Genomic DNA, 72,089 nt, shown 5'->3' with positions numbered 1-72,089 from the left:
GTAAGTCCAAGATTAGAAATTTCCCGAATCTCCTTTTAACGAAAGAAATAAAAGGTCGAGAAGGAATACACTAAAAGACTTACCAAATATTTGTCTTAGAGTTGAGCGGGAATCAGATTTATTAACAACAACTTACTATTGCTAGCTAGAGAAGGAATGCAATCAACTGACCAAATATTCATCATAGAGTTGGAAGGGAATCAAATTTTACTAATAACAACTTATTATATATTTTAGAATTTGCAAAAAATAGAACTTTGATATTTGCAGTAAAATTGGGAATAAATCAGATTTTCTCTGGTTCAAATTAGATTTTATTTTAGTAAAGTTGGTAACAACTTTTGACCCTAGAGCCCCTTGTCCCTCCTATATATAGTGATATTTTTTATCAATCACCATCATTCTCAATACAACTCAGCCTATTTGCAGAGATGAGGAGGGCTACCAACACTGAAGAGAACGACGATGACGATGATGGAATCCAATTCTAGCATGAATCCTCTTCATGGATTTTTCGACATTGAATCAATGAGTCACCATGTTTGTAAGTTCATCTCTTCGTTTATGCTTTCATTCTAATCTTTGATGTGTCGATCTGCCTTTTTCCTTTATAAAATTCACGTAAAAAAATAAAAGACGTGGAGTCTAATAAATTATATCTAATGACTTAGCTATTTTGCAGTTTGCATGTTTTGTGGTTTTACTGCAACAAGAAAAGACGGAAGGTCTGATTCACATGGAAAGGGGACATTAACTCTTTTTTATTCCTTTCCTACGATGGTAGCCTTGAGCTTTCTCGTCTCTTGTTGCAAGTTCAACCCATTGCATGTCGATCGTATTTATCCTTTAAAGTACGATCAGAATTATCTAAGAGGTTCATCAGCAGGTAATTAAGCAACAATGAATTGTTTGTTGGTTATTTTCTTGAGTCCATATCTACTCTAAATTCTGACCCTCTTTTATTCATATATTCGTCTCAGGTCTTTCGCTAGTTTTTGGCTGACCAGTCACAAGTTTGGGCACCTGCAAAATCTCCCGGAGATGTACAAATTTACAGCTGAATCCTGAGCCTTCTTTGGGAAGAAGCATGAAAACTTCTAAGTAATCACAGTTTTCAGTAGCAACATTCATCTCTTGAATTGATCGTAAGGATAGAAGGATTGGGAAAAGACCCGTGAGAAGAACAACAGTGACAGACCAACTTTAATATGGGAGATATGGGAAGAATTTAACAAAATAATAAGTAGATGCCTTGCATAATGATTTAGACTTAGACTGTTAGACAATCAGAAGGAATTAATTTGTATGGGATGAGAGGGGGCTTTTTTTTGGCCATTAGCTTCATTGTGTAAAATGTAAACTGGCTTAGTAATATGAATTTCCATTTATCGTCTTGATTATTTAAAGTGAATTCCCACATTTGCAGCCTCATCTTTAATTTGATAGTTTACCATCTAAAGAGCCATTTACTTTAGACTTTCTTCGTCACGATTTAACGTTTAGGTCTATTATTTAAAGAAGCATGGAATGGAATAAGGGAACGTATCAAATGATAAAAAGATAGCTTTGCTACTGAAACGTAAGCTCACATGCACAGATCTGAATTTTCCTTTTAGTTACAACTTACTCCAATATATGCTTAACTAAATATTATTTTTGCTCTAACGTTGTCAACCCCTGTATATACACCATGAGATCACGAGGGGATTTTGATCTGATGGTTGTGAGTCGAAGGGGGAAATTTGGGACATCCTTGCTCACAAAGTTGCATTGTATAATAACAATCAGTTCTGCCCATGATTAAACAGCAATAGCAAGGTCTGCCAGTTTTGCAGTGAGCAACATGCTTGCAAAAATCTTGTTGTATTTTCTCCCCTTTGGTAGCTTTCAGTTTTCTGTCAAATTCTCCAACATAAAGTTTGTTGCCTTCTATTTTTTTCCAACCTGTTTGAAGAGAAAATGGAATAAAAGGAGTTTAAGTGCCAACAAAGTATGAGCAATTTAAATTCGCACAAGATAAAAAACAATTTATTAGGAAAAAGAAAAGAATATTTGATTTAGGTGTTTAAAACAACAGGAAAAAAGGTACATGTCACAATTAATTTAAGGTAAGTCTCGCAACTAGACTTTCATTGATGAGTACCAAAGAGGGTGGGAATTATAATGAGAAAGAACACAACAAGATGCTCAAGCTTAGTAGGAAAATCCATGAATTAATTGTAAGGCCAATCTTAGATCTTGACAAACAAGTAGACTAGTCTCTTTGCGTATCCAAGATGTGGATTGTTTACCCTCAAAATTGGATAATAATTGAATTTGTAAGTTGTTTTAAGGATGCGTGATTTAACTTGATACAAAATGACAAATTAGATTGCAATTAAAATAAGTAATGGAAAAGTAAACGCAAACCACATGAATTGAACAGTCTTAGCCCCGTAGAATTAATCACCCTTAAACCAGGTACTTCGATCGATATCAAGACAAGAGAAATGAGAGCTTTAAAGAGAGTAGTAAGAACTTAAGGAGAATAATAATATATTATTTTGGAATGCGTATTACAATCTGTTCAATGAATTATCAGACACTCCTTTATATAGTAGAGGAGTCCTACTTTAGGTACAATTCTATAAAAGGTAAAATATTTCTTGATTTGATGATTATTGGTGCCTTATTGATACGTGCCGAGATTCCCGCCATAATATCTGACCGGTCACGGATATTTCGATCTTCTGTTGGTTATGCTAACAAAGTTTCTTCGAGCTCGATCGGGGCTAAGGTCGACTCCGGGATTACGGAATCAATATTCTCGAAGGAAGGCATTATGACCCCGGGTTCTAGCTTGGTGGGACTCAGGATCGATCTTCAGTCTTTGGTTGTCATGTTTCTAACTTGTCATGTTGTAGGTGAGCTCGATTTCGACCGTACACAGATAGTCCCCTCGTTTTTTGGAGAGTAGACGACGAGAAACGACATGAGCTTCCAATTTTTTCTTCGATATCACACGACAGAAATGACAAAACTGTCGAAACGTCTCGTCAGTCAAGTCTTAATGGCATTAAACGCTTGTCAGTTGCTGGTCGTCCACTCCTACATGTGAATCGTCGCTAGAAAACTATATATACCCCCTCATTTGTTCATTCAAAATTTACATTCAAACCTCCTGCCCTCGTTTCTAAGATATTTCAATACTTCCAAGTACTTATATTCTGGTTACTTTGAGATCTTTTATAAGAATTCTTATTCGACTTTTTCTCAAACCATCGAGTGTACTCTTTTAACTTCCTTTTTTTCCTTATTTATTCTCTATAAATAAATGGCGAAAACTTCTAAAATCGTTCCCCAAAAATAAACTCCTTCTACCTCGCGGCCGGCTACCGAAGAGACCGCTTCACGTACTGCTATCGAGGAACCAGCACCGGAACCTCCTCTAAAAATATTCAACCCGAGGGGATGCCCGGTCAATGCTGACTTTAAAGTCAAAAAGCCCTCCTCCGTACTAGGCCGGTGTAAGGAGGTCTCGAGGTACATCTGCTCGATCACCGAGGATATTCTCTCCAAAGTCAAGAAGGATTGTAACTGGGCTGACAAACATATGGTGGTTCCCGAACCTAACGAATCCATCACCACCCACATCGAGGGATTTTTATGTTTTTACACTTATCCCTTTACGTTGGGCCCCTTGGACTCGGTCATTGTTGACTATTCCAAAATATACGATGTAACCCTCGGTCAAGTTCACCCTTCTTTCTGAAGGATCGTAATCCTCATCCGCTTCTTTGTAAGCAAAATCGAAGGGTGCCCTTTCACGATCGACCACCTTATGCGCTTATACAATCCCCGACTCTATCGGGAGGATTGATTAAGCTCGCCTATCGGGCTAGTAAAGCCGCGTTCTCGAGTATCGATGAAGATATGGATCGAGGTTGGCTAGGCCGTTTCATCCAAGTGAGGACCTCGGACTTGATTATGGCCGAGCATATGCCGTTCCCTGAGAAGTGGAACATGCCCTTTTTATTCCTTCTTATCGGCGTTCTGTGATGGTGCAGTTGTTGCTCGGATCCCGAACGCAATTCCTCGACTTAAGGAGTGGGTCGAGGGCATCGTATATTCCGAGCGCTCGTGGCACGACCTTTCAAAGGGCCGATGGGAGGCCCATTTGCATGGTGAGATCTCTTTCATAAGTGATACTCCCTCCACTTCAATTTATGTGAACATGTTTGAGTGGGCACGGAGTTCATGAAAAAATGAAGACTTTTGGAATTTATGGTCCTAAACAAGTCGAAAAGAGGTCCAGAGTATTTGTGTGATTATAAAAGCTTCTCATTAAGGATAGAATTAGAAGTTTAAGCTAAATTATTTCCAAATTTAGAAAGGGGTCATTCATTTTGGAACGGACCAAAAAGGAAATAGGTTCACATAAACTGGAACGGGGGGAATATTTAGCTTCCCCTTTGGATGATTAATTCCTTACTTGTTTTATTTCCTTTTGCAGGTTTACCCAAGGATGTCCAAATGAGGCCCCCATCATGTAGTGACGATTTTCCCACCGAGTCCCCTGCTTCGAAAGAGGGTGAAGAGAAAAAGTGCTCCGAGTTCTCCAATCTCGGAGAAAAAGAAACCAAAGAGGAGGCTTATCCGCAAACCAAAAGAAACTTCCAGCTCCATAATACTTGATTCGGACTCCCTCTACCGGCTCAGGGACGAGTCTGAAGAGGAGGAAATTTTAGTGGCCCGAGAGCCATCGGTCCCTAAAGAATGGGCATCAACCGAAGGGGGGCTGATAGAGGCTAATCCTTCCCAAACTTAAGAGGTCGACACATCAGTGAGGGTCGAGAACCCACAAGACACCGGTTCTGCTCCACTCGGTGTCATCGATATAACGGGATCTCCTTCATTCACGGACTCAATGTTTGGTGAAGCTCAAGCGGCGAAGGAGCGTTCAAATAAGGGGCTCTAAGGAGCGAACGATCCCCACCAAAGCTTTTTTTATGGAATGGACTCTATTGCCACGGAGTGGATCTAGCTCGAACCTGAGATTGGTCAACCAATTCCCTGCCTCGATTGTTGATCCCGGTCGGAAGCGGTCGATCATTGTCTCTGTTTTGGAGGATGCTCGGGTCCTTTTCGCGCCTGTTGGAGTAGCTAGTTGCCTCTGGTGCCTGGTGACTGAAGAAGATCAGTCAAAGATGAGCGAGGTGGAATCTCCATTCTTGTTCAATGAAGCACATCACGCATTGAATCGGGTAAGGTGTTACCAAACCTTTTCATTTTCTAGCTTTGGTTACTTAAAGATCTTAATATTTTTCCTTGTATTAGAAGGCCTCGGTGCTTCACCACGAGAGCTTCCTACGATATCGAGAAGAGTTGAATCTCCTTAAGGCCGAAGCCAAAGAGCTTACTGAGAAGAGAGATATGTACAAACTTCTCAGTGAGCAACATGATGGGGAGGTTAAGAGTCTCCGAGTTGAGCTGGAGGTGGCTCGAAAGGAGCATGCCATCTTGGTCGAGCAGGTAAAAATATTTGAGTTTAGTGACGAAGAGATAAGCTTGGTAACTAACGGTCGGAATCTGCAGGTCCAATAAAAAATTGATCAACTGCGAGTTGATATGGATGTTGTCAAGGCCGAGACCGACGAATAGAGGGGCAGGATGGATCATCTGGCCTCAGAAAAAAAGGTTGCTCGGGCGCAACTGACTTCGGCCGAGGTCTTGCTTCGAGCAGCAAAGGAAAAGGTCAAGGTGTAGGTCAAAAAGATTGAAGAGCTCCAGTCTCGGCTACGTTCGGGTACCTCTAATCGAAAAATTATGGCCAAGGAACTTGAATCAGCCAATTCAGCGACCGCGGTGGTTAAAGCCGACGAGATGGTGGCCCAATATAAGGCCGATGCCGAGGCGGCCCAGGACTGCTTGAAGGACATTGTTGATTATGAGAAGCGGTAGTCGTGAAGAGAGGCCCTCGAGGAGATTCATGCTTGGGGTTTAGATCGATCAGCCAAGATCGAACCCACCAAGGGGCTTGAGGCCGAGGACAAGAAGTTGGCCTACCCCGAAGAAGAATAAGAAGAAGAAGAAGAAGAAGAAGACTCTGAGGGTTCCGATGGACCCGAAGGTGGAGAAGACAGGCTATTTAGACGCTTTTGTAAAAAAAAATTGTTTTTTGTACTTTTGTATTTTTGTTAGGGCCATTTGGCCTTTGTAAAGACTATATATAATATACAAGGCTTTGTTTTTCTCTTTTAAGAATTTCGCTTTCCTTTTCTTTATTCATTATGTTTTACAATGATTGAAATACCTTAGCATTAAATAGTTAAGTCATGTTCGGAGGTTCGAACAGGCCTTGCCTTAGACATTATTTTGTTGATGGCATTGTGGGGGTTCGGTATAACCAGAAACTTTTTTCCCAAAGTACTTATGATTTTTTAAATTATAGTATGCCGAAGGTAGCCTTTAGAACCGGTTATGAAATTTTAAAGGCTTTATTTTTTGTTATGGGTCTCGGACGTCTCCGAACCATTTTAATATGGTCGTAGCCTTTAGTTCGGGTGTTGCCCAGTGGGCTTGTTACCTCTAGTTATCCGGGCTTGCCTAAGATAACAGTTTTTGAATGGGGATGGTCGTAGCCTTTAAGATTCGGTCGTTGTCTAATAGGTCTTGTGCCCTCGGGGTTTCTCAGCCTGAGCCGTCCGAGTTTGTTTTTGGAATGCCTTAGACATTATTTTGTTTAAGGCCTTGTGGGGGTTCGGCAAGACCAAAAACTTTTTTTCCCAAAGTACTTATAATTTTTTAAATTATATTTTGTCGAAGGTAGCCTTTAGAACCGTTATGAAATTTTAAAAGCCTTATTTTTTGTTACGGGTCTTGGTAGCCGTAGCCTTTAGTTCGGGTCTTTTCCAGTGGGCTTGTTACCCTGAGTTATCCGGGCTTGCCTAAGATAACAGTTTCTGAATGGGGATGGCCGTAGTCTTTAAGGTTCGGGCGTTGCCTAATAGGTCTTGTGCCCTCGGGCTTTCTCAGCCCGAGCCGTCCGAGTTTGTTTTTGGACGACAGTCCCCGATTGGGAGTGATCGTTTGAACCCGGGTAAAGGCGGCCCTTGGGCTCGATACCTTTAAGGGATCGGATGTAGGAAATTCCTTAAGAGAAAAAAGAAAAAAGAGAAATTCTTAAGGGACAAGATATTTATCTGCAAGGTAGAAATTTCTTTTTACTCTTGTGCGTAATAGTTACACATGTGTACAAGTTTTGTGCCATGACTCGAGCAGTCTATGCGGGCATGGTTCATTTGATCATTTGGCTCTTACAGTAAATCTTATCGATCGAGCCGAGACCATTCAATCATAAAGTTTCCTTCCTTGTTAAAGTCGTTATCCAAGGGTGATGCCCCCCAGTGTTCGGGGCCCTAGAGGGGCCTCGAATACTGATATCATGATTTTTGATACAGGTTTGTAACCGACCTTCAATTCTAAGTTAGCACGATTTACTGTTGTCTCGTTAAAAACCTTGTCGGAAAACCCATTTGGGACAAAACCGGTTCAAGGGAAAAAGAATGCAACGCGTGCTTTTAGGCCTAAAGATTGTATCGTTCTTTGATGATTGCCTGGAAATGTTAGTTCATAATGTAAATAAATAAAAGGAAGTGAATGGGATAGTACCTTAATAGTAGTATCATTTGAAGTGAGTTATGTTCTAGTTGTTCGGTAATTGCTCACCGTTCATTGTTCCAAGCTTGTATGATCCTTTACTGGTGATCTCAATAATTTGATAAGGTCCTTCCCAATTCGGCCCCAACTTTCCTTCATTTGGGTTTCGGGTGTTTAGTGTGACATTCCTTAATACTAAGTCCCCGACATTAAAGGGTTGAAGGTTGGCCATTCGATTGTAATATCTCTCGATCCGCTATTTTTGGGCAGCCAACTGGACAAGGGCTGTTTCGCACCTTTCATCTAATAGATCTAGGCTCGTGTTCATAGCCTCATCGTTCGATTCCTTGATTGCATATCGGAACCTGAGACTTGGTTCTCCGACTTTGACTGGTATTAGAGTTTTGGCGCCGTAAACCAGTGAGGACGGGGTGGCTCCGGTACTGGACTTCGAGGTCGTACGGTATGCCCATAAGATTTCGGGCAAGATTTCCTTCCATTTTCTTTTGACGTCGGTCAGTCTCTTCTTGAGGTTTTGGAGTATGGTTTTGTTGGTTGATTCTGCTTGTCCGTTTCCACTAGGGTGGTAGGGTGTTGATAGGATATTTTTGATCTTATGATCTTCGAGAAACTTGCCAACTTTGCTGCCAATGAATTATTTCTCGTTGTCGTACATGATCTTGGCCGGTATTCCGAACCGGCATATGATATGGTCACAAATGAAATCGATGACTACCTTTTCCCTGACCTATTCGCATGCCTGGGCTTCTACCCATTTAGAAAAATAATCAGTCATAAACAATATAAATTAAGCCTTACCGGGTGCCCACGGAAGGGGGCCAACAATATCCATTCCCCACTTCATGAACGGCCATGGCAAAAAAATCGAATGCAGCAGCTCCCCGGGCTGATGAATCATCGGAGCGTGTCTTTGACATCCATCACATTTTTGTACAAACTCCTTCGCGTCCTTTTTTATATCGATCCAGTAGTATCCAGCTCTGATCACTTTTCGAACCAATGATTTAGCGCCTGAATGATTTCCACAGGTGCCTTCGTGGATTTCCGTCAAAACGTACTCGGTGTCCCCTGGTCCTAGACATATCGCGAGTGTGCCATCGAATGTTCTTCTGAACAGGGTTCCGTCTTCGGATAAGCTAAACCGGGTTGCCTTTGTACGTAGGGCCCTCAATTCTTTTAGATCCGATGGCAGTTTTCCGGTCTTCAGGTATTCTATATATTTATTTCTCCAGTCCCAAGTTTGGCTCGTTAAGTTAATCTCGGCATGACCTTCTTCCACTACCGATCTCAAAAGTTGTACTACTGCCCCTAGTTGAACTCGTCATCCTCGACCGATGACCCTAGTTTAGCGAGGCATCGGCCTCACTATTTTGATCCCGAGGTACGTGTTTCAAAGTCTATTCTTTGAATCGATGTAATCTTACCTGCAATTTATCCAGGTACCTTTGCATTTATTCTTCTCTGACCTCGAACGTCCCATTAACTTGGTTTACCACAATGAGGGAGTCGCACTTAGCTTCAATTACCTCTACCCCCAAGTTTTTGGCTAGTTAGAGACCTGCAATCATGGCCTCATACTCGGCCTCATTGTTAGTCAATTTCACAGTCCTAATAGATTGTCTAACTACATTGCCTGTTGGTGGCTTTAATACGATGCCAAGTCCGGACCCTTTTGCATTTGAGGCGCCATTTGTAAAGAGGGTCTAGATCCCCGAGGAGGTTCATGAGTTGATTAATAACTCTCTTTCAACCTCGGGTATTAGGTCCGGCGTAAAGTCGGCCAGAAAGTCTGCCAAAATTTTAGACTTAATTGCGGTTCGGGGTCGATATTCAATATCGTACCCACTGATTTCCATGACCCATTTGGCCAACCGGCCCGAGAGTTCGGTCTTATGCATAACATTCCTCAATGGGTAAGTAGTCACGACACATATGGGGTGACACTGGAAGTATGGTTTTAGCTTTCTAGAGGCGCTTAGCAAAGGAGCGCCAGTTTTTCTAGGTAAGGATACCTTGTTTCGGCCTCACCTAGGGTCCTGCTAACATAGTAAATTGGAAATTGCGTACCTTGCTCTTCCCGGACCAGGACTCCACTTACCGTTATCTCCAATACTGCCAAGTACAAGTATAGTTATTTGTCTATCTTAGGCGTGTGGAGCAGCGGTGGGCTTGATAGATACCGCTTGAGTTCCTCCAAGGCCCGTTGGCACTCCGGGGTCCATGAGAATTTATTCTTCTTCTTCAATAGTGTAAAGAACCGGTGGCTCTTGTCGGAGGACTTCGAGATGAATCTCGCAATGGTGGCTATGCGCCCGGTTAATCTTTGCACGGCCTTCACGTTATCCACAACTGTGATATCTTCGATGGCTTTGATCTTGTCGGGGTTGATCTAGATTCCCTGGTTGGATACCATGAATCCGAGGAATTTACATGACCCAACTCCAAATGCACATTTCTCCAGGTTCAGCTTCATATTGTATTTCTTCAATATGCTGAAGGTTTCTTGCAAATGTTTTAAATGGTCCTCTGCCCGCAGAGACTTAATCAACATATCGTCAATATAATCCTCCATTGATTTTCCTATTTATTTTTCGAACATCCGATTTACTAGGCGTTGGTAAGTGGCACCGGCGTTTTTTAACCCGAATGGCATCACGTTATAGCAGTAGGTGCCGCATTTAGTGATGAAGGAGGTTTTTTCCTGGTCACCCGGGTCCATCCGTATTTGGTAGTACCCGTAGTAGGCATCGAGAAAACTGAGGATCTCGTGGCCGACCGTGGTGTCGATCATGCGATCGATGTTGGGCAAAGGGAAAGAGTCCTTAGGACATTCCTTATTCACATCCTTATAGTCTACATACATTCTTAATTTATTCCCTTTTTTAGGGACTAGCACTACGTTCGCTAACCAATCCGGGTATTTAACCTCCCAAATGGAACCTATTTTAAGGAGTTTAGATACCTCGTCCTTGATGAAAACATGTTTGATCTCGGACTGGGTCTCTTCTTCTGTTTCACCGGATGGGATTTCGGGTCCAGGCTTAGCTTATGAGTGGTTATTTCTGGCGGGATCCCTGTCATGTTAAGGTGGGGCCAAGCGAAACAATCTATGTTAGCTATAAGAAACTTAATGAGTTTTTCCTGAGCTCGGGATTTAACCTCGTGCCCAGGTATACCTTTCGATCGAGTAGGTGAGACCAATATGACATGTTCTAGCTCCTCGACCGTCGATTTAGTGGTGTCGGAATAATCAGGGGCTATAAAAGACCTGGGTACCCCATAATCATAATAATCGTCTTCATCAGTCCCCTGTTTCTCCGGTTGGGTCGGAGCTGGAGTCGGTAATTGTTATTTAGTTTTTGGCTTTGTGACCGAACTCGACCCCTTTGTCGTTGCAAGTACGGATATCGGAATCGCCTCTTCGACCGCAAATATCTCCTTTGTGGATGGTTGTTCTCCGTAGATTATTTTAATTCCGCCTGGTGTTGGGAATTTTAACACTTGGTGTAGAGTTGAGGGCCCTGCCCTCATGTTATGGATCTTTTGCCTTCCGAGCAAAGCGTTGTACCTCATGTCTCCTTTGATTACATAAAACTTAGCTTCCTGGATGGTCCCGGTGGTGTTCACCGATAATGTTATCTCACCCTTAGTGGTTTCATATGCCATGTTGAATCCGTTTAGAACTCGGACTGCAGGCATGATTTGATCTTCTAGACCGAGTTGCTCCACGACCCTCGATCGGATGATGTTGGCCGAGCTACCTGGATCAATTAACACACGTTTTGCTCGAATTTTATCTTCAAGTACAGATATTACCAATGCATCATTGTGGGGTTGTACGATCCCTTCCGCGTCCTCGTCGCTGAAAGACAAGGTTCCTTCCGGTATGTAATCTCGAGTTCATTTCTCCCTCGTGATGGTCACTTTGGTGCGTTTCAACATCGGCCCCTGAGGGACATCGACCCCACTAATGATCATGTTAATGACGTGTTGAGGTTCTTCTTGTTCGGTCTATTTGTTAGAATCCCTATTCCTAAAATGAGTCTTGGATCGGTCGCTCATGAACTCTCGAAGATGCCCACTGTTGAATAGTCGGGCTAATTCCTCTCTCAACTGTCGGCAATCCTCCGTTTGGTGGCCATGAGTGCCGTGATATTTACATATCTGGTTATGATCCCTTTGGGTTGGATCGGATTGTAGAGGTCGATGCCATTTGGTATCTTTGATGTATCCGATAGTTGATACAATAGTAGCAGCATTGACATTAAAGTTGTATTCCGATAACCACGGTGCTGTTTTAGGCCCGATGGGCCTATCAAAGCTGTTTTTGCTCATGAGTCCCCGGTTGCTCTGACCTCGGTCACTTCTCCTTTTGTTTCTCATAGAGTTCCGCCCCGAACCACTGCTTCTTCGGTCTCCATTATATGGCTGGTACCGATCCTTATTTGGTCCTGGTTCACGATCGATGTCTCTCTTGACTCTGTCGATGTTTCTGACGGGATAAACAGAACCCAAAGGGCCCCGAGTTGATCATCCTCCACTATGATCTTCGATTGATACCGGTTATGCACGTCAACCCAAGTAACGGTCGGATATTCTATCAGGTTTTGTTTCAACTGTTGTGAAGCCATCGAGCTTCAAACGTTGAGCCCTTGGGTGAAAGCCTGAATGTCTCAATCATCAGCGACAGATGGCAGGTCCATTCGTTCCATTTGAAACTGGGACACGAACTCTCTGAGCATCTTGTTATCCTTTTGTTTTACTTTGAAAAGGTCTGATTTCCTGGTTTCGACCTTGATGGCCCCGGCGTGTGCTTTCACGAAAGAATCCGCAAGCATAGAAAATGAATCAATATAATTAGGAGGTAAGTTGTGATACCATATCATAGCTCTTTTTGACAGGGTCTCTCCAAACTTCTTCAATAGGACAGACTCGATCTCATTATCCTCCAAGTTGTTCCCTTTGATGGTACATGTGTAAGAGGTTATATGCTCATTTGGGTCAGTCGTTCCGTTATACTTAGCAATCTCAGACATGCAAAATTTCTTAGGGATCGGCTTCGGAGCCGCGCTCGGAGGAAAAGGTTTTTTCACGAACTTCTTAGAATCCAAGCCTTTCAATATTGGCGGTGCTCCTGGGATCTGGTCTACCCTGGAATTGTAGGTTTCTACTTTTTGTCATTAGCTTCGATTTTTTTATCCCGTGCCCGCGGTCGAAATTTCGATAGGATCACCGGGCGGTACCTCGTCATCGGGTGCTATGTCGTTATTTTCACCGTGATGGCCGGACTTATTGTCAACATATAGGGGTGCTGATTGAGAGTTCGACATTTTGAGTTTTACCCTGAAATTAAAGACACTTCAAAGAACAAGTGTAAAGTAGTGTGTGTTATGGAAATTTGTATCAAATAACCACTATTATCCTTAGCCCCACGGTGGGCGCCAAACTGTTTACCCTCAAAATCGGATAACAATTGAATTTGTAAGTGGTTTTAAGGATGCGTGATTTAACTTGATACAAAATAACAAATTAGATTGCAATTAAAATAAGTAATAGAAAAGTGAACGCAAACCACACGAATTGAACAGTCTTAACCCCGGAGAATTAATCACCCTTGAATCAGGTACTTCGATCGATATCAAGACAGGAGAAATGAGAGCTTTAAAGAGAGTAGTAAGAACTTAAGGAGAATAATAATGTATTGCTTTGGAATGCGTGTTATAATCTGTTCAATGAATTATCAGACCCCTCTTTATATGGTAGAGGAGTCCTACTTGAGGTACAATTCTATAAAATGTAAAACATTTCTTGATTTGATGATTGTCGGTGCCTTATTGATACGTGCCGAGATTCCCACCATAATATCCGACCGGTTACGGATATTTCGGTCTTCTGTTATTTATGCTAACAACGTTTCTTCGAGCTCAATCAGGGTTAAGGTCGACTCCGGGATTACAGACTCAATGTTCTCGAAGGCAGGCGTTATAACCCCAGGTTCTAGCTTGGTGGGACTCGGAGTCAATCTTCAGTCTTTGGTTGTCATGTTCCTAACTTGTCATGTCGTAGGTGAGCTCGATTTCGACCATACACATGGATGATAAGATATGGGATGCAGAATCATGTATCGTAAATTTATTGATTGATGCAATTTGAGAGATCGAAACTACCTATATATATGCAGTACGTACTTCGACATGAATAGTACGTCGGCTATAAGTAAATAACCTCACGAAACCTCTTCATGCAACAAGAGTCTCTATATTACTTCCTTGAAAGCTAGATTTATTTATATAGAGTTTGAGTAGTTGCAAATTTTCAGTTAGAGTTTTTTTTTTAAGTTAGAGGAATTAGAGTTCTAGATTTCTCGTAAGTCCATCTTCAATTAATTAGTTAGAGGCTCAATATATATTATGGGAGACTGTCATCAAGCTCCAGGTGAGTGATCATGTTATAATTCACTTCATTATGGCTTAGCTTTCGAGTGAATTGTGGCAAGCTAACTGCTAACACTTATCACCCAATCCTAATATTCCCACCCAATTATGCTGCTATTCTCCCTCACCCAAAGAGAACAAATTCACTATCCCGGTTATTCACTTGGGTCAAGTTAGACGGATTCTGCATTATTGACCTATTATTTAGTGCATCTTGACCCGCCGCCCATCATGACCCAAGTTGTGCAGGGTTGGTTCGGCAATCACTCATCTATTGATTCAATTCGTAGAATTATAGTTTAGACATAATAGTTCATTTGTATCTAGTATTTTCGATGCGAAAAATAATTTATGTAAAAACTCACTAAAATTACAAAAAATAATTTTAGAAATACAATGAGTTCAATGTTAAGAAACTTAAAGGTAAAAACCATAAAGTTTATATTCGATATGCCTCTAATAACGGGTCATTACAGATTTGATCTGATGCCTAGCTTTAGGGGAAAATCACGATTGGGCGATTCAGAGACTTTATGGGCTTTTGGATCTCTATTAAGAAGGGAATCTTAAGGGAATGTACCAAAAAATGATACTAATTACCAACAATTAGCCATTTTAGTCATGCTACCAAAATAGCCCAAAATCATTACCAATGATATACAACATTCAAAATATATAGGCAAAAAATGATTTTTTTTTTCAATGGGTATTATTGTGATTCGTTGAAAACACATAGATGAGGCGATATACAAAATTTGACGAAGTTTGAAGGTTAGTTAGACTTGTTTGGGATCAAAATTTATTACCGATGATAAACAATATTAAAAAAACACAAAAAATAATTTCTTTTTTAATGGGTATGGTTGGAATTCATTGAAAACGTATATATGAGGCAATATACAAAATTTGAGCAAGATTGGAGGTGATTTGGACTGATTTGGTATCAAAATTCGTAGTTAAAATTGAGTTTAAAAAAATCTTCTGTTGTATCAAGCATGTATCACACACACATGTATATATGGATATACATGTGATGCATATTTGATATATGTGACACACAAATAATACATAGTGTGATATACATATGATCTTCTTCCATATTCATCTTGTGTACTTTGGATTTGGCTCAAATTTCAATTCAAGCCACCTAAAATCTCCACCAAATCGTCCCAAAATTGAGATTCACACTACTTAAGATGTACCAAATCTATTTCAATAACACCCACTCGAAATAAATTCCAATTTCAAAAATTTACTTTTTTGAATTCAAATTTAAGCAAATTTCAATAGATGTCCATGGCATTTTCAGTTTAACCCTTCGATCCAATTTAATAAATTAATGTTTAATAATAATTTTTAAATTGAGTTAAGGTGCTCGATTCTCCGAATTTCAACTTAAACGAATTAGAATATTGCTATATTGCTTAAGTCTCAAAAAGTTGAACTATTTTTGTGTTTTAGCAAAATAGATGTGTTACAAAATGACATTTGGGCTAGTTTTGGTTGAAATTGTTTATGGAGTGACAGTTTGGATAGTTTTTCCATTATAAAATAGAAGAATTAATTTAAATAGCCAACCACTTAACCACTTAAAATAAAAATAGCAGTGGATGCATATGTATATGTATAGTACATATATAATAATTAGTGTATAATATATGTATATAGGTTAAGAAAACTAGACATTAAATCCGGCCGGCTATTTGTATAAAAATCTAGTAAAAATACAGGTCAGGACAGGTAGAGTTCAAGTCTTTTTGTCATGACATAGTACAACTGTTTAATCTAAGGCTTGCACGTGAGTTTCTCGGATTTTGTTTTTCTGTCACTAACTAGCAGTAAACTGCCAAAGCTTGGGTTGCAGTCGCAGTTTCTGCTAGACAACAAAAGTTTATGTTGTTACGTTGTACTCAAAGACCTCTTTATTTACACCTAATTTGGTCCTAATTTGACTACAGATTTCTGAACAAGGTTTGAAATTCATGTTGGAATTTTAAGTTTGTGTAGCTTAAAGAGGGTACATGAGAAATGGAGGGAAAATAAAATATTTGAGTTTCTCTCATTGGCAAAGGGACATTGTCCCATATTGGACATTGTCCCTCCTCGGCTTCGGCTTCGGATTCGAATTCAGATTTGGATTTGGTCAAGGACAAAATTCCTTTCAATTATTTAATTAAATAATTAACAAAAAATTCAATCTGAAATAACCCATGACCCGCGACCCGGTCCGGTCAGGCTCGTTTTCTTTCCCGAATTATTTTAAATCCGTTTTCCCGCAATATTTCAAACAACCTATTCCAACAACCATGACTGTTTCTGAAAGGTTGCAAATTTTTTCAGAAACAATGCCACAAACTCTATAAATATACTTTGAATCCCAGAATCTTTCCTTACAAAATTTTCTGATCTTCTTCTTCTTCTTCTACACAAAAATTCCAGTGTGTTTTACAACCTTCGAGTGGCTCGTTGTTCACCGGCGTTTTTAGTACCAACACTCCGGTGAGTTAAATCGTTCTATCCTGAGAGAATATATTCCAGCACCTCGGGTACTTGAGGGGAATAATTTCCTTAAGGACACACTGTGTATTCAGTGGGCTCGATTTATTCCTATACTATTTTTCCAGAATTTATTTCGTTAAACAAGTATTACTAACTTTTTGTTTTGTTTATATATTTCAGAAAGTTTAATGGTTTAATTGTTTATTATAACAATATAGATTTATAACAATCTTAAGGAAATTATTTTATTATATTCTGTATTTTGTTTGTGGAGATTAAAACCTGTGTGGTTTTCTACTCCTTCTGAATTTTACTATTCTGATTTGAAGATATAAGAATTTCATCAGAGTATTGAAATTTAGAAAACGATTTGAAGAACATAAAAACTTCATCGTTTTCTGTGAAACATTATATAAAAACTTCGATTTTATTTATTATACATACTGTTTGTTGTTAATAATAGTATTGTTTACTGTTCTGGTTTTACCATTAATTGAACTCTTCTGTTGTTTACGTAAGAAATGACAATTGATAACAGAAATTCTTCTGCGACTGTTGCGGCAACGACGATAGCCTCGTCAAGCCGGACTGTTGTTCCACCGGCAGAGAAATCGGGGAAATTTTTCGGAGCCAACTTCAAAGGATGGCAGCAAAGGGTGTTCTTCTGGCTTACCACACTTGGTATGCAGAAATTCACTAGTGAAGAACCTCCAGTGCCTGCTGCGGACATGCCGGACAATAAAAAATTCATGATTGTTGAGGTGTGGAAGCAGGCAGATTTTCTTTGCAAAGGCTATATCTTAAGCGCTTTAGAGAATGACTTATACAATGTGTACAGTGCGATGAATACTTCGAAAGAATTATGGGACGCACTTGAGAAGAAGTACAAGACTGAAGATGCATGCTTGAAGAAGTTTGTGGTTGCCAAGTTTCTAGACTATAAAATGATAGACAACAAAACTGTTGGAACCCAAGTTCAGGAGCTTCAACTTATTTTTCATGACCTTATTGCTGGAGGTATGGTCATGAATGAAGCATTTCAAGTGGCTGCAATGATTGAAAAATTGCCTCCTTCATGTAGAGATTTCAAGAACTATCTTAAGCACAAGCGCAAAGAAATGAAGTTGGAAGATCTTGTGACGTCACATGATTGAGGAAGACAACAAAATAGCCGAGAAGAAGTCTCGTGAAAATTCAACGATCATGGGAGCTAATATCGTTGAGGAGACTGCTCCAAAAAGTAAGAAGAGAAAGAGGTCTTCTGGACAGACTAAGGAGCAGAACAAAAAGAAATTCAAGGGCAGCTGCTACAATTATGGAAAAACCGGTCACAAAGCCCCTGATTGTCGTCTCCCGAAAAAGGATAAGAAGAAGGGATAGGCCAACATAGTGGAGAAGAATGATGACATTAATGATCTGTGTGCAATGCTTTCGGAATGCAACCTAGTTGGAAATCCGAAGGAGTGGTGAATTGACTCTGGAGCCACTCGACATGTTTGTGTTGTCAAGGAAGCATTTGCGACTTACTCTACTGCTGGTCCCGAAGAAGAGATTTCCATGGGAAATACTGCAACAACCAAGATTGAAGGTTATGGGAAGATAATCCTGAAGATGACTTCCGGCAAGGTGTTAACGCTCAACAACGTTCTTCATGTTCCTACTATTAGGAAGAATTTAGTTTCTACTTCTTTACTTGTTAAGAATGGATTCAAATATGTATTTGTTTCTGATAAAGTTGTTGTAAGCAAGAATGAAATGTATGTTGGAAAGGGCTACCTCACTGAGGGCCTCTTCAAATTAAATGTACCGGTTGTTGACAGTATGAATAAAATTTTAGCTTCTTCTTATTTATTGTAGTCAAATAATTTATGGCATATTCGTTTAGGACATGTCAATTATAAAACCTTGCGGAAGTTAATTAATTTAGAAGTATTGCCTAAATTCGAGTGTAATAAATCAAAATATTAAATATGTGTTGAGTCTAAATTTGTAAAACATCCTTATAAGTCTATTGAAAGGAATTCAAATCCTTTAGACTTAATTTATACAGACATTTGTGATATGAAGTCGACACCAACTCGAGGTGGGAAAAAATATTTTATTACTTTTATTGACGATTGCACTCGATATTGTTATGTTTATTTGCTTAATAGTAAGGATGAAGCAATTGAAGCATTTGAGCAATACAAGAATGAAGTGAAGAATCAATTAAATAAAAAGATCAAAATGATTAGAAGTGATAGGAGTGGAGAATATGAATCTCCATTTGCAGAAATATGTTCGGAATATGGAATTATCCATCAAACTACTGTACCTTACACACCTCAATCCAATGGAATTGCGGAAAGGAAAAATCGGACATTAAAGGAAATGATGAATTCTTTATTAATAAGTTCCGGATTACCACAGAGTTTGTGGGGCGAAGCTATCCTTACAGCTAACCGAATACTCATCAGAGTACCCCACAACAAAACGCAATCTATTCCATATGAAAAATGGAAAGGAAGAAAACCCAACTTGAAATATTTCAAAGTGTGGGGGTGTCTAGCAAAGGTACAAGTTCCTTTACCTAAAATGATTAAAATTGGACCAAAAACTGTTGATTGCGTTTCTATTGGATATGCTACAAACAGTAAAGCATGTCGATTTTTGGTTCATAAATTTGATAATCCCAAAATTCATGTTAATACGGTAATGGAATCAGATAATGTTGAATTCTTTGAAAGCATCTATCCATATAAAACTGAATGTGAGTCGTTAAGTGAAAGACCTAAACGACCTCAGGAAGAACCAAAGAAAAATACTCCAAGTATAGAAGATCCAAGACGTAGCAAACGTCAAAGAACATCTACTTCCTTTGGACCAGATTTTGTGACATTCTTGCTTGAAAATGAGACTCAAACTTTTAAAGCAGCTATATCATCTTCTGATTCAGCATTTTGGAAAGAGGCAGTCAATAGTGAGATTCAATCAATTTTAGATAACCATACATGGGAATTGGTAGATCTTCCTCTGGGAAATAAGCCCTTAGGTTCGAAATGGATCTTTAAACGGAAAGTGAAAGCTGATGGCACTATTGACAAATATAAGGCAAGACTTGTTGTCAAAGGTTATAGATAAAAGGAAGGCCTTGATTACTTTGACACTTACTCGCCTATTAGGGTGTTAGTGGCACTAGCGGCCGTGTATGGTCTTGAAATCCATCAAATGGATGTTAAAACAGCTTTTTTAAATGGAAAATTAGAGGAAGAGATTTATATGGAACAACCTGAGGGTTTTGTGGTTCCTGGTAAAGAAACAAAAGTGTGCAAACTTGTTAAGTCACTTTATGGACTTAAACAAGCACCAAAACAATGGCGTGCCAAATTTGACCAAACAATGTTGGCAAGTGGGTTTAAAATCAATGAGTGCGACAAATGTGTTTACATTAAAAGCACTCCAGGTCATGAAGTCATTGTTTGTTTTTATGTTGATGACATGTTGATAATGAGCAAAAACATGGCAGATATAAATGCTACTAAGCGTATGTTGGCTAGCAAATTCGATATGAAAGACTTAGGAGTTGCTGATGTGATCTTAGGAATCAGAATTCACAAGACTCCACAAGGTCTAGAATTATCACTGTCTCACTACATTGAAAAGGTACTTGACAAGTTCAAGTATTTGGATTTCAAAATTGCCAAGACTCCAATAGACGTGAGTTATGCACTTCAAAAGAATGAAGGTGAAAGTGACTCACAACTGGACTATGCAAGAGTATTGGGAAGTTTGATGTATATCATGAATTGTACGCGACCAGATATAGCATGTGCTATTAGTAAACTGAGTTGGTTTACAAGTAATCCCAATCACATACATTGGATGGCAATGAAACGAATTTTGGGTACGCTTTGCATTATAACAAATATCCCTCCGTGATCGAGGGATATAGTGATGCAAATTGGATCACTGGATCATCTGAAGTTAAATCCACGAGTAGATATGTTTTCACAATTGGGGGTGGAGCAATGTCTAGGAAATCATCCAAACAAACGTGCATCGCCCGTTCTACAATGGAATCTGAATTCATAGCTTTAGATAAGGCCGATGAAGAAGTTGAATGGCTCCGAAATTTCTTGGAAGATATTTCATTTTGGCCCAAACCTTTGGCGCCTATTTGTATACATTGTGATAGTCAAGTGGCAATAGGCAGGGCAGGGAGCGTTATGTATAACGGAAAATCTCGTAATATACAACGGAGACACAATACCTTTAGACAACTACTCTCTAGTGGTGTTATCATAATTGACTACGTAAAGTCAAGAGATAACGTGTCGGATCTACTTATAAAAGGCCTATCTAGAGAAGCAGTTGAAAGATCATCAAAAGAAATGGGGTTAAGGTCTAGGACAAGTCATCATGGCGATAACTCTACCTAGCAGACTGGAGATCCCATGAGCTAGGTTCAAAGAGATCAAACAAAGTTATGAATGACGGTTCAACATTTTCAAATAACTCAACCTATTCTCGTGATGAAGACAATGTTTAGAAATCGAGGTAAAGCATTAAGGCTTTTTGATGAGTCAACAAAGCTTAAAGGTTTTTTAATGAATTGCTAAGTCTGGCAGGATATGACCAGATAGTGTGTCTATAGGATTACACATTTAGAAATCACCTATGTGAGTGTGAAGTGTAAGCCGCTTCAAGGGGAATGAAAGTAAAGGCCCATTCTCTAAGCACTCATGAAACCAGGCAGTGTTCATGGCTGAAACAAATACAACCGTGAGAATCATAAATGGTTAAGGATTGATTGTGTGACTTATGTTGTCTAGGTATACAACAAAGCTCGACGGTTCAAAGATATCATCTCTACCGATTGACCGAGTATATCCGATATAAGTTCACTACGGAAAGTTCAAAGGGAAACCTACTTATCCAGATGCAATTAATTCTTGCATGTAAAACAAACACGCGTCCGTGCATTCCTTTATTTTATAGCCATTCCCTATTCATGCGGGGGATTGTTGGGATTTTAAGCTTGTGTAGCTTAAAGAGGGTGAATAAGAAATGGAGAAAAAATAAAATATTTGAGTTTCCCTCCTTGGCAAAGGGACATTGACCCATATTGGTAGAAGAAAAGGCTTTTGATGGGTATATATATAATTGCTCTTTTTCTAGCTCTTAAAGAGTTAAGAAGAAGGCAAGCCTCGTGTCATCGCCGTCGCCGTCGTCGCTCGCTCAGCTCGGCTTCGGATTCGGATTCGGATTCGGATTCGGATTTGGTCAAAGATTGATTGATTGATTAATCTTTTTGGACAAAATTTCTTTCAATTATTTAATTAATTAATTAAATAATTAACGAAAGCCCTTTTTATTTCCCGAATTATTTTAAATCCGTTTTCACGCAATATTTCAAACAACATATTCCAACAGCCATGCTGTTTCTGAAAGGTTGCAAACCTTTTCAGAAACAATGCCAGCAACTCTATAAATATACTTTGAATCCCAGAATCTTTCCTTACGAAATTTTCTGATCTTCTTCTTCTTCTTCTACACAAAAATTCCAGTGTGCTTTACAACCTTCGAGTGGCTCGCTGTTCACCGGCATTTTTGGTACCAACACTTCGGTGAGTTAAATCGTTCTATCCTGGGAGGATATATTCCAGGACCTCAGGTACTTGAGGAGAATAATTTTCTTAAGGACACACTGTGTATTCAGTGGGCTCGATTTATTCCTATACTATTTTTCCAAAATTTATTTCGTTAAACAAGTATTACTAACTTTCTGTTTTGTTTATATATTTCAGAAAGTTTAATGATTTAATTGTTTATTACAGCAATACCGATTTATAACAATCCAATCATCTCTTTTATTTTACTTGGATATTGAAAGCTACACATTTAATACATGCAAAATTTAATTTTGACATTATGTTGCTGCCAATTTGAGATGAGTATGCAAATAGCAAGAAGTCGCATGCACTGACGAACCCAGAAATTCTAACAAAAGGATTCATAAAAATGCAAGAATACCATACGTGAGATTCAAATATACAATCTAAAGTAATTTTTGAATCACTTTTACCACTATGCTAAAAACTTTCCTTATTTCAAGAAAATTTAACAATTTATATATATAGAAAAAACTAGTTTTACTCTATTTTGCGTGCTGTCATTTTTCGACAAAAAAAAGTTGATCAATTGAACCTCTTTGTTATATGTAACTCCGCTCCTGGTCGCGTGAAACCATAGTTGACAAGAACAAAGCATAAGGGATACGCATACTATGTAACTCGACAAAAGTTGTTTATTTCATCTTTGAGAAAAAAAATTAAAAGGCTTTTATAATTAAGAAATCCATTACGGAAGATTTGTGTTAACTAGCACACAATCACACACAATGCAAATAAAAAAAATAACACAAGAATTGGACGAGGTTCGTCTAAGATTGTGGAAAAACTCTCTCTGCTTCTGCCCTGAGGACTAAGCTTCGTTAAACCTCGTTAAATCCTTATATTATTTTTCTTCTCTATTGGCAATTGTTGTAATTGTATTATAGTTAACCCACAATCTTCTGCAATAATTGATATCAGAGCTTAGGTTCGGCGGGACGAGTATGGCAATGGCAGAGATGATAGCGTGGGGCTTGGTTTGCTTACTCTTACGAGCTTCGGGACATGCACTCACGAAGAAGCTAGTTACTGGCTTCAGTTGCCACAAATGCTCTAACGGTGTGGGTGGCACATAGTGAATCTCAAAAATTAACCCGTTGATCGTGGTAATAGGCCATGTGGAACTTGGTTTAAGCGGAAGACCCGTGAAACTTGGTAGTGGGCCACGTGAAACTTAGTTCGAGGGAGACATTATTGGGTATATTGGTAGCTGAAAATATTGAAAGCATACATATAAGATGTAGGGATTGTTAGGTATTTGTCCAGATTTTGTTACCATAATTAGTTTTCCTATCTCATGAAGGAAAGAATAACATATTTACCATAATTAGGTTTTTCTTTTCCTAGAAGAAAAATATAATTCTTCCATATTTGGCTAGTCCCTTTTCTTGTAGGAAAAGGTTTGGAGTTCTATAAATTAAAGATCTATCATTCTCATTCAGTAGCATCCACAATGTAGTCATATGGGGTTTGAGAGTTATGTTTAGGGGGAGAACTTTACGGGACAAGTGTTAGTGTGTCACTTGTGTTTGCCTCTTCGTAAGGTTGTTCTCTCGATATTTTGTACTTTCTTTAATATAGTGGATTGCTCATCTCCGACGTGGACGTAGGTCAATTGACCGAACCACATTAAATATTTGTGTCTCTTTTGGTATATTTCTCATTTGCTGTCTGATTTATCGTCGTTCAAGGTTTGCATTACTAGCACTACTAGAAATTCGTCAAAAACCGACCAAGGTCGACCGACCAACTTTGGTCGGTCAAAACACCGACCAAAAAACCGACCAAAGTTGGTCGGTTTTTCAAAAATGGCGCAAAAATGCGAAAAACTATTTTTGAGTCCCGCATAATTTATGTTTCAAGAAACCGACCAACTTTGGTCGGTTTTTCAATTAAAATAAATAAAAATTAATATTAAAAAACCGACCAAAATTGATCGGTTAATTCGGCCGGTCATTTAAAAAAGCCGACCAACTTTGGTCGGTAATTTTATTTTTTAATAAAACCGACCAACTTTGGTCGGTTATTTTCGTGCGAAAATACAATTAAAGAGTATAAATCAAATAAAAGACAGTCTTAAAACAAAATGTACCAATGGTCTAGTGGTAGAATAGTATCCTGTCACAATACAGACCCCGGTTCAATTCCTAGATGGTGAATCATTTTATTACATAATTAAAATACCGACCAACTTTGGTCGGTTTTTTTTTTTGCAATATTTATTTTTTTTAATTTAATTGACCGACCAAAGTTGGTCGGTAATTTCCGACCAACTTTGGTCGGTATGCCTTTCCGACCACAAAAATACCGTCCACACGTAAATGGTCACGTTTTGATCGATTTTTGGCCATTACCGACCAACGTTAGTCGGTTTTTTTGATCGATTTTTACTGAATTTCTAGTAGTGTAGCTTCCGTATGACACCTGACCTTTTCGGTCCTAACAAGTGGTATTAGAGCTATCTCAACAAGTGGTATCGCCTTGTATCTAGGCGCAGAGGTATGGTTATCTTGCTTTATTCTGAATATCCATTTGTTAAATAAAGATATCTCAAAAACCACTCTTATGTGCTTTAGTCTTTCAAAGACTTGTACCAATGAGCATAGAACAATTCTTCAAGGTTGTCCTATTTATAGATAATGAGTGGTGCTTTCTCTTAAAGCCAAAACCAACTCTAAATAGGAATAAAAACCAAATCCAATTCCGAATAGGAATGGAAACCAAAAGAGAATAGGATTAGGCCATTGGGCCTTTGGCTGGACAACATGGACATGGACCCAACAAACTTTCCCTCCAACCAAGGGGCCAAATATGTCTTCAAGTAGAGGAACTATTGACAGGCTTCATGCCTGCCAATTTTCTGCAAAATTCATGTTTATCTGCAACCACCGCCTTTGTCAGCATATCCGAAGGATTTTTATCAGTGTGTATCTTCTCAACCTCAAATAATTTATCTTCCATGACTATTCTTATCCAATGATACTTTCTATTTATATGTTTAGTGTGTTGCTCTAGTGGTGAGCACCCTCCACTTCCAACTAAGAGGTTGTGAGTTCGAGTCACCCCAAGAGCAAGGTGAGGAGTTCTTGGAGGGAGGGAGCCGAGGGTCTATCGGAAACAGCCTCTCTACCCTAGGGTAGGGGGAAGGTCTGCGTACATACTACCCTCCCCAGACTCCACTAGTGGGATTATACTGGATTGTTGTTGTTGTTGTTGTTGTAGTCTTAGAATGAAAAGTGGAGTGCTTGGTGAGACAGATACCACTCTGATTATCACAAAATAAGATGTACCTTGGCTGCTCAAAGCCAAGATCATTAATAAACTCCTTCATCCATAATAGTTCTTTGGCACCTTCTATTATAACAATATATTCGGCTTCTGTGGTGGATAAATCTATGCACTTCTGTAGTCTAGATTGCCAAAAAATAGCTCCCCCTGCAAAAGTGATCAAATAACCGGAAGTGGATCTTGAATTATCAAGATTGGCTCCTAAATCAGAGTCTGTGTAACAAACAAGTTCAGGCTTGCCATTGCCAATGCACAACTTTAAATATGCAGTACCTTTCAAATACCTTAATATCCATTTTACTGCATCGCAATGTTCTTTTTCTGGATTAGAAAGGAATCTACTAACAGTACCAACGGCATCTGCAATATCTGGTCTAGTGCAAACCATAGCATACATCAAGCTACCAATGGCAGAAGAGTAAGGAATACGAGACATCTTCTTTTTCTCTTCATCAGTAGATTGACTCTGACTAATACTCAATTTGAAGTGTTTAGCAAGAGGAGTACTAATCACTTTTGTATCTGTCATATTGAACCTCTTGAGTACCTTCTCAATGTATTGCTTTTGGGACAAAAATAACTCCTATTATCTCTATGTCGGTGGATTTGAATGCCCAAGATTGAGTTTGGTTTGCCAAAGATATTTCTTATGATCACCTGAGAATTTTTGGTGTAAAGCTTGTGTTCATGTTCCTAAAGATGAGAGATCGAAATTGGATGTCAAAACTAAGCAGTGCGTCTTTATCGGTTATTGTCAAGATGAGTTTGGGTATAGTTTTTATGATCCAGTTGACAATAAACTTATTAGAAGTCGTGATGTAATATTCTTTGAAGACCAGACTATTGAAGATATTGACATAGATGAGAAGATAGATTCTCATAGTAATGAGAGCTTAGTTGATATTGATCCAGTTTCAATTGCTAAGGCACCTATTGCACATGAAGGAACCCAAGACAATAATGAAGATATTGATCAAGATCAAAATAATCATCATGGTGGAGATGTTATGGATGCTCCAGTTAATGAAGTTGTGGTTGATCAGCAACCAATTCCTGCTCGGGTAACTATTTCGAATGCTCCTGCAACCTCTCTTAGAAGATCTACAAGGGAGAAGCAAAAATCTATGCGCTATCCTCCTTATGAGTTTGTACTTTTGACTGACATGTGAGAACCTGAGAATTATGATGAAGCCATGTAATATACTCATAAAGATCAGTGGATCGAAGCCATGGAAGATGAGATGAAGTCACTCCATAAGAATGGCATATATGAGTTAGTGAAATTGCCGAAAGGTAAGAGAGCTTTATCTAACAAATAGATATTCAGAATAAAGCAAGATAACCATACCTCTGCGCCTAGATACAAGGCGAGGTTAGTTGTTAAAGGTTTTGGCCAAAAGAAGGGAGTTGACTTTGATGACGTGTTGTGAAGATGTCTTCTATTCGTGTGATTCTAGGCTTAACCGCGGGTCTAGATTTAGAGGTTGAGCAGATAGATGTCAAGACTGATTTTCTTCATGGTGATTTAGATGAGTAGATTTATATGGAGCAACCTGAGGGTTTTGTAACTAAGGGAAAAGAAAATTATGTCTGCAAATTGAAAATGAGCTTGTATGGGTTAAAACAAGCTCTAAAGCAATGGTATTTGAAGTTTGAATCTGTCATAGAAGAACAAGGGTACAAGAAAACTTCTTCTGACCACTGTGTACTCTTCCAGAAGTTATCTGATGATGATTTTATTATCTTATTGCTTTACGTGGATGATATGCTTATTGTTGGAAAGAATAAATCCAGAATTACAGTCCTTAAGAAGCAGTTGAGCAAATTGTTTGCGATGAAGGACTTGGGGCCAGCAAAGAAAAACTGGACAAACACCTAATAATTCTCCCCCTTGGCCTGAATTTTCTGACAAAATAAACTTGATCCAACTTCTTCACATAGCCTTCAACATGTCGCATCTCCAAATCTTCACCACAAAGTTTGTCTCAACGCGTGTAGCACACCGGTAAAATTTCTCAGACAAAAATCATGATTTATCGTCGTTCAAGGTTTGGTTACTAGCTTCCGCATGACACCTGCTTTTTTCGGTCCTAACGGTTTTTGAGAGAGCTTTCATCAAGAGAGAAGAAAAGTATTCATTTTGCTACAGATTTTATTCCGACCAGCCAACTTCAAATCCCGTTTATCGATTCGTTAACCATTGGATCAGGCTGACATTTTGACTGAGTGTTCATAACGTCTTGATCAAAGAACGGTGGAGATCGGATTTTGTGGCCTGTAGCATCTGATTTCGTGCCCCGAACAACAGCTCCAGTTTTGTGACTTCTCCTCTTTCTTCAATTGATTTGTCGTTGCTATTGTTGCTCCGTGTTTGGCACTTGTTGTGTAGTCAATTTGGAGAATTTTTGTAAGCCTTTTATTGTTATAGTGGAGTTTTTTGCATCTTTGTGTTCTCGTAATTTTTACCTTCGATTTGAAAGATTTTTCACGTTAAAATTTGGTGTTCTATATCTTCTTTATTTTCGGGTTTGCCTCTTCCTCAACATAATAGGGATCTCTTAATGATGTGAGGCCTTTTGAAAAAATCAGGTGGACTTTTGATCCAAAGCGTACAATAGCACACTATGTTAAAAAGTATTTTTGGGCTGATTTAGCCCAACAAAAACTATTATTAGCATAGAGGAACTAATTTCTTCTGACACCTATAGCAAATAAACAAATTTTTTTTGTTTGTTTGTTATCATTGTCGATGATTTTAGTGTTTCGCCTAGTGACTTCTCCTTTTCCACATTTTGTGAGTTTGTGATGGTCATGGAGGACGCATTAAAAAATAATGTAATAATAATACTCTTTCAATTCTTCCTTATTAGTCCTGTCCGGAAAGAGTAATATATTTTTGTATTTATAAACAATTTAACTTTAAATGTTTTATTTATTCATTTTACCAAAAGCGTTTATCGTCATACAAATGATTATGGAATGTTTAAGACAACAAGTGTCAAATGTCTTATAGCTATTTAAATATTATAGTATATTTAAGATCGCAAATTTTAAAAGTTTCATTTTTTTTTTAGTGTTAAGTCAAACTATTGAAATGAAGAGGGAGTATATGACAAAATGGCTAGCCTTGCAAGTGGTACTAAACAACAAAGAGTCATGCATGCATATTAAATTATTCATGTTCTTTTCTTGAGAAGATATAGCAATATGCTAACTGGCAAACTGTACAATTTCTCTTTCCCCCAGCTAGCCTGCGTCCTTATGATCTAGCTTGCCCTTTTGTTAAGGGGACCATTTATTTTCTATCCAGCAAAGGAATCCACAGCTGTGTAGCTCACACTAAAGCTAAAAGCTATACCTAAAGTGAGAGAAAACTTCCAAAGAAGAGTTGAAAATCAGATCATCAAAAAAGTTTTCCAAGAAAAAGCACTCAACTCAAAGCCTGTGATTTTGTTATAACCATATCTTCATGTGATCAACTTTCAAAAGGCTCAATAAATATCTTGCCAAATTGCACTTGAATGCCTATAAAAAGGCCAGCCCTTCCTCATTTCAATCATATAATTCTAAACCCCCAAGAAAACATGAAGTTTTTCACATTAGTTTTCATTGCCATTCTCCTTATACAGGTAATTTTCAGATTGATATAACACATATACACTTTTGTTTAGTTGTGATGCAATTTCTAGGTTTCAAACTAGCCTAACCTAAACTTCTAATTTAATTTTAGGTTTTCACTGAGGCTGTTTCCATTAACAATGCCGAAGATACTGCTGCACAGGTATAAATGTAGTAAATTTATGACAATTTTCTTCCGAACCCTACTATATAAGTTGTCCTTCAGAACAAAAAAAAAAACATGCCTTGCTAACCTGCAAATTAAAATATGTACCTGACCTGTTATATAACCGATAAAAAATACATTGATAATGTAATAAGTTTTTGATAGTATATATAATTTAAGTAACATTTTTCTGCACCTCATCTCTTCAAAAAATTTAGCTAGCACAGTTCAATTGCACTAATGTGGGCTGTAGTGTCTCTACCATGGAAGTTCACTATGGTGGGTTTTCTTTTATTACGAATTGACTTTTTCATGCACGTAAATCGGCAGCAAAACTTCTTCTTGAGATTATGATTTTGCATACAGTTGTATAGATTCATCTATCATTATTAGAAAATAAAAGAATGCAAACGTTGATAAGTAACAATTTGTATTATGCAGATAGAGAAAGCAGGAAATGATGGGGCTCTTTTCAAGAAAAGTCATCATCACCCAATCAGGAAGATCAGTAAGAACTACAAAATCTCTCTACTAAATTTTCTTACTTGAACTTTTATAAGGTTCTCCTTATCGCCTCATCGATTATATAGATATGATACAACGAATGAGTGAGAGTGAGCCATGTACGTTAGGCCCTATATATAGTCGCATATGTTCGAAAATTTCGTGTCCAAGTTGTTGCAATAATACAATTACCAATGTTCACTACACCACCGAGAAGTGTGATGAGATGATTATGATTTCTTCATCTTAATCAAGATGTTCCGAGTTCAAGTCACGAAAATTAAAAACTTCATTCTTGATAGAGAGCACTAGTTTACCTCCTTAGTGGGCCAATAATAATCCGAATTAGCAGGATAAGTAGGTTCTAGATACCGGATAGTTAAACCAAAAAACATAATATATATACTTCCCAATATTGATTTGTTAAGTTTAGATATTGAATTCGCCAATAATTATTAAACTAAATAGTATTACTTTGAAATTGATGAAATGAAACAGACTGTGGGTATGCATGTGCAAGGAGATGCAGGAAGTCATCAAGGAAGAATGTGTGTAAAAGGGCATGCAAGTCGTGTTGTGCAAGATGTCATTGTGTTCCACGTGGCACTTATGGTAACAAGGAAGCTTGCCCCTGCTATGCTAGGCTTAAGACTCATGGCAACAGGCCTAAATGCCCTTAATCAATTAGATACTAATAATTTGTTTGAGAATTAAAAACTGCATTTTAATTTCTTAAATATATGCTTATGCTTTTATCCTTTAATATTTGGGTCAGAGGGAATAAAATGATGAGAGAAATTGCTGCATGAGTATGCGGGCTTTGGTATTTGTTTATTGACTCTTTATTTAATTTGCTGTGAGATCGATAAAATACATACATATATATGTATTTTTGGGAATAAAGTTTATTGATTCCTTTTGCTTTTGTTTTTTTTCCTTTCCCTTTATATCCAGATTTCTATCTTTTGTACCTTTCTTGATATGCTTATCCAAATCTGTTCAACGTTATAAGTGTATAAACCACTATGAACTTATTACTTCATCCGTAAAAATTTGTGCTCTTAAAGGATAAAAGTTTTGTCGGGCGAATGACATTTGTGTGACGGCAAAAACTTCTCAATAAGGATAAAATAAGTTAAATAAAGAATTTAAGATTTAAATTATTTTCATATATAAAAATATATTATGTTTTTTGGAACATATTAATAAGAAAAATGTGTCATATAAATTAGGAATACTAAAACATATCCTTCCATCCCATAACTTTTTCTCTTTTCGTTTTTCGATGTTTTGTATCTTGTACTAGTAGTTTCATCTCTTTTTTCACATTTTGAAGTTTGATGTTTAATTTAAATATCGAAGTTTGATTTTTAATTTAAGGATTGACTATATTGGGTTTTTTTCTTCTTTTTTTTTTTTTTTTGGGAACAATAGCTAAATCGACCCATTGAAAACCGTAAAGTGACAACTTCTGGGTGGTATTGAGATATGGGTTTAAAGGATTTCTTGGTTTTTCCTTAATAAACCGAGTGACTACTTAATTTTTTTTGTAAATTATTTATTATTAGCATACCGTCACCAGTATGTTGTAATTCATAATAGTTTTTTCACCGGGGTAAAAATGAGAATGCAAAACTTTGCTTTGCACCTATGTTGCAACTTCTGGAGAACCAATCATATCCACCCTAACTAGGAGGCCCCAAAAGGATGAAGGATACATCGCGAGCCACTAAACGAGCATTAGCACCCGTAAATCGAGCATCTAGCGGAGGTAATTTGAGCCGAAGGCCATTTGACCAGCCCTAACCGTCCAAGATTGGGTCGGTCATTAATGACGCGTCCATTTGTTTGTTATGTACTAGAATTGTAAAGAAGAAATTGAAGAAGAACAAGTAAAAACAGGAATTCTTATTAATCAATAGAATAATTGATTGAACTACAACATTGATTATTATTTAGCTCTTGCATTTACATGAAAATGAAGAAGAAAGAAGAGGTTAGAGAGGTAGACGAAGAGAGAGAAAGAAGAGAGAGATCAGTGGTTAGAAAGGGTAACCGAATTACTGAAAATTTAGCATAGCCTTCTTCTCCCTCGTTTCTGTTATTTATTGAGCTAAGGCTAAGTAATAACTAGGTTGCTGACTACTTCTAATTACTTGGCCAATTTGTGAATCAGGATCAATACACGCACCGACCCATATCTCCTTTAAATAGACCACTCGTCTACCTAACTCCTCATTTTCCTACTTTCCTAATTCAGCCGCCTCAGACATAACAATCCCTACCCCTTCAAAGACAGGCTTTGCCCTCAAGGTCGTTGTTGTGGGACAAACTCCAGAAATCTGCTCTTAATGTACGCCCCCCCCCCCCCCAATCATCCCATGATGCTTCGTCTCTACCCAAATTAGCCCACAGAATCAGCACCTTCACTTGTGCACCATTATCAACCTTGACCATACTATGCTGTAAATTGGTTATTGGTTGAATCAAGACTCGACCTTCATCATCACAAATAGGAGGTTGTAGCTGGGATGTCACAGCCGGGCCGATCCGCCTCTTCAACTGGGACACGTGGAAGACAAGGTGTAGCTGACACCCTGCTGGAAGCTCAAGCCAGTAAGCCACTGTACCAATCTTCTGTATAATCTTGTATGGACCGTAATAACGAGCACTTAGCTTCATGTTTCTGCGAACATCAACTGAGGATTGTCTATAAGGTTGTATCTTTAGATAGACTAGGTCCCCTACTGCAAGTGTTCTTTTTGTCCTTAGTCTGTCTGCATAGAATTTCATTCTGGACTGGGCTTGAGTTAGGTTGTCTCTTAGAACCTAAAGCATGTGTTGTCTCTGTGCTAAGTTGACCCCTGCTGGGTTGTGACCACTATTAGGTAATGAGCCCAATGGTAACTAGGTCGGAGGATACCCATATAGTGCTTCAAATGGTGTAGTCTTGAGTGAAGTGTGGTAATTAGTATTATACCACCACTCTGCAAGGTGCGGCCACTTTGCCATTGTTTTGGATTACCAAACACCATAGCTCTAAAATAAGTCTCTAAACAGTTGTTAAGCCTCTCAGTCTGGCCATTTGATTGTGGATGATAGGCAGAGCTCATGTTGAGCTTAGTGCCTAAGGCCTTGAAGAGGTACTGCCAGAAATGGCTGGTGAAAATGGCATCCCTGTCAGATACAATGGTCCTGGGAAGAGCATGCAACTTGTAGATCTTTCTCATGAACAATTCTGTCACATCTTGTACTGAGTATGGGTGTTTAATAGCTAAGAAATGCCCATACTTGGTTAGTCTATCTATGACTACCAATACAGCATTTTTCTGACTAGAAATAGGCAATCCTTCTACAAAGTCTAAGGATATATTATGCCAAGCTTGTTCGGGAATAGGTAAAGGTTGTAACAACCCAGGGGAATGTGCATGCTCAGCCTTCACCCTTTGGCAGACATCACATTCACTTACCCACTTAAAGACTTCTGATTTCATGTTTGGCCAGTAGAACATTGATTGTACCCTTCTGTAAGTTCCTTATTGGCCTGAGTGTCCCCCTAAGGGTGACTGATGCAAGGATTCCAATAGATGTTGTTTCAATCCACTACTCTGCCCCACATAGATTTTTTGTTTGAATCTGATGATTCCTTGATGTAAGGAATAGTCAACCTTGCTGTTAGGTTAGACCACTAGCTCACTCAGAAGCTGTAGAGCTATTGGATCATTCTCATAACTCTGAGAAACCTCCTGCAACCAAGTGGCCTGAGATGTAGACATAGCCAATAGAGTAGATTCTTCTTCCTGTCTCCTTGAAAGAGCATCTGCAACCTTATTCTCTACACCCCTTTTGTATTGTACTTCATAATCCAACCCTAGAAGTTTAGTGAGTCCTTTCTGCTGCAATGTTGTGCTGACTTTTTGTTCCAGAAGATACTTTAGACTCTTATGGTCTGTTTTAACAATAAAGTGTCCCCCTTGTAAGTAATGTCTCCATTTGTCCACTGCAGAAAGTACAACTAGATACTCTTTTTCATAAGTAGAGAGTCCTTTGTGTTTCAAATCTAGGGCCTTGCTGAAATAGGATATAGGCCTGCCTCCCTGCATGAGTACAACTCCCATAAATGTTGCACATGCATCAGTTTCAATAATGAAAGGTTTGGTAAAATCAGCTAGAGCCAATACTGGCACTGTTGACATAGCTTCCTTCAACTGTTGGAAGTCCACTTCTGCTTTTGTACTCCACTGAAAGGAGTTCGTTTTTAGAAGATTTGTCAGTGGCCTGCTGATAACTCCATAGGACTTAACAAACCTTCTATAGTAGCCAGTAAGCCTTAGAAACCCCCTTAATGCCTTCACAGAATTAGGAACATGCCAGTTGATCATTGCTTCAATTTTTGAAGGGTCAGTGGAGACTCCATTTCCTGAAATGATGTGGCCTAGATACTCAACCTTATCCTGTCCAAATGAACACTTGGACAGTTTGGCATATAGTTGCTCCCTATATAGTACCTCCAACACCTTTCTGAGATGCAATGCATGCACTTGCATTGAAGAGCTATAGACTAGAATATCATCAAAGAATACTAATATAAACTTCCTCAAAAAAGGTTTTAAAATGTGATTCATAAGACTATGAAAGGTTGCAGGTGCATTGGTCAAGCCAAAGGGCATATGACCCTTAACTCATAATGGCCTAGATGAAATCTAAAAGAATTCTTATAGATGTCAGTTTCTCCCATTCTTATTTGATAATAACCAGCCCTCAAATCGATCTTTGAATAGATACAGGAACCATGTAATTCATCTATTAAATCATCTACTAATGGAATAGAAAATTGATCCTTGATAGTCATCTTATTCAACTCTCTATAATCAATGCAAAACCTCCAACTTCCGTCCTTCATTTTAACTAAAAGGACTGGGGAAGAAAATGGTGAGTGACTGGGTTGTATAGTGTCAGTAGAGAGCATCTCATTGACCTATTATTCTATTTCATTTTTCTGGAAATAGTTATACCTGTAAGGCCTGATACTGACTGGTGTTACATCAGGTTTGAGAGGAATGAAGTGATCCTGATCCCTTCTTGGAGGTAGTATTTTTGGCTCTGCAAAGACCCCTGTGAAGTCCTTCAACACTGTCTTGATCTCCTTAGGTATGGATTCTGTTATCCCTTACTCCTAAGCTGATAAGGTAAATAGATGTGCCTACAGCACTTGAACTTTCTTCAGTAGTTATTTCACTCCAGAAGTTGTCATAGCTTGAAGATTACCTTCCTCAGTAAGTCCTTTCAGATCTGCCCTTTTCCCATTGACACTGACTTGAAACATGTACCCAATGAAGTCAAATAGTATAGGATTATGTTTCCTCATCCAATCTCCAACAAGTACTATATCACAACCTCCAATATCCAACAGTCTGAGTTTGTATTCAAATTCCACTCCCTGGACCTTCCATTTGAATTGAGGGCAGTAGTGGTAGCTCATCAAATGAATACCATTGGCAGCAGTCACCCTCATAGGAGCAGCTTCCCTGATCACACAACCCAACTGTTTGGCAGTGTCACTAGCCACAAAACTATGTGTACTCCCACTATCAGCTAGTATTATCAACCCTTGTTTTCCATACATTCCTTTCAACTTGATTGTATTGGAAATAGCAGTGCCTGATAAGGCATTCAAACTGATGGCCTCATCAATCACCTCTTCTAAGCCGGCCCCTTCCACCATTTCTTCTTGTTCAGCAGTACCTAATAGGGCATTTATTTGTCTATTCTTGCACACATGACCTGGAAAATATCTCTCCCCACACTTGTAACACTCCCCTCTAGCCTTCCTAGCCTCAAACAGTTTGTTAACAGACATTGTTATGTTAGTGTTACCCTCTCTTTTCCCATAATCAGAATTTTTAACACTCAATGCACTATGATTAGTGTTATACTGAACTCTTTGTCTGTTAATTCCTAGCTTTCCCTATATGTTCATTGACTCTAACAGATCTTCCTTATGTCTAGCTTTCTCTACTGCTTGACTCAATAAATAGGGGTCCAACATTTTAACTGTGTCTAATTTCTTCCTTAAGGCCTTCAATAAGAACCCTAAAAAGAATTCTTCAGGGATGGTTGGGTGTTTAATCAACACCCAAGCTTTAAGATCTTCAAATTTCTCAAGATACTCATTCACAGTACCTATCTATTCAATCCTTTTGAACTTTCCAAGTAGATTCAGATTGCTATTATCAGAATTATTAAACCTCTTGCAAATTTCCTCCACAAAATCCGACCACCTCACAATTCCCCTACCTAGTTGATATGAAAAATACCAAGATTCAGCTCTACCATTCAAGTGAAGTACAGCAGTTTCTAGTTTTTCTTAAGGATCTATTATATGATTATAATGAAAATAGGCCAAATATCTATACGGCCCCTTAAACTTGGCTTCAGTTCCCATTTAGACAAAATAATTTTTTTATTCTTCTTCTCCTTCATCTTCTCCTTTATCTTCTCCTTCATCTTCTCCATCGCTACCTCCATTTACCACAAGATTTTTACACTAATTAACAACTTGTTCGTGGTAGCCAAGAAAGATCCATCTGCACTTAATTAGAAGCTCTTCCTTTTCCCTTTTTCAGGGGAACGGGGATGGTGCTGCTCATTATATTTAATATCTTAAGTTTGCGACAACATAAAGATTTGGTGAAAATCGAATCTTAGAACCCTATGATGCGGGATGACAGCTTTACCGCTGAATCACCACTCGATTGTCCTCATCATGTATAATTAGATACTACAAGGTTTGAAGAATGATTAAATGTAAAACATTATTATACATAAAGAAAAAAAGGATGAGAATGAAACAACAAGAATACAGTTAGAACCGAGCCCAACAGCGAGTGCATTTAGCCACACAATCACCTTTGCAATCGACGTTGTAGCCTAAAACTTTTGGATTTCGAAGCAGCACTTTTGTCAGAGTTTTACCTTCAATTCCCCATTGTTTCGCCAAGATTTCCACATTGTTTTTCATTTCATCTTCAAGGCTACATCCAAGAACTTCTGGGAATTTCTTGAGAAGTTTAGTGAGATCATCATCGGTAAGGCTTAAGCTCCTTAGATAATCCAATATCTCATTCACAACTTCAAGTCTTGGAACCTCTTTCTTCCGTTCTTCATACCAGTAAGGTGAATGTATCTGGCCAAATGCTTTTCCTAAGATTTTGTCTTCCTCCTCTGGGCTAAATTTGAATGCCGACAGAGCTTGTCTGCTATCATTCCATGTTTTCTTCTCTTCTTCAGTTAATACTATATTGTCAGTAGCTGTTGAATGCAACTTCCATTTCTTGGACAGATAATAACCAGATGTCCAAGATCCTTTGGTGACATTTGATGTAATGTTATTCGAGCAATTTACATACCCTACTAGATTGTTTGCTGCTGTTGAGCCGGAATCACACTGTTAAGTAAGAAAAAGGTATTAGTATAAGATACTTTCGCCAGAGAGTATATTGGGCTGATATTGAAGACTGAACATCACGGAAAAAATGAATGATTTTGTCATTATCAAAAGCAACAATAAAACAACTACTTTTCAATCCCAAACTAGTTGCGTCAGCTATATCAATATCCTCAAATAACCATTCTTCGGAAAATCATCATCTCACAGGAGTTAAATTAACCTTCGTCTTTCTACCGATCTTGCTTAGGCAGAATCTGATACACACTTGTTTCAAAATGCAAGGTTATGAAAAAAAAATTCAACTTAAAAGTATGCAGCCTTTCCAAGATTTCAAATCTAAAAGCATCAATTGATCCATCAATCAATTATATCTCAGTTTCAAACTAGCTGGGGTTAACTATATAAAAGTCCTATATCTATTCTTCTTTGTTTGACCCTTTTCCAAACCTAAAAGCATGTCAGAGAATTGCTCATCCTTCCCCTAGATTTTGTAACATCATAGATGATATAGGCATTCCACCATCACAGACTAGCTGAAGATTTTGTAACATTGCAATTTTATGAAGTCTGTAAGTACACAAGTACCAAGAGAATAACAAAGAAAAAATTAGTTATCAACCAATAAATTTAAAAATGAAATAAAAATATTCTCTTTTCCAACTTATATGACGCCTTCTCCATTTTGATTGTTACAAATAATTTCACACCATTCCATTCATACTTTTTCTTTTGTAACGGTGGTGTCCAGGCCATTGGGAGCACCTCAATTATTCCAGTGGATATGTGCTACCTCCAACCAGCACAAACATTTTGTCTTTGCTAGAATTTGAAACTGGTTACCCGCTGATGTTCATCCACTTTATTACCATTAGACCACACCATTGGTTGTTCAATTAATACTATTACTCTATACAACTTTGAGAAATTTAAATTTATTAACTATTGACTTCGTTCTCTAGCCGAGGGTCTATCGAAAACAGCTTCTCTGCCCTTCCAGGGATAGTGGTAAGGTTGCGTACATCTTACCCTCCCCAGACCCCGGGAAACTACTGGGTTTGTTGTTGTTGTATTGACTTCGTGTGATGTTTGCTCCATCTACTTGTCAATTGATATTGTAACATCTCATACTCTGTATCTATTAAGCATCGTCACATAAAATAAAACGGAAATAAAAGAAAGAAATAGAACACGAAGGAGATAATATAGTAATTTGGAGTCTAGTAGCCCCAGCCATAACTCATCAATGGTTTCTACCAAAATGCAAAAGAAAAGAAAAATGTAAGACAGAAGTTATACTCACACAAAGAGAGGAGAAGCATGATGCGGAGTTAAAGGTCAGCAAAGGAGAAGCAAATGATTTGCCTAGCATCCCTGCACCATAAAGCACAGCGTGAGAAACAGTTAATTGATCTTAGCATTAATGAGGCAAATCTAAATAACAACAATGACAACAAAAACAACAACGGTAGTAATGATAATAACAAAAAGAATAAATGGACAAATACGAAAATAAAACTCTAAGACACCGATATTAGAATCTGTCGCACAAACTAATTTCCTGGCGAACATATGGTCGCAAAGCTAAAATCCTCAGTGGGTGGATCCCATAAACATAAATATCTCTCTGTAACTTTTACTAGTAGGAGCGGCTCCATATTATACCATGAGGACGTAAACTTACCGAACTAATCCTCTAAAACTAGCTTACTAAGAGGTTCAATATCCTCCTTTTTCAGTTAATGCATAGATCAAGGATCAAATACGAGAATTTGGTTAGCCAAAGCTAGAGAAGATTTAGTACTTGACACAACAATTAATAAAACTATAATGTTAAGACACACTCTAATTAAGTCCAAAAAGAAACTGCTCTAGAACTTGACAATTGCCTCACATTTGATTCCTGATGGAGCAAATTATCCCAGAGTTTCCTCTGAAGTGGGTTGTCACTCAGCGACTAAGAAGTGTGTTGAAGTAAAAGAAAAAGATCAAATTGTCAATGTGATTACGTAGAAATGATAAACAAGGTGATTCATAGTGCCCTTCCCCGGACCCCGCGCATAGCGAGAGCTTAGTGCACCGGGCTGCCCTTTTATAGTGTACTGCAACACACTGTCCTCTTACTTGTAGTCAAGATATGTCAATTCCTCCATTTTCTCTCTTGTTTTCAAAACCACTTGTTACACAAACATGAGTTTTAACTTGATGCTATGTATCACACTCATCTTCTCTCAGCATAAGCAGTGTTGTCAAGTGCGCGCTTAAAACGCTTAAGCGAGGCAAAACATGTTGAGCGCTCTGCTTCACTTTGCTTAGCGTGCGCTTCAGTATTGTCATCAAGGCTCTAAGACATACTTTTCCTTGCCAATGAGTGAATCCTGAAGAGGCGATACTAGACAATTGATATTTCACATTATCATAATTTTTTTTCAATTTATTTGTCCATATATTTGTTATTCATGTGTATTATTATTAGTGTTGGACTACCCACACATTATTTTAATTTTCTCCATTTGAGTCTTTCTTCATTAAAGCTCACGCTTTATATGCGCCACTTAAAGCCCCAAAGGACCAACGAGCTTTTTTACGCTTTTCGCCTTTGATAACACTGACCATAAGGTTCTAACAACTCTTCTTTTTTTTCATGGAAACCCACATGTCAAAGAACTCAAACTTAATTAGCATATCCTTGGTATTGCTTCTTGTTTGTAATCAGTACACTACATTCCACCTAACTCCAACTCGGTAGCTCCTATACCGATACTTAATTATATATTAGTAAATGTTTTAGCCATTTTCATTGTAATGTTCATGAATGGTTCAGACTAATACAAAGAGAAGCGTGTCAGGCTAATAGAAGAAAAATAATTATAAGAGAAAATCAATAAATTCCATAAGACAGGACAAGATTTACGTGGTTCGGCAATTTTTGCCTACTCTATGACCATACAGAGAATAGGTTTTATTGCTGAAGAGAAAAGAACAAATTTTGATGAGATGATCTGCAAATGAGGGGCAGAGACATATTTATAGGTTTTAGAATACCCGTTGATGTAATCGTGTATGTCATAGGAATGAAATTTAGAGATAAAGTCTCTCACCTGACAAGCTACTTCACATTATTTATTCTTCTTTGCAGACATTGCGAAGTCATCATTTGCCTATTGTGTCAGGTAATATATGCGTTATACTCAATATTTGAATAGCCATAATAATTACTGTATAACGCATGTAATATATGCGCTATGTGTGCAGCGCATATATTACATGCGCTATACTGAACAATAGCCGTCCCTAAGCACTGGATAGTTGCTTACTTAAGGCCAAACGTTCATTCTTGAGTGAATTTGAACCAATTTACCTTTGTTCTTCAGCATCCTTTATATATCACTTCATTTTCATCAATATATACATACATTTTCTCTTTGAATCTTGCTACAATGTCAGATGAGCTAAAAAATAGGGTTGCATTATATTGGGGCGTTGAGACTGTGGTGGAGAATAACTAAGTACAATATAGTTATTCTCCACAGAGTATTGTTAAGGTACCACTAACATTGAAGTACGACGAATTGGTACCTCTGATTTGTAACAGAATGAGTGTGAATAAACATTCAATTAATCTTAAGGTAACCGGAAGATATCCGTATTCGCTTACTCCGCTAGGTGTTTCTTGTTATGCCGAGTTTAACATCGATGACAATGAAACTCTGCAAGATTTTTTAAGGACTCCGGATGAACACAAAGATGTTCTTGTGTTAAGAATGCTGGAAATGTACGTAAAGTCTGAAGACGTCAACAGTATTGATGTTCCGCAAAATATGGCTAAAACTCAACCATCTGGTGGTGTTTTCGGAGTTGTTTTATCCGAACAGGTTCCGTATGAAAGAGTCTGGCCAGATCTAAACTTATCTCCATGGGTTAATGATGAGCGAGGACATAATTTCTCCCAATGCAGCAGCATGGAGGGTCGCCAAGTTTACAGAATTCACAGGTCGAGCGGTAAATTGCAATTTTTCTTGTTGTAGTATAACTATTTCTTTTATGTATCATAATCGTACTAACTCGTATATCTTTCATAGGGGATACTAGCCAGATATGAATTTTACAAGTTATGAACCAACTCATAGTTAGAATATATCTAATTTTGGAAGGGTGGATCATGCTGGTCCATCCTCGAGTCATCAGCAACTCGATAATGTGCATCATGGGCTATCTACAAATTATGAATGGTACATTTAAGAGTTAAAGTTAATATATTATGTTGAGATGGCTCCGAAATATTAATTACTTTATTGGTTTTGCAGTGAAAATAAGCAACATGACGGACTTGTCCTAACTCAGTTGCCAGTTGGGCGATAACGATATATTGAATTAGGATATGGCATATGCACAGAGTGAGGAAGATGACAGTGATTATCACAACAACGCTAATGAGTCCGGAGATGACACACCCTTCCCTAATGAGAGTGACGATGAGGAACCACACTTCACATATGAGAGTGAGAATGAGTAACCAGATTTGACGATGGAGCATGATGTCACAACTCAGCATGCTCCATATATGCAGACTCCACCACCGTTAGACAAACGGTGTATGAGTCGCACGCCTTTTCATTCGAGGGAGATTCCCTACCTTGATCACTTGTCAAATATGCCAAATGTGGATGCTCTCACAAGCGATCTTGATGACATTCGTACAATAATGTGGGATGAAAGTAGACCAACAGAGCACTATAAGAATATGTTTTCGGTGACAAGGTTGGTCTCAGCAAGGCGGTGTGAATTTACAGCATAAAAAACTATCATGAGATCGAGCTTGCTGAGTCATCTAAGAAAATATATATGGCGGTTTGTCGTAGATGGGACCAAGGTTACAAGTGGATGCTGCATGGGAAAAAGTTGAAAACTAATATGCGGATGGTGGGGAAATACATTAGCAAGCATACTTGTAATATGGACATATTCAATGAGAATCATTTTAACTTGAACGTTGATTTGATTTCCCTTGTCATGATTCCACACGTTGAATCGTCCATAAGGTACAAGGTGAATGAGTGTTAACATTAGTTGCGCAAGTATATGGGTGTACCATTACCAAAAGAAAGGCATTTCTCGGGCGTAAACGTGCGTTTGAGATTGTTTATGGCAACTAGGATAAGTCATTTGTGGCTCGGCCAAGGTACATGACTGCTTTGCAACACTTTAACCCCGAGACATTCATATTGAATTTTAAATGCTAAGTGTCAATCAGAGTTAACACTATTGGACAACTTTATTTTATTGATATTGCAAACATACCATTACAGACACTTATTCCTACTAAATATACTACTTAAAAAATAAATAATATGCCCGATAATTGTCAATGTTGGATGAACTGCCACAAGAAGCTGAATTGCCACCGCGTCCCAAACCGATTGTAGGACATTTACAGTGTCGTGTCCTATTTGGGAACAGAGACCACATTTAAGCGCATATACGGTATCCCCAACATCCATTTGGTTCCGTAACCGCCGGGTTCTGTTTTGCACTACCCTGCAACGCAAAAACGCCTTGTTACAAAACATTACAAATGGATCCCGCGACCAATAAGACTCAGAACCCAATGGGTGGAAGTGTCCGCTATAGGTGTTTGCGTATGCAGCCACACTATATTCTCTATCAACATACCTCATCGCTACAAACCCAGTATGTAGAAAGCACTTCAAGGCATGAGAGCATGGCAAGTGATAAATCGACTATTTACCACATGAACATAATCGCGTGCTCTCATTGATGGTGTGGGTATTATTACCGCGGCCTCGATGCAAACCAATGCGAACTTCAAAAATATTTCGGTCACTGCAATATTGCAAATATGTATGCCACTGTCACCGCTTCCTATAACGCTCAAACTGTTGCATCGGTTTTGGCATAATTTGAACACCCATTTCCAACAAGGAGGATGCACTGCGGAATCTATCAACGAACCTCTCCGCCAGCTGCTTGAATGGCATCCGCACAATGGCAGTGGCTGGCAATCCACGGCCTGACTTCAACAACCAATTGAAAGAGTCTGAGACATTAGTATCAAAATTCTCTATCTTCTGCCATCATCCTTATGCAGAGTCCGCTTCTCAATCTCAAGATTCCTCAACCAAAGATAAGCTTCTTCGTCTTCCTGACTAATGAATTCCATTTGCATCAAGAATTTCCTCTCTTGATGATCTGTTGTAGCGATCCACATTAGATCATGCAAGCTCTTGTTCGGATAAGCCCGCTGGAAGTTGGCCTTCAAGTGCCTAACACAGTAACGGTAGTAGCCGTATAGCTCCTTCCATTCATCCAAAGCACGTACAGAACTTAAAATCCCACCGTACCGATCAGATATTAGACAAACACCTGAACGTTGTTTCACAACATGCTCCTCCAAGTGGTTTATAAACCATGTCCAAGTCTCTTGACTTTCATTGGCACAAATAGCAAAGGCAATGAGAAATATTTGGCCATTAGCATCTACTCCAACGGCAATCAACATCTTCATATCATACTTTCCGCACATATGTATGCCGTCTATGGAGATGAACGGGCGGCAATGAACAAAACCATCAATGGATGGTTTAAATGCCCAGAACACATATCTGAATAAGTTTTGTAGAAAGTCAGGACTCCGGTCGTGCTTCCACTCAACAAATGTCCCGGGGTTCATGTGTTGCAAAGCAGCCATGCACCAAGGTAGAGCCGTAAATGACTTATCACAGTTTCCATAAACAATCTCAAACGCACACTTACACCCGAGAAATGCCATTCTTTTGGTAATGGTACACCCATATACATGTGCAACTGATGTTATACACTATTTCACCTCGTACCTTATGGACGATTAAATGTGTGGAATCAAGATAAAGGAAATCAAATCAACGTTCAAATTAAAATGATTCCCATTGAATGTGTTCATATTACAAGTATGCTTGCCAATGTATTTCCCCACCATCCACATATTAGTTTTCAACTTTCTCCCACGCAGCATCCACTTACAACTTTGATCCCATCTACGACAAACCACCTTATATTTTTTCTTAGATGACTCAGCAACCTCAATCCCACGGCAGTTTTTTATGCTGTAAATTCGCACCGCCCTGCTGAGGCGAGCCTTATCACCGAAAATTATATTCTTACAAAGCTCTATTTGTCTACTTTTATTCCACATTGTTGTACGAATGTCATCAAGATCCCTTGTGAAAGCATCAACATCGGCATACTTGGCAAGTGATCAAGGTAGGGAATTTTCCTTGAATGAAAGGGCACACACAACTCGTACATCGTTGATCTAACAGTAGGTGGAGTCTACGTATACGGAGCATGTTGAGTTATGGCATCATGCTCCATCGTCAAATCTGATTGCTCATTCTCACTCTCATCTGTAAAGTGTGGTTCCTCACCGTCGCTCTCATCAGGGAAGGGTGTGACATCTTTGGACTCATCAGTGTCGTCGTCATAATTATTGTTATCTTCCTCACTCTGTGCATCTGCCATATCCTGATTCAATATATAGTCATCGCCCAACTAAGTTAGGACAAGACCGTCATATTGCTCATTTTCACTGCACAACCAATAAAATAATTAATATTTCGAAGCCACCTCAACATACTATATTAACTTTAACTCTTAAAACATACCATCATAATTTGTAGATAGCCCATGATACACATTATCGAGTTGTTGATGACTCGAGGATGGACCAGCATGATCCACCCCTCCAAAATTAGGTATATTCCAACTATTGGTTGGTTCATAACTTGTAAAATTCATATCTGGCTGGTAACCCACTATGAAAGATATAAGAGTTAGTACGATTATGATACATAAAAGAAATAGTTATACTAAAACATGGAAAATTGCAATTTATCACTCGGCCTGTGAATTCTGTAAACTTGCCGACCCTTCACGCTGCTGCATTGGGGAGTAATTATGTCCTCGCTCCTCATTAACCCATGGAGATAAGTTTAGATCTTGCCAGATTCTTTCATATGGAACCTGCTAGGATAAAACATCTCTGAAAACACCACCAGATAATTGAATGCTAGCCATATTTTGCGAAACATCAATATTGTTGACGTCTTCAGACTTTACGTACATTTCCAGCATTCTTAACACAAAAACATTCCAGTGTTTATCTGGAGTCCTCAAAAAATCTTGTAGATTTTCATCATCATCGATGTTAAACTCGGCATAACAAGCAGCATCTTGCGGAGTAAGCGAATACGGATATCTTTCAGTTACCTTAAGATTAACCAAACGTTTACTCACGCTCATTCTTTTACAAATCAAATATATGCATTTGTCGTACTCCGACATGAGTGGCACCTTAACAATACTCTTTGGAGAACAACTATAGTGTACCGAGTTATTCCCCACCACAGCCTCACCGCCCCAATATGATGCAACTCTAAATTTTCGCTCATTAGATATTGTAGCAAGATTCAAAGAGAAAAGGTATATATTGAAGAAGATGAAGTGATGTATAAAGGATGCCGAAGAACAAAGGTAAATTGGTTCAAATTCACTCAAGAATGATTTTTTCAAGAATGAATGTTCGGCCTTAAGTAAGCAACTATCCAATGCTTAGGGATGGCAATTGTTCAGTATAGCGCATGTAATATATGCGTTGTACACATAGAGCATATATTACATGCGCTATACAGTAAATTATTATGGATGTTCAAATATTGAGTATAACACATGTATTACATGCGCTATACCTTAACGGGGTAACTGGCCATTAAGGTATAGCGCATGTAAAAACATGCGCTATATATAAAATTATGCTTATCCCTTTTTTCCACCTATTTGGTCCTCTTGAATCAAAAATAGCAACATTTAGGTTCCGGACTCGCATTTCTCTCAGCATAAGGTTCTGACAACTCTTATTTTTTTAAGGGAAACCCACATGTCAAAGAACTCAAACTTAATCAGCATTTCCTTGGTATTGATATACATTCCACCTAACTCCTGCTCCATAGCTCCTTCCAGGCTCCAATTACTTAATTGCAAAGGAGTAAACGTTTTTATCATTTTCACTGCAATGTTAATAAATGGTTCAAAGTATTACAGAGACATCCAATATTGGACTGTTTGAAATGGAATTACTTCAACCATTTGTCTAACTCTTATTATTTCACTAACTATTACCACTCTAGGTACTTTATTTTTTAGTATTCGAAATGCATAACCAGATTAAATCTTGTTTTCATTTCACCCCACCAATTTCATATTCATCGACCCACTATCAAAAGCCACTTTTACTTAAACAACTAACCCTAAAATAGAGAGTAACATCCACAATAAATTGCGTTCCCAGGCATAAAGGGTTCACATGAATCATAAAAATTTACAGATATCAATTGGACAATCCCACTAAGAAAAAAACTAAAGCTCCGAAACAAATAAGTAAGAAAATCATATATCAATCAATAGTTAAAATTCATGAATTCTACCTTAGATTGCAGTCCAGCTTCAAGAATGAATGGGAAAGTCAAGAAGCAGAAGAACAACAGAGAATGATCTTGGAAACAGCTACCACAGTTGAGCTCAAGTAAAGGGAAGAGAATGTACGGTACAATCCCAATTGAGTTGCAACGATAAACAGATTGGACCCAAGGTTTTTGAGTGTGCGAGAAGGGGACAGGAAAATGAACTGTGTCCTTTCGCTCCATTTGGGTGCCCGTGTTTGAGAACGAAAGGCCAATAAGCTGCTGAGATCATCCAATTTTTAGTTTGACAATATTTTTTTTATTTAAAAAGAGTCACATTTGGTAACTCAACCATTAGGTTATTCACTTGGGTCGTTTAGTTACTGGGATTAATAATATAATAATTCCGATATGGATTTGAAATAAATACAATTCCATATTTGGTTATGAATATTAAATGATATCCGTACAAATTGTTATCAAAATAATGATACTAATTAACTCACTCATAGTAAATGTGGGATAACAATCTTGGGATTATTAATTCCAAATTGTTATGAATAGAATTGTACTTAGAGTGAATGTCTATCTTTTAGAGAGTTTGTTACTTTGTGGGTAAGTCATTTTTCACCTATAAATAAAGGAGTTTTGCCCCTGTAGGCATATAAATTTTATTGGAATTAAATCTGTAAAATAATTTGGACGATATTTTAAAATTCAAGATATATTAGTTCAAATAAATTTATTGGGCTAATATAATTGGATTAGTTATATAAGTCCAACATATATAGATTAAATAAATAAGTCTTAATCCATTGGGCTAGCCCAGTTAATTGGTTAAAGTGATGAGCTCACTTCATTAAGCTCAAGATATCATCTTCCTAGAGGCTCAGTTTGGTGCCACGTGTCAAATGACGTGGCACGCCAAGTCAAATGGAAGAGCCAACAGGATCATGCCATGTGTCAAAATGACAAGGTATGCCAAGTCAAATTAAAAGGCCAATAAAATCGCGCCACATGTGCAAGTGACATGTTTTGGCCAATCAAATGCGGCTTTGTCACTCTTCAATCTGATTGGTCGGAAAGAGTTTGTTCTTATCATAACTCTTCCCTCCCACAATTATAAATAGGGGTTTTCATAATCCAAAAAAGGGGCCAGAAGTTATAAAAATAAGCAAGAGGGAGCTCGTGGATCAAACGCTGCAGATTTCTCTAAAAGCTACAAGCATTCAAGTGTTCTAAGGATTAAAAGATCAAGACGAAGATTCAAGAACAAGCTGCAAGCCCTTGGATTAAAAATACGTCAAGATCAAGATTAGGCCTCAAGCACTTGAATTAAAATAAATTAAAATTCAAGATTAAGCTCAAAGGCTCTTTTATTTACTGTTGAAAAGAAGAATCAGAGGATTCATAGAGATTGTACACTCAAATTACTTGAAATCAAATATTACGATTATTGCAATATTTTTCAGTCTCGATTATTTTTCCTGACGCAATTTATTGTCTACAAATTCTGGCATGCCCAGTGGGACAATCTCTACCTCTCATCTCAACTTTTCAAATCATCAAAGTTCAAGAACATTGAAATGGCTTCAAAGAAAATCAACTCCAGTTCAACTTCCACCAAGGCTGCTAATTCTAGGTTCTACGCTGATGTGGAAAGCATCTTCGATGTTACCTTTGGAATATTTGAATCAGTTACGAGGAGCAAAGCAAGCTCGTTAGGACAACAAGCACCCCAAGTGTCGTCCGCATCAACCCCTGTTTTCGGATCTTCATCCTCAAAAGGAACAAGATCTTCCACAAACGTACCCGAAGGAGGAAGCGATGTTGCTGAAAATATCAAGAAAACTCTTGCTCTGCTTGACCTCTCCGGATCCAAGAACTCGGCTGTAAAGGAAGATGATGATGCTTCAAGTGATGGATCCTCCCTACTTACACTGCGTAGCGTGAGCCATTCGAGAATCAATCTGTGTGACAATCCATGCTACTCCACATCATCTACAACAATCATGCAAGCTATAATGACAAACACTTCATCTGTGGAAGAGCAGTTGGCGAACTTGACGGAAGCAATCGCTGGCTTGACCAAGTGCATGCAAAATCAAGATGCTAGAATCGACAAGCTAACAGATAGGGTAGGAATCTTGATGGAAGAAGAATCCACCCATGCACCTGGCAAACTCCCAGAAGTTCAAGAGATTGATCCTCCCCCACGACAAGTTGCATCCACTAAGGAAATTCTAGTCTCTTCGGAAGGGATGATTCCAATCAATCAACTAAAAGAGTTCATTGAAGGGACTATAAAAAATAAATATGAAGTCGCTTCTAGGTCCTCCTTTACCTACGCAAAGCCGTACACTTCAAGGATTGATATGTTGAAGATGCCTGCTGGCTATCAACCTCCAAAATTTCAACAGTTTGATGGCAAAAGAAATCCAAAGCAACATGTGGTGCACTTCGTTGAGACATGCAACAATGTTGGGACTTGTGGAGATTACCTCGTCAAGTAGTTTGTCCGCTCATTAAAAGGAAATGTTTTTGATTGGTATACGGACCTCGAGGCTGGATCTGTTGATGGCTGGGATCAACTAGAGCAAGAATTCCTCAATCGCTTTTATAGCACGAGACGTACTATGAGTATGATAGAACTTACAAATACTTGTCAATGAAAGGGTGAACTAGTTATTGACTTTATCAATCGTTGGAGGAATGCAAGCCTCAACTGTAAAGACAGGCTTAGTGAAGCTTCTGGCATAAAGATGTGTATCCAACGCATGCATTGGGGATTGCACTATATCTTGCAAGGTATCAAGCCTAGCACGTTTGAAGAACTTGCAACTCAAGCCCATGACATGGAATTGAGCATGGCCTCTGCTGGAAATGAAAGGCTGCCCATCTATGAACCTCGCAAAGGGAACGACAAAAAAAAAGATAGGAAGTGGGGAAAGTTCATACCCAAGTCTGAAAGCAAAGAAGCTATGAATATCAACACATCACCTGTAAAGTTCACGACGAAAGTGAGCAAGAAGCAGAGTATGAAATCCACTTCTTTTCAAGATAAGCTAAGTGGAAAGTTGACTCTAAAAGAAATGCAAGAGAAAGAGTACCCATTTCTGGATTCTGATGTGCCAGCTATTATTGAAGAACTCCTTGAGTTAAATCTCATTGAGCTTCTGGAGATGAAGCGACCAAATGAAGCTGGGAAAATAAATGACCTGAATTATTGCAAATATCATCGACTTGTGAGTTAATCTCTGGAGAAGTGCTTTGTCTTCAAGGACAAAGTTATGGGCTTGGCTCGCTAGAAGAAGATCGTGCTTGAAGATGAGAAAGCAAGCGCAAACCAAGTCTCTATCACCTTTGGCTCATTCATTCCGGATGAATTATGTGGTTTTAAAGAAAGTAAAGATGAAAAATTACCGGAGAACGATAAAGCTGAAGTCAATCAATCTGATGATGATGAAGGTTGGAAGTTGGTGACTCATCGTAGGCACCATAGAAGGAGTCCACGAAAAGAATCAGTAGAACAACCAACAAGGAAAGTGATGGTAAAATGATCAAGGAGATAGAATCCAGTTAAGCACTTAAAGAAAGCAAAAGTGGAGGTGCACCACCCTCAAAAGCCACGACATCCAGTGACCTTGGAGGAGTTTTTACCAAGTTGGTTCCGCACGAAGATTTCCCGTGGGGGTATTGATGCCTCCTGTTTCCATGCTAACAAAGGGGGAGAAAAGAGTGATGACCTACCGTTGGCACCATCTTCGGAAAAGCTCATTTAGTCCACTCCTCAAGAAGTTAATGCTTGTGAGGAAAAAGTCACGTTCACAAATGACGAGCTTCTACTATGTGACACTCTTCATAACCGCCCGTTGTACCTGGTTGGCTATATGTGTGATGAAAGGGAAAATTGAATTTTGATTGATGGAGGATCCTCAGTGAACATCTTGCCAATTTGCACTGTGAAAGAACTTGGTATTCCCATAAACGAACTCTCGGAAAGTCATGTGATGATCCAAGGATTCAACCAAGGGGGGCAAAGAGCCATAGGTGCGATCAGGTTGGGAATCACCATTGAAGATATGCAATTAAGTGCATGGCTGCATGTGATCGATGCAAAGAATTCATACAACGTCTTGCTCGGAAGGCCTTGGATACATGAGAATAAAGTGGTTCCATCTACCTACCATCAATTTTTGAAGTATTACGAGGGTGAAGTTGAAAAGAAGATAGTTGTTGATGATGAGCCATTCAACGAGGGTGAGTCACACTTCGCCGATACAAAGTTCTACTTGAAGAACCGTATTGTGAAGGAGCTAAAAGCTAATGATGGCATGAAAAGCAAGAATGACGAGCCCACAACTAAAAGAGCTGAGGTGATTGCTGGTAGAGCCAAAGCTGTTACTGAGGAGGTACAACCCAATGCGAATAAATCTCATAGAGGGGATATTGTGTCTTATGGCAAGAAAGTAAGTCATGCACTCCAATATGTCCCTAAAAGAAAGAAAGATGAAGGCGAATCATCTAATCTCCAAACTAACATGCTAAAGGAGTTAACTCTTCCTATAAAATGAATTGAGGCAGTAAAGTTGTCCTCAAAGCCACTTGCAGGGTTTGTATCCCAAAATCATTTGCAGAATGTAGCACTCCCTACAAAGCGAACAGATGAAGGTTTTGATCATAATGCTTACAGGCTATTTGCAAAAGCTGGATACAATCCCAATGAGCCGTCAAAGTTAGGGAAGCTCCCATCAGAAGATGCAACGAGGCAACCACGTGAAGGTTTGGGATACAAGCAACCGTCACCAGTGCGCATCTCCATAAGAAGGGCGAGCAGCAATTATATCACTGTAGAAGATGAATCTGCCGCTTCTAACAAGCCTTCTGTCTTTGATTGACTTGGAAAATCAACTGTGAGGACTTCCGTGTTTGAGAGATTGGGTCTATTAAAGAAGAGGAACAAATTCCTGAGAAATTTTCAAAGCATAAGAACACCCGCTTCGCCCAAAATCCAAAAGATCTCTAAGGATTTCCAAGTTTGGTTCCTTCTAGAATAAGGCGACAAACAAAACTTGTGGTTTCATGCAAAGAAGTACTGAAGGTAAAGCTATATACTGTGGTCTACACTAAAGAACGTGATGAATACGAAGAAAGTATGGGTTTTTTGTATCATGTTACTGCACAAGGCGAGCATGGTGTTTTATCTCTAATGGAGGATGACGAGAAATTGGACAATGTTTCATTGTGTTATCACATATCCTTCAACGATGGGGACCCTCAAGAAGATGAAGATGCGAAAGATGCTCCCCTGGAACTTGAAGAAGGGGTGAAGGCAACGATTGATGCCTTAAAAGAAGTTAACCTTGGCACTGATGAAGAACCAAGACCCACCTACCTAAGTGCTTTACTAGAAGTTGATGAAGAAAGCACTTATATTTAGTTACTCAAGGAGTTTAGGGATGTCTTTGCTTAGAGTTACAAAGAAATGCCTGGATTAGACCCTAAAGTAGCAGTCCATCACCATGTGGTCAAGAATAGTGCTCGTCCTATTAAGCAAGCTCAAAGGTGCTTTAGGCCAGACTTGGTCCCCTTGATTGAAACCAAAGTTAACAAACTCACTAAAGGTAGATTTATTCGGGAAGTTAAATACCCAACATGGGTTTCAAGTATTATCCCTGTAAGGAAGAAGAATGGCCAGATTCTAGTATGCGTCGACTTCAGGGATCTCAACAATGCGTGTCCCAAAGATGAATTCCCGCTTCCTATTCCAGAGCTGATGATCGATGCTACTACTGGGTATGAGGCAATGTCATTTATGGATGGTTCGTTAGGCTATAACCAAATTCGCGTGGCACTAAAAGATGAAGAGATTACTACATTCTGCACCCCCAAGGGTATTTATTGCTACAGGGTAATGCCTTTTAGCTTGAAGAATGCCGGTGCTACTTATCAAAGGGCTATGTAGAATAGTTTTGACGACCTTCTCCACAAAAATGTCGAATGCTATGTGGACGACTTGGTGGTAAAATCAAGAAAGAGGGGCAACCACTTGAAAGAATTGAGAATGGTGTTTGAGTTGCTCCGGAGGTACCAACTTAGGATGAATCCATTGAAATGCGCCTTTGGAGTTGCTTCCGAAAAGTTCCTTGGTTTCATTGTCCGACATCGAGGGATAGAAATTGATCAAGCCAAAGTAGATGCAATCTTTAAAATGGCTGAACCTCGGGATATTCACGAATTGAAAAGTCTACAAGGAAAGCTAGCGTACCTTAGGAGATTCATCTCAAACCTAGCTAGGAGGTGCCAACCATTCAGTCGCCTTATGAAGAAAGGTGTCCCTTTCAAATGGGACCAAGCGTGTAGAAATGCCTTTGAGAGCATTAAATCCTACTTGATGAAGCCTCCGATTTTAGCAGCCCCTATACTTGGAAAGTCGCTAATACTATACATTTCAGCACAAGAAAGGTCTGTTGGAGCACTGTTGGCCCAAGAAAATAGTGAAGGGAAATAAAACTCCCTTTACTACTTGAGCAGGATGATGACACCAAATGAGCTGAATTATTCGCCAATTGAAAAGTTGTGTTTGGCGATAGTCTTCTCAATTCAAAAATTGAAGCACTACTTTCAAGATCATGTTGTCCGTCTTGCTTCTAAGGCAAATCCCATCAAGTTCGTGATGTCAAAACCTATTCTTAGTGATCGACTAGCGAGATGGTACCTCTAATTTCAACAATTCGAGATTTTGTACATCCCTCAAAAGGATGTAAAAGGACAAGCATTGGTAGACTTCTTGGCAGATCATCCGATACCTGATGATTGGGAGCTAACTAACAAACTACCTGATGAGGACGCAATGGTCGTTGAAGTTCAACCTCCATGGAAGATGTACTTTGATGGTGCTGCGCATCGTGGAAGAGCTGGCGTAGTATTTGTCACTTCCCAAGGTGAAGTCTTGCCCTACTTCTTCACCTTGACACAACTCTGTTCCAACAATGTTGCTGAGTATCAAGCATTAATACTTGGGGTTGAAATGGCTGTTGATATGAAGTAATTGCAATTGCAAGTCTTTGGTGACTCCCAGTTAGTGGTCAATCAACTTTTAGGTAGTTATGAGGTCAAGAAGCCTGAACTACGCCCATATCATGATTACGCTAAAAAATTAATGGGGTGGGTCGGTGACGTGACTATTCAACATGTGCCAAGGAAATAAAACAAGAAGGTTGATACTTTAGCTGCCCTAGCTTTATCGTTATCCCTGCATGATCAAGCGCAAGTTACTGTCTGCCAAAAATGGGTAGTACCGCCGCCAAATGGGGTTGAAGGTGAAGGAAATGAACACAAGCATCTTGTCGATGTTTCTGAAGTTGAGAAAGAAGAATGGAGACAACCCATTATCGACTACTTATGCTATGGGATACTTCCAGAAAATCCGAGGAGAAGGACTGAAATTCGTCGTCGTGCACCTCACTTCCTTTACTACAAAGATACTCTACACAGAAGGTCATTCGAGGGAGTACTCTTGCGATGCTTAGGGGAAGAAGAAGCACTCCAAGCTTTGCAAGAGGCACATTCTGGGGTATGTGGATCACACCAGTCTGGACCAAAGCTTCACTTCCATATAAAAAAGATGGGATATTATTGGACAACGATGGTAAAAGATTGCTTGGACTACGCTCGAAGATGCAAGGCCTGTCAATTCCATGCAAATTTTATTCATCAACCTCCTGAAGTGTTGCACCCGACTGTTGCATCTTGGTCGTTTGACACTTGGGGATTGGATGTTGTTGGACCACTGCCAAAGTCCTCTGGTGGGCACCTATACATCTTGGTTGCAACTGACTACTTCTCAAAATGGGCTGAAGCTGTTGCTATTAAGGAGGTGAAGAAGGAAAATGTTGCAAGTTTCATCCGAGTAAACATAACCTATCGCTTTGTCATTCCTCGTTACATAATAACAGATAATGGAAAGCCATTCGATAATAGGTTGATGAACAAGATTTGTGATCTCTTTGGCTTCAAGCAACGTAACTCTTCGATGTACAATGCTGCCACCAATGGTCTAGCTGAGGCATTCAACAAAACTCTATGCAACTTGTTAAAAAAAGTCATCTCCAAATCCAAACGAGATTGGAATGACCGTATGGAAGAAGCTCTGTGGGCATAGAGGACAACTCACTACACGCCAACACAAGCAACTCCTTATTCGCTCGTTTATGGAGTCGAAGTTGTCTTGCCACTCGAGCGTCAAATACCTTCATTACGACTGACTATTCAAGAAGGGATCACTGATGAAGAAAATGCTCGACTTCGATTAGCAAAGTTGGAAGCTCTTGATGAGAAGAGGTTGGAAGCTCTTGATGAGAAGAGGTTGGAAGCTCAATAGAGTCTTGAATGATATCAAGCTCGATTGTCTCGCGCCTTCAATAAAAGAGTTCGCCCGAGATCCTTTCAAGTAGGAGATCAAGTCCTTGTCGTACGAAGACCCATAATTACTTCCCATAAACCTGTAGGAAAGTTCACTTCAAAATGGGATGGGCCATATGTCGTACAAGAAGCTTATTCAAGTGGGGCTTACAAGCTAGTTGATGCAGATGGCATGAGAATCGGCCCTATCAATGGCAAGTTTTTGAAGAAGTATTATCCTTGAAATTGCAACGCTCTTTGACGCATGATCCTAAACTGCATGTTCCTACACTCCTGGCCCGCATGAGTCTAAACTACGTACGACCCACCCAAAAAATAAATTCCGCTAGGTTTAAAACCTCAAAAGGGGCGGCCTAGGCAAAAGTTAGGACATAAAAAAAAAGTCCGCTAGGTTGAAAACCTCGAAAGAGGCGGCCTAGGCAAAAGTTAGGACATAAAAAATAAAAATAAAAAAATAAAAAAATTACCCATTCTGAACTACGGTATGACTTGATCCTCTTCACCGAGGTACGTAGGCAGCTTAGAGTTTCATTCTGAGTTCAGTCGCATGAGTTCAAAAAATACATAGTGCCCCAATCGTTGTTCGAATGAAGTACGATAGAATGTAATCCATTCAATCAGCACTGGAAAATCGAGCTGAGATACCATTCTTCTGTTAAACTTTGGATCCCATTTGATTCAAAGGGGGCAAGCCGCTATGGTAAATTGGTGTCTTCAATGAAATGATGACAGTCTTTTATGAGGCTACAAATTATTTGCATTGAATTCTAGAGATTCGCTATGTCTTCATATTCGCATAACCTTCAAGTTTGTTGGTCTTCATATCTGCTCACTGCCCTAAAAAAAAAGAAATGGAAGAAAAGAGAGGCGTCTAAAGGGAACACAAATATAAGAAGAAAGATTCCTGGGCATAATATTTCAAATTCAGTGAGACTTGAACCCAAGATATTTGTGAGAATGGAGCTCTTGAATTTCGATTGATAGCAAGGAAAACGTCTTGTGATCCCGAGGCTTCCATACCAAAACATAAAAGTTTTGGCGGAGTCGCGCTAATTCGAAATTGCCGGTATATTAAAATCTGATGTTGATTTCGAAATACTATATGAAACTATCCTTAAGGTATTAAATCTTACATTTTGGAAATATTTTAGATTTTGAAGTCTTGTTTTCATAAAATCAAACAGTTCATGATTTCGATGTTCTTACATCAAGATATAAAAGCTTTGGTGAAATCGCGCAAGTTTGAAATCGTCACCGTGTCGGAATTTTAAGTTGACTTCAAAATATTATCTGAAACTATCCTTAAGGTATTAAATCCCACGTTTTGGACATGTTTTAGATTTTGAAGTCTAGTTTCGAAGAAATTAAACGGTTCATAATTTTGACGTTTCTACACCAAGATACGAATATTTTGATGAGACTGCATAAATCTAAAATTGCCAGTGTGGTACAATATAAAGTTGGTTTTAAAATATAGTCTGGGACAATTCTGAAGGTGCTTTTTTTATGTTTTTCATTGCGGACTTTTAAAGTTGTTCGCCTCAAACTTTTAAAGGCATTTGAAGTTTTAAAAGTTTTCGGTGCGAACTTTTAAAGGTGTTCGTCTCGAACTTTTTAAAGGCATTCGAAATTTTAAAGGTTTTCATTGCGAACTTTTAAAGGTGTTCGTCTCGAATTTTTAATGGCATTCGAGTTTTTAAGGTTTTCGTTCCGAACTTTTAAAAGGCGTATATTTCAAACTTTTAAAAGTGCTTGTGAAGGTGTTCGTGATGAACTCTAAAGAGTCCCTACTGCCGACTTTTAAAGATTTCTACCACGAATTTTTAAAAGTCTTCATCGCGTGCTTTTAAAGGTCTCAACCACAAACTTTTAAAGGTTTTCACTATGGACTTTTAGAGATCTTGACCACGAGCTTTTAAGGGTCTTTGCCACAAATTTTAAAGGTCTTAATCGTGAACTTTTATGGGTCTTCGCCACAAATTTTAAAGGTATTCATCGCAAACTTTTAAAGGTCTCAACCGCAAACTTTTAAAGGTCTTCACTATGGACTTTTAGAGATCTTGACCACGAGCTTTTAAGGGTCTTCGCCACAAATTTTAAAGGTCTTCATCGCGAACTTTTATGGGTCTTCGCCATAAATTTTAAAGGTCTTCATCGCGAACTTTTATGAGTTTCCGCCGCAAATTTTAAAGGTCTTCACCGTAAACTTTTAGAGGTCTTGACCACGAGCTTTTAAGGATCTTTACGCGAACTTTTATGGGTCCTCGCCACAAATTTTAAAGGTCTTTATAGCGGAGTTTTATGGATTTCTGCCGCAAATTTTAAAGGTCTTCACTGTGAACTTTTAAAGATCTTGACCTACAAAAAGAAAAAAAAAAGACAACAAAAGAAGAAAAGCACAAGAAAAGAAGAAGAAATTATCTTTATGTTAATGCTTCTAAATTCACAAAAATAGACTCAAAGCGGTTTGCAAACGCAAAAATTGACACTAAAAGAATTAAGAGCCTACAATTTATATGGATGGTGAAAGTCAAAAGACTTATTCATCGATGTGGGATAAATGCAATAGCCGGACTCGGAGGGATTCGATTTTTTAGAGGCGGTGAAAAGTTTTCCCAACCCATTTTGAGTTGGTCAAACTATTATCCAAGTAATATCTACCATAGCTTTTAACTTCTAGTAGGATTTGTAAGAGTCCTAGTATAATACCAAAGAAATGTCCTATGTGTATTGGGAGTCTTATCTTTGTCAATATTACACAGTTGATCAAAGAAAGCTAACATTAAGATTCATTAGTGAGTCGGTCACGTGAAATTTCAAAGAAAGCTCACTTCTGTTTTAAGTTCCATTCTTCTTAAAGTTACAACTACACGTGAGAAGGTCAACTGAGTATTTATAAGAAGTCAATCCAGTGAAGTGTAATAATTGCTTTTTATATACTTCAAGTCTCGTCTTCAAAGCTCGACTAGTCCACCTCGACAAGTCTTGAAGTAGGAGGCATTTGTAGGCATATATTTTAGTGGAATTAAATCCATAAAATAATTTGGACTATATTTTAAAATTCAAGATATATTAGTTCAAATAAATTTATTGGGCTAATATAATTGGATTAGTTATATAAGTTCAACATATATGGATTAAATAAATAAGTCTTAATCCATTGGGCTAAAGTGATGAGCCCACTTCATTAAACCCAAGATATCATCTTCCTAGAGGCCCAGTTTGGTACAACGTGTCAAATGACGTGGCACACCAAGTCAAATGGAAGAGCCAACAGGATCATGCCACGTGTCAAAATGACAAGGTATGCCAAATCAAATTAAAAGGCCAATGAAACCGCGCCACATGTGCAAGTGACATGTTTTGGCCAATCAAATGTGGCCTTGTCACTCTTCAATCTAATTGGTCGGAAAGAGTTTGTTCTTATCATAACTCTTCCCACCCACAACTATAAATAGGGGTCTTCATAATCCAAAAAAGGAACCAGAAGTTATAACAAGAAGCAAGAGGGAGCTCGTGGATCAAACGTTGCAGATTTCTCTAAAAGCTACAAGCATTCAAGTGTTCTAAAGATTAAAAGATCAAGACGAAGATTTAAGAACAAGCTGCAAGCCCTTGCATTAAAAATACGTCAAGATCAAGATTAGGCCCCAAGCACTTGGACTAAAATAAATTAAAATTCAAGATTAAGCTCAAATGCTCTTTTATTTACTGTTGAAAAGAAGAATCAGAGGATTCATAGAGATTGTACACTCAAATTACTTGAAATCAAATACTACGATTATTGCAATATTTTTTAGTCTCGATTATTTTTCCTGACGCAATTTATTGTCTACAACCCCATTGTAATTCATCCAAAAATTAATAGAATTCTCTCTCTCTTTTCCCTGCAATATTATTCTTCTTATTTTATTATTTCATTTCACGTTATCAGCACGAGACTCTACCGTCTCAAAAAACTCTTTGAGAAGACTAAGGTATAATTTTTCCTCCTCTTTTAATTATGACTGATATTATGAAAAGAAAGTTCGTTGCCCTTAAAATTTCGGGCAAGAACTATATGTCATGGGTGTTGGATGCTGAAATCCATTTAGATGGAATGGGTCTTGAAGACGTCATTAAAAATAAAAATAAAGTATCTACCCAAGACTATGCTAAGGCCTTGATTTTCTCGCGTCATCATCTTGATGAAGGATTGAAAATAGAATATTTTACAGTCAAATATCCATTTATTTTGTGGAATGGCTTAAAGGAAAGATATGACAACTTAAAGTTGGTCACTCTTCCACAAGCACGATATGATTGGGCTCATCTGAGGCTCCAAGACTTTAAGTCTCTTTCTGAATACAATTCTGCGATGTTCAGAATTACTTCTAAATTGAAACTCTGTAGAGATAGTATCACTGACTATGATATGCTTGAAAAAATATTCACAATATTTCATGCCTCCAATATAGTCCTGCAACAACAATACAAAGAGAACGGTTTCAAGAAGTACTCTGAGTTGATTTCTCTTCTCCTTGTGGTTGAACGAAACAACGACTTGCTCATGAGAAATCACGAAAATCGACCCACTAGGTCTACACCATTGCCTGAAGTGGATGAGGTGTATTCCCATTATGCTAAGCGTGGAAAAGGTCGTGGCCCTATTCGTGGTCGTTGCCGTGGTCGTGGACAAGGAAGAAATTTTCCTAGTGTTAATCAACCCCAAAGAAAAATAACCACCAAAAGTGGAAAGGAAAAGATGAGAAGCCAAAGGCAAAATGGTTCGGAAATTGAATGTTATCGTTGCGGTGGAAAAAGGCATTGGGCAAATATTTGTCGTACACCGAGACATTTAGTTGAGCTTTATCAAGCTTCTTTAAAGAATAAAGGCCCTAAAGCTAATTTTGTCTGTGACAATGAATTTGACATCATCAACTTGGATGTGACATATTTCTTTGAGCACCCTGATGGGAAAATAGACCACTTGATCGGTGATGGATCCGTGATTAAAGATGATTGAGTAATTTAATTTTTGTTTTTGTCTATTCGTAGTATCTAGTGAATAAATATCATGTAGTCATAGTCATTAGTCATTAGTATCAATTAGTATTATTTGATTTATGAAATAGTGTTAGATCGTTTTGATTAAATATAGTTCTAGTAATTGTTTTATACAATGTGTGCTCGTTCAAATACGTTTGAACACGTTGGTTTCTGGTGGTAGTAATAACACTTTGGTTCAAACACGTAAAGGGATATAAAACAAAAGTCAAAAATTGTAGTCATTACTGTTCATCTTCTCTTTTACAACGGGAAGAAAATCAATACACATTAGTACCAATCTATAACCAAATCTTCAAATGAAATGCATTAGGTAAAACTAATTTTTAAATTAGTTTGTTTTCTTTTCTCCTACTTGTACGCCAACTCTGCGAAGAGTAGGTATACAATCTGTTCCACAATTGCAATTTCACACTGTGTTATCATATTATTTAGGTGTATGGTATCTAATTCTACTAAATGTCCTTATCTTTCTCATTATTAGCATATCCATTCATTTCAAAAAAGAAATCCCTTGTTAAATACTAGAATTGTCACGATCCAAAATCCGACTAGTCGTGATGGCACCTAACCCAACCCGCTAGGTAAGCTAATTATCAACTATCCAATTCTAATGAATTTAGTAAGGCAATTAATTAAAAGAAAATATATAGAACCAATACATTTCCCCAAGAACTGGTAGTACAAATCGTGAGCTTCTAAGAATAGAGTTTACAAAGTTGGTATGAAATAAATAAATCATCTCTTTGAAAAGTACATAAACAGAGTTCTATGAATCTAAGGCTACCATGAACAAGAGGCAGCTACAACCGAAACGCAGGTATACCTTCAGATCCAGCTCCCGACAAACACAGCAACATCAACAGCCAACATCTGCACGCAAGGTGCAGAAGTGTAGTATGAGTACAATCGACCCCATGTACTCAATAAGTAACAAACATAACCTTTGGTTGAAAGTAGTGACGAGCTGGTACCAAGGTCAGAGTCCAACTCCAATAACCAACAACAGTTCATAACCACATAAAACAAGTAATGAAAGAAGTAACCCAAGGAATAAATGCTCACCTAAGTCATTATTTTGAAAAAATAGTTCTGCCTTTCAAGTTTATCAGTGAAAGTCCCAAGTCGTTTACTGAAGTTGCCAAAAATACGAATAAGTTTGAAAACAGTAATTTTTCCCAAAAATTCTTTCAACAATGATAAGATGTTTTATTTTCTTTCCAGATGGCCAGTGGAAAAATGCATCACTATGCCCGTAGGGCAATATGTGTGAAAAGTCATGAATGACGTGATACCGTACATCGTGAGGAAAATACATCTCTATGTTTGTAAGTCATGGGTGCATGTCAATGCAATGTATCTTAGTGATAAAACTATATGCATACTTCTCAGAGTATCAATTCACTCTGTCCTCCCCATCACTCAGTCCTCACAGTCACTCAATCCTCCCAATCGCACGACACTCGCAATCGGCACTCGGCACTCGCACTCAGTAGGTACCTGCGCTCACTGGGGTATGTACAGACTCCGGAGGGGCTCCTTCACCCCAAGCGCTATAATCTGCACGGACAACTCACATGCTATAGTATCAATATCTGGATCCGTACGGACAACTCACGTGCTATAATAAGCCAATCTGGCCTGCTGCGGCATGCAGTCCGATCCCATAATAATAAAGTATATAAAGTCAATATGGCCTGTTGTGGCGTGCAGCCCGATCCCATAATTATCCTCACAATCAGGCCATCGGCCTCACTCAGTCATCAATCTTTCCAGTCTGTCGGGCTCACAATGTCATGAAACTAGCCCAAAATGATGATATGATGAATCAATAAATAACAACAGAGACTGAAAGATGATATGAAATGAATGAACATGATTGAGTAGGAAATTTCATTTTAAACAAATAATTAAATAACAATATGACCTCTGTGGGTCTCAATAATACTGGCATATAGCCTCATCATGATTTTTAATATGATTCTCAGCTCAATTTCTTTAACACATAAAACTACATAGAAAATGCCAAGATTATTTGACTACAAAATTTCATGGAACCATTTATGTCATAATTTCTATAGTGTACGTCCACACGCCTATCACCTAGCATGTGCGTCACCTCCAAGATTAGAAGAGTTACTTACCTCGAACAAGACGAATCCAATATCGAGCAAGCTAAACAATGCTCCAGAAATCTCATTCTGCATGTATCAACTTCTGAACGGCTCGAATCTAGCCACAATTAATTCGATTCAGTCAATACCAATTATTATAATTAATTCCACAAGAAAATACTAATTTTTCAATAAAAATTCGAAAGTAACTCAAAAATACCCCGTAGGGCCCACGGCTCGAAACCCGATAAAAGTTACAAAATATGAACGCCCATTCAACCACGAGTCCAACCATACTAATTTTATCAAATTCCGACATCAACTCGACCCTCAAATCTCCAAATTAAAGTCTATGAAATTTTCTACTATTTTCAACCCAAAAGACTAATATGTTGATAAAAACAACAATAGATTCGTATAATTTAACCAAAACTGAGTTAGAATCACTTACCCCAATCCATATGGTGAAAATCACGTCAAAAATCGCTTCAATTCGAGCTCCATAGCTCCAAATGTGTTAAAATGGCCGAAACCTCAAAATATAGCTTCTGTCCAGGCATTCTCTTCGCGATCGCGGAAAATGCTTCGCGATCGCGAAACACAAAAAATTTCAGCCCAAAATTTGCCCTTCGCAATCGCGGTAAACCACTCACGATCGCGAAGAACAAACTCCCCAAGTCTTCCAGATAGCCTCTAGTTTAATAGTCATAGATTTTCCTACAAAACTCCAAATGCCAAATGGTTTGACTTTCTGAAAACTAGACATCAAGACTACAACTTTCATTTTTGGATTATCTCCAAATTCTTTATAGATTGCGAGATATAAGCTTCCAAAGCCGGGTCAGTGCAGCAGAGATTTTATTCAACGCGATCGCGAAAGAGCTTCCGCGATCGCGATTCACAAGGCCCCAAACTGTTGTTTGCTCTTCGCGAACGCGATCAAATATTCACGATCGCGGTGCACACCTCTGTAGACAAAAACCAGCAATTAAAAATGGCCTAGAAATGGTCTGAAACCACCCCGAAACTCACCCGAGCCCCTCGGGACCTCAACTAAATATGGCAACAAGTCCTAAAACATCATACGAACTTAGGCGAAGCCTCAAATCACATTAAACAACGCTAAAACTACGAATCATGCCCCAATTCAAGCTTAATGAAACTAAAAAATTCCAACTTCTACATTCAATGCCGAAACCTATCGAATCAAGTCCGATTGACCTCAAATTTTGCAACAAGTCATAAATGACATAATGGACCTATTCCAATTTCCAGAATCGGATTCCGACTCCGATATCAAAAAGTCAACTCCCTGGTCAAACTTAAATTTCTATTTTAGCCATTTAAAGTCTAATTTAGCTACGGGCTTTCAAATAATTTTTCGGAAATGCTCCTAAGTCCAAAATCACCATACAGAGCTATTGTAATCATCAAAATTCTATTCCGGGGTCGTTTACACATAAGTCGGCATCCGGTCACTATTTTAACCTAAGCTTTAAGCCTTAGGTTTCATTCTTCCAAACTAACTCCGAAATACTGAAAACCCAAACCGACAATTCATACAAGTCATAATACATCGTATGAAGATATTCAAGACTTCAAATAGTAGAAAGGAGCATAAATGCCCAAAACGACCGGTCGGGTCGTTATATTCTCCCCACTTAAACATACGTTCGTCCTCGAACATGCCAAGAGTTATTTCCAAGCCATCGAATCACTATTCCACCTTACCACGCACATACCCGGGGGTGATCCCACGCCACCCTATTCCATATAGGCCTGACAACACAACACATTTGAAGATCATTACTTTAACCTTAGTCTGTAAAACCCTTGGAATTCAATTCCCAACATTCTGAATTTCTTACAAGACCCGAATTTCACATTTACACACTGTATAATTCTGAACAAGCTGCATCAAGCCATAACCATAACCACGGATACAATCACATAACATACTACACCACTTGTATGCTCGTAGCACCATTCCCGATCACAGTAACTACTCCAAAAACAACCTGGTACTGATATTAAACCTCATATCAAACATAACCTCGTTCCAAAACCTTCGTACACTTCTGATAATGAAAGAAACACGCGAAAATCTCATGACCCCTTATCAGATCAACAACTCATGGAGCTTTCTCGCCCCAACTATAACCATAATCACTTCCTAAGTTGACTTTCAATATTATACTCCTGAATATACCGTAATCAAACCCGATAGTACCCATTCTAGGTCCAATGACCTCATATTATTAAACACAACTATCCCACAGACACACCACATTAATATAACTCCAGCCACCACTGCGCAATCTGTGTACCCAAATATGGGAGATGTCTCAAGGAAGAGAACCATATTGCAATTTCAACAAGCACCACTACAACCACAATGTTACAACCAACTCCTCAAATTTCGTGAAGAGGATAACCATAGGCACATGTGCACAATTGTAGAAGAAGGAAATTAATGAATCAGGCAAATTATCATAGAAATAAAATTCCCACACATGGCACGGACAACTCACGTGCCAATAATATGAATCGCCCGGCATGGTCACAGGCTTCCAGTTCAAGCATATCATACAGGAGCAATTAAATAAGTACACTTGTATATGATAATGAAATAAGATTCTCATGCTCCAGGACTGGTATAAATAACACGTCATAGTGTAAGCATGTGCAAAGTCTACTATGACACTTCAAATCGGCAATTTAACGCAGAAATAGTAACTACCCCATTTATTCAGAGAATTGGCCTCTTTGTAACCTCAAGTGTAGCCCAGATAGTTCTCAACAAAGGTAAGAACACGAGAAATGTTATAACTTTATGCTTAATAGTCAACTCTAGGCATATCATAGCCTAAGCATTCTTTCGAGTATAAATACCTGCCCCAATGCCCGCACATTGGCTCAAATCTCACATATATGCACACTTATAGTGCGTAGCTATCACAAATAATTAACGCAACTAGTGCCTCCACTGAGTTAAAATAAAATACTCACCTCAAATAGGCCGCAACCCGAAACAATTTACTTCTGAGAACTCCTAGTCTCCAAATTCATCGAACACATGAATCACCGTAACTGATCCTAACTCCAGCACTAGAATGACTAACACATATTCCATTCACGATAATCCCATGAGGAATACTTTTATAATTCTTCCGTGCCACATAGCAATAATTTGAATATCAGCAGTCTATCAACCAGGTGAGTATTGTAATACCAATGAACATCCGTAAGTCAAAACACAACACGCCTTCTGAAATATGCACCCTTCTCAAGAATTACCGAGCAGTTATAACATTCAATGAAATATCTGAAAATGACCATGCTGTCCAACATTCGTTACCTTCTCTTCAAGACTAAACTATCACCTTGTACATGTAAATCCTAATCCCACACAACACACCACATCTATTATGCCATCATGTGACAAGCACAAGAATCCTTTTATGTCACGACCCAAAATTTCCCACCGACGGGACCGTGATGGCGCCTAATATTTCACTTGTTAGGCAAGTCAACGTTAGAGAACCATTAAACCAATTCCTTATTTCCATTCAGTAAATAATAATAATTAACTAAGATAAAATATAATAAGTGCGAAATATTATAAAACTGTATTAATTACTACCACCCGGATCTGGAGTCACAACTCACGAGCATTCTAGAATTTACTACAAGTAATAGTCTGAAAGAATTACAACTGTTTGAATGAAAGAAAACAGTAGGACATAAAAGATAGACGGGGACTTTAAGGTCTGTGAACGCCGATAGATCTACCTTGAGTCTCCGGATAGCGGACCAATAGCAAAATCTCGATCAACCTGAGCCTATACCAAAATCTGCATAGAAAGTGCAGAATGCAGCATCAGTACAACCAACCCCATATACTGATAAGTGCCGAGCCTAACTTCGACGAAGTAGTGACGAGGCTAGGACAAGACACCCACATATAACCTGAACAGTGTAATCATGCTAGTGGCAACAACAGTAAATAAAGATATAACACATAAATAATGTGAAGGGGACATACAGTGGGGGAATACAATATAAAGAGTGAGAATAATGAAAAGACAGAATTAAACCGAAAATCCTTAAACAAATTGAGCAAATAAAACAGCAAAGGAAAACTGCACGGCATCACCCTTCGTGCTTTTACTCTCAACCTCGCCAAATAAATAAATAGAACGGCATGGCATCACCCTTCATGCTTTTACTCTCAACCTCACCAAAATATATAAATAGTACGGCACGGCATCACCCTTCGTGCATTAAACATCTCATAATATACACGACATCACCCTTCGTGATTTACACTCTTCCTCACAATATAAATAATGTATGCACGACATCACCCTTCGTGCTTTACACTCTTCCTCACAATATAAATAATGCATGCACGTCATCACCCTTCGTGCTTTACACTCCTTCTTACAAATCACAGAATCAATAACAACGGATAGATAGGAGCATCACAAAGAAATCAGTATTTACCCATAACCAATAACACAATGTAACCTCAACCTTGAATCAATATTCGAAAGTTACCAAATCTCAGTAAAACCAGATATAAGTCACCCAACATTTCAAATAACCCGCTAAGCATGGGTAGTAGAATTTAAGGCTACAAAATAGACAAAAATAGAATTTCACTCGCATGCTATGACTCGACAACGACGCATAGATGCTCGTCACCTCACCTATACATCGTATTTAACAACCAAACACGAAGCAAATAAATACATAATACCTATTCCCTCAAGGCAAAGTTAGACACGACACTTACCTCGCTCTGAAGGCCACTTAATTCTCAATCACAGCTTTTTCTTTAGAATTCACCTCCAAACCACTAGTATATATTCAAAAATGACTCAATAATTTCAAATGTTGCAAAAGAAATCAATTATTTTGCATAAATTAAATTTCCCAAATTTTCCTCCAAAGAGTCGAAAAATCGACCCCAGGCCCGCTTGGTCAAAACTCGAGGTTCGGACAAAACTCCATTTACCCATTTACCCCCGAGCCCGAATATATAGTTGGTTTTGGAATCCGACCTTAAATTGAGGTCTAAATCCCCAAATTTCCGAAATTCCTAGTTTCTATCCTAACCCCTAATTCTACCATGAAAACTCTAGATTTTAGGTTGATAATTCAAGAAATGTAATGGGTAATTGAAAGAAAATGGTTTAGAATCACTTACCAACACTTTGGGGAAGAAAATAACTCTTGAAAATCGCCTCTACCCGTTTGGTTCTTGAAAAATGTTGAAGAAATGACTTAAACCTGTGTTTGATTTTGTTTTATGCACTGGGCGACAGTGTGCATCGCGTTCGCGAGGCCACTATCGCGTTCGCGAAGGGTACTGGTTGCCAAACCTTCGCGTTTGCGAGACCCTGCTCGCGTTTGCGATGGTTACTCCCCCCTAGACTTCGCGTTCGCGAGCCATTGCTTGCGTTCGCGATGAAGGAACGACCAACCCTCCCCCAGGTTCCCAAGTGCTTCGCGTTCGCGTTCGCGAAGGGTAAATCCTCTATCACTTCGCGTTCGTGACCAGGCCTTTGCGTTCGCGAAGAAGAAGTCTCAGCCTCACCAGTTTACTCTTCGCGTTCGCGAGAGGATCTTTACGAACGCGAAGAAGGATATGCCAGACACCAGAATCTGCAGAAAACCAGATTTTTCCCATGTCCAAAACATCCTTTGACCTATCTGAAACTCACCCGAGCCCTCGGGGCTCCAAACCAAACATGCACAAAAGTCTAAAAACATCATACGGACCTGCTCGCGTGATCAAATCGCCAAAATAACACCTAGAACTCCGAATTTAGCACCAAATCAAATGAAATTCTCAAGAATACTTTAAAATTTCTATTTTCTCAACTGGACGTCCGAATCACGTCAAATCAACTCCGTTTCTCACTAAATTTCACAGACAAGTCTTAAATATCATAATGAACCTGTGCCGGGCTCCGTAACCAAAATACGGACCCAACACTAACAATGCCAAACATCAATCAATTCTTAAAAATAATTAATTTTCATCAAGAATTCATAACTCAAGCTAGGGACCTCCGAATTCGATTTCGGGCATACGCTCAGGTCCCATAATTCGATACGGACCCACCTGGACCATCAAAACACGTATTCGGGCCAGTTTATCAAAAATGTTGACCGAAGTCAACTAAAATAAACTTTTTAAGGCATAAATTCTTATTTTCATCAATTTTTAACATAAAAGCTTTCCAGAAACCTGCCCGGACTCCGCACGCAAATCGAGGAGGGTAAAAAAATGAGATTTGTAATGCTTAAGAGCGCAGATTCGAGTTCTAAAACATAAGATGACCTTTTGGGTCATCACATTCTCCCCCTTCTAAAACAAGCGTTCGTCCTCAACGGACATAGAAAAGTACCTGGGCTGGTGAAAAGGTGGGGATATCTACTCCGCATATCGGACTCGAACTCCCAAGTAGATGCCTCAATAGGTTGACCTCTCCACTGTACTCGAACTAAAGGGTAACTCTTTGATCTCAAATGACGAACTTGCCGGGCTAGAATTGCCACCGGCTCCTCCTCGTAAGTCAAATCCTTGTCCAACTGGATAGAGTTGAAATCTAACACATGGGACGGATCGTCGTGATACTTTCGAAGCATGGACACATGGAATACCAGATGAACAACAGCTAAACTAGGTGGCATCGCAAGCCTGTAAGCCACATCTCCCACTCTCTCCAGAATCTCAAAAGGTCCGATATACATAGGGCTCAACTTGCCCTTCTTTCCAAACCTCATTACACCCTTCATGGGTGATACCTGAAGTAACACTCTCTCTCCGACCATGAATGCAACATCACAAACTCTATGGTCGGCATAATTCTTCTGCCTGGACTGAGCTGTGCAGAGTCGATCCTGAGTAATATTAACCTTATCCAAGGCATCATGTACTAAGTCTGTGCCTAACAACCGAGCCTCTCCCGGCTCGAACCACCCAACTGGCGACCGACACCGCCTACCATATAATGCCTCGTAGGGAGCCATCTGAATTCTCGACTGGTAACTGTTGTTGTAGGAGAACTCTACGAGGGGCAAGAACTAATCCCAAGAACCTCCTAAGTCTATGACACAAGCGCGGAGCATATCCTCCAAGATCTGAATAGTACGCTCGGACTGCCCCGTCCGTCTGAGGATGGAATGTTGTGCTCAACTCAACCCGCGTACCCAACTCACGCTGTACTACCCTCTAGAAGTGCGAAGTGAACTGCGTACCTCGATCAGAAATGATAGACATGGGCACACCGTGAAGGCGGACAATATCACAAATGTAAATTTTAGCTAACCGCTCTGAAGAATGGGTAACTGCCACTGGAATGAAATGCGCTGACTTGGTCAACCTGTCCACAATGACCCAAACTGCGTCAAATTTTCTCTGAGTCCGTGGGAGCCCAACAACAAAATCCATAGTGATACGCTCCCACTTCCACTCAGGAATTTCTATTTTCTGAAGCAAACCACCAGGTCTCTGATGCTCGTGCTTAACTTGCTGACAATTCAGGTACCGAGCTACATGTGCAACTATATCCTTCTTCATTCTCCTCGACTAATAATGTTGCCGCAAATCTTGATACATTTTGGTGGCACCTGGATGAATAGAATACCTGGAATTGTGGGCCTTTTCCAGAATTAATTCACGAAGCTCATCCACATTAGGCACACATATATGACCCTGCATTCGCAGAACTCCATCCTCCCCCACAGCAACCTATTTGGCATCACCGTGCCATACCGTGTCCTTAAGTACGAGTAAATGAGGATCTTTATATTGTTGCTCTCAGATGTGCTCATATAAAGAAGACCGAGCGATTGTGCAAGCTAGAACTTGACTGGGTTCTGAAACATCAAACCTCACAAACTGATTAGCCAGAGTCTGAACCTCTGTAGCTAACGTCCTCTCATCAACCGGATTATACGCAAGGCTGCCCATACTCGCAGCCTTTCTACTCAAAGCATCGGCCACCACATTGGCCTTTCCGGGGTGATACAAAAATGGTGATATCATAGTCTTTCATCAACTCCAATCATTTTATCCGCTTCAAATTGAGATCTTTTGTTTGAACAGATACTATTGGCTATGATGATCAGTGAATACATCACATGGCACGCCGTAAAAATAGTGCCTCCAAATCTTCAGCACGTGAACAATGGCTGCCAGCTCTAGATCATGAACATGGTAATTCTTCTCATGGACCTTCAGCTGCCGCGAAGCATATGCAATAACCACGACACCCTACGTCAATACCGCACCCAAACCAATACGAGATGTGTCATAATATACTGTATAAGATCCTGAACCTGTGGGTAACACCAATACCGGTGCCGTAGTCAAAGCTGTCTTGAGCCTATGGAAGCTCGCCTCACACTCGTTTGACCTTCTGAACGGGACACCTTTCCGGGTCAGTCTGGTCAATGGGCTTGCTATAGATGAAAACCCTTCCACGAACCGACGATAATAACCTGCTAAACCCAGGAAACTCCGGATCTCTGTAACTGAAGTAGGTCTAGGCTAATTCTGAACACCCTCAATCTTCTTAGGATCCACATTTATACCTTCCGCCGATACAACATTCCCCAAAAAGGCAACTGAGTCTAACCAAAACTCACATTTTGAAAATTTGGCATATAACTGATTATTCTTCAAAGTCTGAAGCACACTTCGAAGATGCTGCCCATGCTCCTCTCGACTGCTGGAGTAAATCAAGATATCATCAATGAATATAACCACAAAAGAACCCAAATAGGGCTTGAACTCCCGATTCATCAAATCCATAAGTGTTGCTGGGGCGCTGGTAAGCCCAAATGTTATTACTAGGGATTCATAATGCCCATACCGAGTCGGAAAAGTTGTCTTAGGGACATCAGATGCCCTAATCTTCAACTGATGGTAACTAGACCTCATAATTATTTACCCGAATTAACGAGTCACATTTAACACCATCTGGGCGGGCACTTATCTCGTAGGTTAAAACTCAATAATTACAATACGAATTTGGCAAGTATGCATAGAGAATTTCATACAAGAATTTTCAATTAGGCCTAACAAGCATGACTCCCTATTATGGCTATAGTATAACTTTAATTTCACAAGGGAGATCTTAAACACAAGAATTTTGCTCACAAGGATCTCATCCTTATATAACTTCCACCGCAGCTCGTACCCCGGTTTAAACATATCAATTTATATTAAAGTGTGAGGATCTCGTCCTCAGTTCCGAATCACAAGTAATATGCACATCGTGCCAATCAAAACTTTCCATTTTCTTCTTTAAAAAAAATAAATTTGGTTACACCAAATCATATCGCTTAATGAACCCCACGCAGGTAGGGCATATAATTCACAATTTGTAATTAATTAACCGAAAATTACATCAAAACTTACTGAAATGGGTAACAGAATACCACCTTTAGCCTCACAGCTTTTATTAGTGACCAACATGGAATGATAGGCGTAGTTATCTCTATAGAACCTCCCAACAGGAGTAAACATATAAGTAGATTATAGAATCACGAAGCTCACTCATAAGTGGAGCACAGTAGGAGGACTCGTTTCGATACTCAGAACCGAATCAAGTTAAGGTAATTATTCCTTTATATTAAATCGAAGTCGTACCTGTAACGACACCATCTGATGTAGCGACCTCCGACACACCATAAAACAAATATAGCAACGGCTGGGTCTCTACCTCTAAGACGTCTTCTACCCGCCTGTCCTCCACCCTTAACT

The 72,089-nt window shown here is 38.8% G+C and overlaps 6 protein-coding genes across 8 annotated transcripts; 3 read left to right on the top strand and 3 right to left on the bottom strand.

Annotated features, from left to right (window-relative positions):
• Window positions 1–275: 275 nt before the first annotated feature.
• On the top strand, window positions 276–1,419 carry LOC104113067 (uncharacterized). 2 transcript variants are annotated; one of them, XM_009623152.4, is made up of 3 exons: window positions 276–544; window positions 683–886; window positions 981–1,419. In XM_009623152.4, exons 1-3 carry the CDS (start codon window positions 466–468, stop codon window positions 1,001–1,003), a joined length of 306 nt encoding a protein of 101 aa, XP_009621447.1. In that variant the 5' UTR covers window positions 276–465; the 3' UTR covers window positions 1,004–1,419. The 2 variants fall into 2 exon arrangements, 1 of the variants encoding a protein (XP_009621447.1); XR_001972658.3 differs by having other exon boundaries at window positions 279–540.
• Window positions 1,420–28,796: 27,377 nt separating this feature from the next.
• On the top strand, window positions 28,797–30,744 carry LOC104099279 (gibberellin-regulated protein 9-like). Its single transcript, XM_009606219.4, has 4 exons — window positions 28,797–29,160; window positions 29,262–29,312; window positions 29,757–29,823; window positions 30,318–30,744. The coding sequence occupies exons 1-4, from the start codon at window positions 29,053–29,055 to the stop codon at window positions 30,497–30,499; spliced, it is 408 nt and encodes a 135-aa protein (XP_009604514.1). The 5' UTR covers window positions 28,797–29,052; the 3' UTR covers window positions 30,500–30,744.
• Window positions 30,745–32,108: 1,364 nt separating this feature from the next.
• LOC138910020 (uncharacterized) lies at window positions 32,109–32,501 on the bottom strand. Its single transcript, XM_070201239.1, has one exon. The coding sequence runs from the start codon at window positions 32,499–32,501 to the stop codon at window positions 32,109–32,111; it is 393 nt and encodes a 130-aa protein (XP_070057340.1).
• Window positions 32,502–36,505: 4,004 nt separating this feature from the next.
• Window positions 36,506–46,990, bottom strand: LOC104099281 (uncharacterized). Of its 2 annotated transcripts, none has more exons than XM_009606222.4 (3): window positions 46,746–46,990; window positions 38,570–38,640; window positions 36,506–37,266 (listed from the first exon to the last, which is right to left on the bottom strand). In XM_009606222.4, the coding sequence occupies exons 2-3, from the start codon at window positions 38,636–38,638 to the stop codon at window positions 36,685–36,687; spliced, it is 651 nt and encodes a 216-aa protein (XP_009604517.1). In that variant the 5' UTR covers window positions 38,639–38,640; window positions 46,746–46,990; the 3' UTR covers window positions 36,506–36,684. The 2 variants fall into 2 exon arrangements, with proteins under 2 accessions (XP_009604517.1, XP_009604518.1); XM_009606223.4 differs by lacking the exon at window positions 46,746–46,990 and adding an exon at window positions 40,368–40,472.
• Window positions 43,349–44,056, bottom strand: LOC104099280 (uncharacterized). The gene has a single exon (XM_033656907.2). It carries the CDS (start codon window positions 44,054–44,056, stop codon window positions 43,349–43,351), a length of 708 nt encoding a protein of 235 aa, XP_033512798.2.
• Window positions 46,991–59,205: 12,215 nt separating the features above from the next.
• Window positions 59,206–60,150, top strand: LOC138910018 (uncharacterized). The gene has a single exon (XM_070201237.1). The coding sequence runs from the start codon at window positions 59,206–59,208 to the stop codon at window positions 60,148–60,150; it is 945 nt and encodes a 314-aa protein (XP_070057338.1).
• Window positions 60,151–72,089: the final 11,939 nt, after the last annotated feature.

The sequence above is a fragment of the Nicotiana tomentosiformis genome, chromosome 4 (assembly GCF_000390325.3).
Source record: "Nicotiana tomentosiformis chromosome 4, ASM39032v3, whole genome shotgun sequence".
In the NCBI taxonomy this organism is placed as follows: domain Eukaryota; kingdom Viridiplantae; phylum Streptophyta; class Magnoliopsida; order Solanales; family Solanaceae; genus Nicotiana; species Nicotiana tomentosiformis.
The sequence above is the reverse complement of the archived record's forward strand: the minus strand, read 5'-3'. Positions and strand labels throughout refer to the sequence as shown.

What these genes read in the sequence shown, in the direction of transcription:
- LOC104099280 (XM_033656907.2), bottom strand. Translation starts at nt 44,056, where the DNA reads ATGGCATTTCTCGGGTGTAAGTGTGCGTTTGAGATTGTTTATGGAAAC.
- LOC138910018 (XM_070201237.1), top strand. Translation starts at nt 59,206, where the DNA reads ATGTCATGGGTGTTGGATGCTGAAATCCATTTAGATGGAATGGGTCTT.
- LOC104099281 (XM_009606222.4), bottom strand. Translation starts at nt 38,638, where the DNA reads ATGCTAGGCAAATCATTTGCTTCTCCTTTGCTGACCTTTAACTCCGCA. An exon ending in CATGCTTCTCCTCTCTTTGT is followed by an intron (nt 37,267 to 38,569) that starts GTGAGTATAACT and finishes CTTACTTAACAG; the next exon opens with TGTGATTCCGGCTCAACAGC.
- LOC104113067 (XM_009623152.4), top strand. Translation starts at nt 466, where the DNA reads ATGACGATGATGGAATCCAATTCTAGCATGAATCCTCTTCATGGATTT. An exon ending in ATCAATGAGTCACCATGTTT is followed by an intron (nt 545 to 682) that starts GTAAGTTCATCT and finishes GCTATTTTGCAG; the next exon opens with TTTGCATGTTTTGTGGTTTT. An exon ending in TCTAAGAGGTTCATCAGCAG is followed by an intron (nt 887 to 980) that starts GTAATTAAGCAA and finishes TATTCGTCTCAG; the next exon opens with GTCTTTCGCTAGTTTTTGGC.
- LOC138910020 (XM_070201239.1), bottom strand. Translation starts at nt 32,501, where the DNA reads ATGAAGCTAAGTGCTCGTTATTACGGTCCATACAAGATTATACAGAAG.
- LOC104099279 (XM_009606219.4), top strand. Translation starts at nt 29,053, where the DNA reads ATGCCTATAAAAAGGCCAGCCCTTCCTCATTTCAATCATATAATTCTA. An exon ending in TTGCCATTCTCCTTATACAG is followed by an intron (nt 29,161 to 29,261) that starts GTAATTTTCAGA and finishes ATTTAATTTTAG; the next exon opens with GTTTTCACTGAGGCTGTTTC. An exon ending in CCGAAGATACTGCTGCACAG is followed by an intron (nt 29,313 to 29,756) that starts GTATAAATGTAG and finishes TGTATTATGCAG; the next exon opens with ATAGAGAAAGCAGGAAATGA.